The sequence below is a fragment of the Gossypium raimondii genome, chromosome 7, assembly GCF_025698545.1.
Source record: "Gossypium raimondii isolate GPD5lz chromosome 7, ASM2569854v1, whole genome shotgun sequence".
NCBI classification, from domain to species: Eukaryota; Viridiplantae; Streptophyta; class Magnoliopsida; order Malvales; family Malvaceae; genus Gossypium; species Gossypium raimondii.
In genome coordinates, this window is record NC_068571.1 from 16,479,761 (window position 1) to 16,551,849 (window position 72,089).

Consider the following 72,089-nt stretch of genomic DNA (forward strand, 5'->3'; position numbering starts at 1 on the left):
CAAGAAAATCAAGATTTGAAATCTTGGAAATCTTGGTCCAAGAAACTGAATCTTGCATTTAAAGCGCATTGGATCTCAGTTACAAGCATCAACGAACCAATTTCAGGAGAGAACGGATTACAAGCCCAAGTTCTTTAAGATACGACCCAATAAGATGTTCCAAGCCCAACCAAGAAGTTTAAATTAAACTTGTTGAAAATTAGGCCAAATTGTCAAAGTGGCCCAATTTGTAAAATTTTAATTCTTTAAATACTTAGTTTTAATTTTTAGACTTTATGAATAAATTTCTATGTAAAAATTTAGTCCAAGAGGCCCATTTAAAGGCCTTGGACGAAATTCCCCTTGAAAGTCAACAATTAGGTTTTTTTTTAGTTTTCCTAGTTGGGCTAGGAAAGTAGTTAGAACGCCTATATATATGGCTTGGCCAGCCACCCTTAAACACATTACATTGAATTCAGATTTTTGTTGAGTGAAATTTCTCTTTGAGTTTCTCCAAGAATTCTCTCTTGAGTTTTCTTTAAAAGTAGTTTTAACAATCTTTTTGATTGTGGGAGCCATCTTCAACCTTCTTCTTTCCGTGTTTTTACATTGGAGAGTAGATTAGAGCCGTTTGAAGGGAGTTGTGAAATCTTTCTTGATTTCAAGGCTTATTAGGAATTTCTTTATCTTTCTTGCTGTTTGGTCTTCTTTAATTATTTTTGTTTGTGCCGAATTGTTGATTAACTTGGTTTAATTGTTCTTGTTGCATTTTCAGCCATTCCAAGCTTCAAGAATCTATTTTGCAATATTCTTTGGCATCAAGAAACGACCTTTATTCATAATTTTCAATCTTTCTTGCTGCCCAAGTATCTTACTTCTACTTCAATTTGGTTTTCTTGGTCTTTTGAGTTTAATTTTCTGTTTTTGTTTTCCTTGTCAGATTCAGCTTTGGATTCTTTCTTGAAGTTAAATTTCATTTTCTTTGCTTCTAAGAAACCCTATTAATAAGTGTTTTGGCTCTTGGCTGTTTCTTTCTTGTTTTGGGGTGTTTCTTTATATATCTTTTGCTTCTAAGGTTAATTTTCTGTTTTCGTTACAACCCAAGTGTCTATAGCTTTCGTAGGACATTCCCGTGACTTGACAAGCTCGATCCTTGTCCGAGCGCAACCCTCTATCATTTGGTATCAGATTTTGGGCGTTTTGGGTGTTCTTGGTTGATTTCTAAGCTAATTTCCTTTTAAAAAACAACATATAGCAGTTTTTACCCAGAAAAATTTTTGGAAAAAAATTCATTTGAGTGGGTAAACATTGTCCAATTGGTCTGAATTTTATATGCATATTTGTGGCACTGTGATAGAATATTAAAAAATATTTCCCGCAAAAAATCAGTAGAAAAAGTCAAAAAAATAGAAAAAGATGAAATCAAATAAAAATTTTAAAAAAATTCAGCGGGTTGAGTTTAGTGCCAAAACTTTCCAGATCAAATATACAATATTTAAGGACATTCCAATTTAAATTTTGTGATTTTTGGAGATCAGGAACACCTCGAACGAAGTTGTCAAGTTACTCTGCAGTTTTTTCTAGTTTTCGGGTGTCAGCAATTTTTATTGATTCTTAGCTGTAGGTTTTCATTTGTTTTTCTTTTATTCTTCCTTTACACTATCTAACACCTTCTTGTTTCTTGTGTTAGTAGGATTTAAAAGTGTGCACAATTCTTCCTCGGTGCGACACAAATCAATTGGTGTCTCATCACTTTTTGGACTCCTAGTGCAATTAGGATTCTTTGGTAGTTACGATTCATACACTTTCTAATTGATTGATATAGACTCTACTAAAGAACTCACAAGACTGAATTCTACCTCTTTGAGAATTTGATTTTCCTTTTTGAGTGTTTAGTGTTTGTTTTGCAGGAATTCCAAAAGAAAAAAAAAGATGCCTAGAATTGGTCAAGTCGATGATGAGAATAATCACCATAATGATGTCCATGATAAATTTAAAGAGTTCCAGCAACAGTTAGATGAACAGGCTGCTGCACTCAAATAAACAAATGCCATACTTCGAACATTGAGTGCTACTATCAATGAGATGCGATTGGATCAAGAGCCTCATTATCGGGGTCCAATTAAAGATGATGTGGATAACCAGCTTCGTGCTCATAGGCACGCTCCTAGACGTGTCCGTAGAACTGACTATGACTTTCATGATCGCGGACAACCCTCTTTGGCAAAACCAAAATTCACAATTCCTCAATTTCGTGGTAAGAATGATCCAGAAGCTTATTGTGAATGAGAATCTAAAATTGAACTTATGTTTCGCTATTATAAATGTCCGAATGATGAAAAAGTATCGTTAGAAAAACTAGAATTTTCAGATTATGCATTAGGTTGGTGGACTCAACTTTGGGTAAATAGTCATAGGAATTATGAACGTGAGATTATGACATGGGATGAGTTGAAACAAGTCATGCGTAAAAGATTTATTCCACCTCATTACTATAGAGAGGTTAAAACAAAACTTAGACAACTTGTTCAAGGTAGTAGGACGATAGATGAATACTTTAAGGAGATGGAAATGCTCATTCAGAGAGCTAATGTAGAGGAGGAGGATGAAACAACTATGGTTCGATTTATTGATGGTTTAAATAGGCCAATAGCTAATACATTAAGGCTACAAACATACATTGATTTAGAAGAAGCAGTTCATAAAGCCATTGAGATCGAGCAATAATTAAAGGAACAAAGGTTTAGTTTCTTCTCTACTTCACAATATTATAGAGGTAAGACTTCCAAACTAGAGACTTCTAGGATAGTTAATAAGCTTCCTTCCACTAAGCCACAACAATTCCTTGTGTTCATTTTTGTGCAAGTAAAACCTAAAAATATGGGATGACATTTGCTAAGGTTTTAAAACAAATTTATATCAAATAAAAATTAACGAGAGCAAAGGGGTTCAAACTCAGATCATCAAGGACAGCTCCACCACTACTCAATCACTATAATTGATATTTACTTTTTATCAAATAAGCAAAAGATTATCTAAATAAAAATTTAGTTGTAACCATTCTAGGTTCATTAACCCAATTTCAACAACTCTGTTTTTGGGATGTGACACCATCACTAGCTAAATTCAAGCGCACAAACATAGCGCTTAAATCCGACATTGACTTTCTACTTAAAGCATCAACAACAACATTCACCTTACCAGAATGATACTCTATCACACAATCATAATCCTTTAAAAGCTCAATCCAAAGCCTCTGCCTTAAATTCAACTCCTTTTCCGTGAGGAGGTACTTAAGGCTCTTATGATCTATATAGATAACACACTTCTCTCCATACAAATAATAACTCTTAGGTGCAAAAACCACAACAATTAGCTCCAAATCATGAGTAGGACAATTGGGCTCGTGAGTCTTCAACTGCCTCAAAACATAAGCCACAACCTTTCCCTCTTTCATCAACACACAACCAAGAACTGAATACGAAGCATCATTAAACTACAAAATATTTTCCAGGTTCCGGTTGAATCAACACAGGTTCCTTAATCAAAACAGCCTTAAGCTATTCAAAACTCTTCTGCCTAGCATCAGTCCATTCAAACACTACATCCTTCAGAAGTAGTTTCGTTAAGGGTTCAATAATAAGAGAAAACCCTTCAACAAATCTTTGATAATACCCAGCCAAACCCAAGAAACTCCTAACTTTGGTAATCCTCCTAGGCAACTTCCATTCTAAGATTGCCTCTATCTTCTTTGGATACACACAAATCCCTTCTGCCGAAACAACATGACCTAAGAACGCCACTTCCTTAAGCCAAAATTCACACTTACTTAATTTTGCATACAATTGTTTATCTCGTAGAATCTACGATAACATCAGTCAGATCCTAATCTTTTGGCTCCCTAACAACATAAACTCGAGCTGGACCTCTAGACTCAACTTGTGTAGCAACAGTATGAGATCCAATCCACTAACCAACTGGTCTCCCACTACCTCTGCCACGACCTCTAGCAGGTACAGAAGCAGGTGCCAAACTCTGAGTCTGTAAAACCTTAACACTATTTGGACAATCCCTCAAAAAATGTTCCTTCAAACCACATTTAAAACATCCACCTGAGAACTTACGATACTCTCCAGAATGCATACACTCACAGTGTGCATAAAGTGGCCAACTAAGAACTCTCGTCGAACCAATAGCACTAACAACAACACTACTCTACTGCCTGGACTAACTCAGTTGAGACCTACGTCTCGCACCCCTACCAGAACTATAACTATCACGCCCTCTCTTAGGTAGTTTACTCGATGCACCATCAGAAGCTCTCTTACCAGAATCAGTAACCACCGAACAAGGCATCTCGATTAGGGTCTCCTCAGCTACCTTAGCTCTCTCAACTAACGTATCAAACATCTCCACATTCTGAGCTACCAAATAAACTCGAATCTCACAATTAAGCCCAAATTAGAACCTCTTACAATGATCCCTCTCAGAAAGTATCATATTAGAAGCATACTAACTAAGTCTTACAAACTCAGCCTCATAATCAGCTACTGACAGATCACCCTGAATCAAAACCTGAAACTCACACTTATGAGCCTTTATATACTGCTCGTCCATAAACTTCCTCTTAAAAACCTCGAGAAAGTACCCCCACATTAACCTATCAGAAACAATATCTCTCTTAACTGTATTCTACCAACGATGAGCCTCACCGTCGAGGAAGGACACACCACAACCCAACTTCCCCTTGTTAGAATAAGACATCTGCTCGAGGATCCTTTCAACCAATACTGAGCTATGGTCGAATCAGTACCCTTCACTCCAGAAAATTTCTTACCATCCAACACCCGAAGACGTTCAAGCGGCAACCCATGATTCACAAGTACAGGATTGGCAGGTGTAGGAGCAAGATTAGCACTAGCAATCCACTAAAACGCTCCAATCATAGCTTCCATTAGATGTCCTATACCTTCATCAGGTTTATTCACTCTACGCGGAGGCACAAGAGGTGCAGAGGATGTACCATCCTCTTGAGCATTAGCTCTAACATTAACACGTTTATGAGGCATATCGAATCTAATCTAATACATACAAACAAACAAATAAACGGTGTGAGTGGCGAGGGAAATGATCCAAGTCTCATTCCTGCAAGAAAACTTTAAGATTGAGGCAATGTGTTCCCATTCCTACCCCACATGCAATTCAATCAGGATTACGTCAACCATTTCAAGAAAACAGAGAGATTTAGACTCATGAGTTTTGAAACTCCAAACATACAACAATCACCTAGATCCAACAACCACCAAATGTAACACCTTATACTCGGCTTGATCGCTAAGCCCAAATACGGGATGTCACACCACTGTCTCCTGTCAGATACAACCAGTAGAAAGCTCATTCTAAACAAAATTTCCATCATTTTATTGTTCGTATAGATTTTAAGTCAATCATTCTAGATAGTTACCATTTTTACATGCTAAACTCACATCAATGGTCGTGAAAACATCATTAGACATGCAAAAGGTCCATTTAGAAAAAATCTCAAAATAAGTCCGTAGATATCGATACGAACACTAGGGTATTGATAATTTCTTTAAGTGGTATCAGTACCACCTAAAAAAATGATACCAAACTCAATTGAAACCATTTCAACTTGATTTTATGAAATTGCTCAACTTTACTTTTATTCAAAAACACTTTAATTTATTATATCAAAACATATTATCCAATAAGGCTTAGTTTAACAATTTTTCTCTTTTATTAGGATTTAGGTTTATTTCAGTTTTTGTTATTTGCTTTTATGGAAGAAATTAGATTTGTGAAACATACCTAAAATCTGTGAGGATTCTACATTCAATTCTAATACATATTAGGCTTCTTCTCAACTTTATACTCTTGAGTTCTTATTCATGTCTACTCTTTCTATCAAGTTTCTATTGTTTATGAGATCCATGATGAACTAATATTCTTGTAGGGGATTAGCAAGTGGAAGTATGATTAATTATCTATTTTGTAGGGTTCTCTTCGCTGGTCAATTTTTTAGGAAAGGAAGAACCTAAAACCTAGGCCAGACAACCCTAGGAAGTCATTAAGGTGGGAATTAATCAAAATTTGGTATAGTCTATTTGTGAACGCCTTAACCCTGAACTGGTCTGGACTGTGAGGTCGAGAGATAAGTAGTTCTTGCCAACTCGTTATCCTAGTTGAAGATCAGAAGATCCTACTAGGATATCAACTAGTTGATTGAACAAGAAAACCTGAAGCGATAGTTGATTATGATTATCGAAGTGAGCTAATCACCCATGCCTAGATTTGATATATTTTATTATTTGATTTCTCGTGATTTGTTTATTTCTTTTATTATTAGCATAGATAGAAAACCTTACTTTTTATTTCATTGTAATATAATTCAATTAAAGTACTAATTAGATCTATTTTCTACTTAGGTTATAATTAATTTTGTGCTCACCTCCCCTAGGTATGAGCCTTGGAGTACTAATCTACTCCGTTGTAACTATATCTAACTCGTATACTTGCGGATATCACCTTTTCATATATTTTGTGTAGGATTTCTACTCTGGACGTTGGTACGTCCGAAGGTGATCATCTAGGTGACAGAGATTAAAAACATAAGAGCAAGATAACGTAAACACCTCATGTAGTGTGATAATATCCAAACTGATGCCCCCAAAACTAAAAGTCTCGGGAAGTTTTACAATACCTATAGAGATAAGGGATGTACATTTTAGCAAGGCTCTATGTGATTTTATAGTCAGTATTAATTTAATGTCCTTATCTATATATGGAAAAATCAGGTTAGGGGAGCTTAAAAATACTCAGATCACACTACAGTTAGCTGTTAGGTCTTCAGTACGACCAAGAGGATTACTTGAAGATGTGTTGGTTAATGTGAGGAGCTTTATCATCCCGAATGATTTTATTATCTTAGATTTTGAAGAAGACCGTGAGATACCCATTTTGTTGGGTAGACCATTTTTAGCAGCATCCAGGTCCACCATCGACTTGGAAAATAATTAATTAACTATGATGATCAATGGTGAGATAATAATTTTTAAATGTGGTCACCAGCAGAATGAGATAAATAGGGAAAATTTTAAGGAAGCAATGTCTTGAAATATCTATAAAAATGCCTAATTACCCTGAGCTAGGGGAAGTGTTCTCTATAATCAGTGCAGGTAGAAAAAGCAAGTTCTAAGAATGAGACAAGTGGAGGAAGGTGAATGGCACGATGGATGTTGGACGAACACTGATAGAAACGAAATAGAAAAAGCATCCACGGGCACACTAATTGAGTTTGCGGATGAATCCGACAGTAAAACTTGACATTTTTAGTTTAATTTTAATTTTATGTATATTATTTTATTTTAACTAACCGGTAGTTTAGACTTTAATTTTTATTAAATTTTTGTTTAAATAGAAATTAAGACACACTGAAAATAGGAAGTTTGGACAAAAACAGAGTCGGTGTAGCAACACAACACCTCCGTGTCGTGACATCTCAACTAGAATCAGTAGAATCGAGAACATCGTCTCAATGTCGCAACACAGCACCCATGTGTCATGACACAGAGGACATTTTGTTAGAGTATGCCCAAAGATCAATCATGAGATGGTTGTAATAACATACTTGATTTATCATGTTTATTAATATATATGCTACCATTATTATTTCAGCTTCTTTTACGTGTATATAAATAAACTGCTTTATAATAATGTCCCGAGAATAATATGATTATTCTTAAAAGTTCCTTAGTCAAGTATTATTGTTGGATAGGACAACGATAATGCATTAAGACTAACGTGTAGTTGATTGATGATAAAGAGTTGTCATTGATATGGAATGTCGAATCATTACATGAATATGTGTGTTAGAGAACAACATATTGACCGACCCGTTATGAGTATGTTTCTTGGATTATTATGTAATTGTCACGACATTACTCATAATGATTAATATTTATATGATCCTCGACTTGAGATCATCATAATCCCAACATCGTGAGTTGTATATTTTGATACAATCAAACGATAATCGAATCGGTTGTTCTATAAAGACTGATGTTGGATATACCACAATCTATGTAGAGGGATATGGTTGGTCGATATAGGATAAGTCCCTCCTACATAATGGGAGTAATATCTTAGGCCACTTGATTAAGTAAGACTAGAAATGCATGGCCATGCTCAAATAAGTTGATATTAGATGTCATACTTATTTGTATATCGTAGTCTGCTTAAGAGATCAAGGAACATGGAATGGACAATGCAAGTGTGACTATTCCATGACTTGTGTCCAATCCAGAGATAAAGGACTTAAGGATTATTGCATAAAAGGTTAATCATAAAAAGGTTATGTCGAATCATGATCTCTTGTGACTTAGGTAGCAATGATGCATTGCTAGATGCCACTCATTGTTCGTAGCATTAGAATCGTTCTAGTGTTATCGCTAACGTTATAAGAACCTCTGTGGTCACACCCTATAGTTGAAATGAACGGAATATACCATAGTTGGTATTGTTTTTGGTCGCTTGAATTAAATTAATTATAGAATTAATTTAATTCGTAATCAAATTTCAACACATTATGTACAAGGTTGTTGTACGATAGTGAGGACATGAATTTGGTTAGCATAAGAATTCAAATAAATATATGGTTTATCGAACTTATATTATAATTAATGTAATTATAATTTTCGGTTTAAAATATTATCATATTTATTTAATTCTTAAAACCCTAAAAACAAAAGGATATAAATAATCACGTTTTTCTTTGTTTGAGTCTAGCACCGATAAGAAAAATAACTCTCAAAATTGTTTTGGGGATTCCTTCCGCTCGTAGTCAACTGGTGGATTACATAGAGACCGGATCACGATAGATTGCGGTTTTGGTTCGACACAGATCGACTACTTGTTGTTGAGGTGTTGTTGTCTACTCTGAATAAACATTAGGTAAATTCGTAACCTTGATCACCCGATTCGCTCTCACACATGGATCCATGGTTAGGATCGCGATTTTAATTTTTTTCATTGCTACCGTAGGGTGCCATGATCCAACACATTTTACCCAGGTTTTCAAAATTTTAAAGTGTGTTGCGACATTGAACCCCGATGGCACAACATTGGCATCCTATGAAGGGTGTCGTGACACGAAATCCTTGTGTCGCGACATTGCTACAATTTTTTGCAGGGTCGACCTGACCCAATTGCGCAACCAACAGATTTTTCACTTGTTTTAATCCATTTCTAACTAGTAAAATACTTCTTATTTTAACCCTAAAGCATAAAAAAGCCCACTCTAAACCTTTCAAAACCTTTAAATTTTTAAAACCCTAAAATTCTTTTTTTCCATTACATCAAATTCTTTTGTGATTCTCCTCAGTGCAGGGACTAAGAAAAAGCAATCACGAGACTACTTCAAAGCAATTTTACGAGGAATTCGATGCACTCCACTCGAGGCTAAGGATTTCTAGCTTATGTCTACTATTTCATTGGATAAATTGCTTGATATCTTGTTAATATTTAGATTACGATTACATTAATTAGCAGGCTAGGAAATCTAGAAAAACAAGCCCACAAGAACCACCAACAGTTTTAAATCCTCTAAATTTTCAAAATTATAATGCTGAAAAATACTTCCTCAAACTTCAAGGAAAAACCTTTATCTAGGAAAGGCAATTAAAACCATCAATGGTTCTCTATAATGAAATTTGGTCTTTCGTACAGTATCATAGATTGGAATGTTTTTGCACAATCCCAAATGAAAATATTGTTATTCCTTTTGTACAAGAATTTTATGCTACTGTTAGGGATGAGGAAACTCGGAGACCACATAGTGTCATGTGGAAAACAGTAACAATGAGAGGTAAGGATGTGTCATTCTCCCCGAAAAAGATTTTTAAATATTATGATGTGCCATATTATGACTCTAACTATTTAGAAAATACTGACTTAATGAGATTTCAAGATGTCGATATGGAAAGTATTGTTAAATACTTAACTGAAAAATGAGGTGAATGAAACCTCTGGCTAAATGCTGGACTACAGACCAATTTCAATCAGGCTATAATTTTCCAATAGCTAAAATGTGGATGCAATGTATTTGCACTAGAATTAAACCTGCTCTTAATGTTTCTAATGTCAATACATTTCGAGCTATTTTATTATATGGCATTTTATGGAAGAAACAAATATGCATAGGGCAATGGATCCATTAAAGTATAAAGTGTTGCGTTAGTGGCCAGAAGGTCAGGATTTTCTTTCCTCATCTCATGATGATACTTTGCAAGAGTGCAAAGGTTCAAATGGAATAGAACGAGCAGTTCATGCGCTTAACAAAGAGCTTAATAGGAGATTCTATGTAAACTCAGTACGTAGAACTCAACCAAAAGCAGATCATAGATTGGAACCAAATGAGAAAAGAAAATAATGAAGTCTCGACCTCACTCAAAAGAAAAGAAAAATTGATATCTAGACAAAAATAGCGAGAGCAGTAGTGCAAAAATCAATGGAATGATAGGATGGATGCAAGAAACGTGTCCTATTCTTCAAGAATTTACAAGGCGAAACATGGGAATACCTAATTATTCTCCAAACATGTTTGACACGACACATCCAGATTATGCGAAAGAGGAGCAAAAGAGTGAGGAGCAGGAAGAAAGCAATGATGAAGAAGGAGAAGGGAATGGGGAGTATCTTCTAAAGAGAAAGAGGAGGATTGAACCAAAATTTTTTTTTCAAGACCATAATTAATTTTAGATAATTTTTTCTAGTAGTAGGATTAACAATAGATTGTTATTTGTTTTATTTTCCTAGTTTAAGTTTTCTGTGTAGGAATCCCACATGAAAGGGACACAAAGATTATGAGCTTTCAACAAAAATTGGAAGGGATTATCCACCAATAGAAGTACAAAACTACCATGATCATTCGGGTAACTTCTTTCCTCATCTTTTCAGGGCTACACATTGAGGACAATGTGTTATATAAAGAGTGGGGGGTAATATAGGAAATTTGTTTTTAATTTTCTTTTTGTCAAATGTGTGCTTGAGCTTGTAGAAATACAAGTGATTGTTTAGGAGCATGTAAATAGGTTGATTGTGTTTTCTATAAACTAGTTATGATAGTAAATAATTTGATTTTTTTGTATTATTAGACTACTAAGTTCTATATATTACACTGTAAATAAGTAGTAAGTAATTGAATATACCAAATGATATAGAGAATTTAGGGAAATGAGCATGCTAGTATGTATGATAAATAGTTGAATTTGTGATTATTTGATTGATTAAATTTGTGAATATTGAGATACCTAGGGATGACCTAAGGCATCATTTGATATACACCTAGAGCAAAAAACTTAACCCTGTTTATTCATCCTTAGTACCTATTTTGAGCCAGAAAACACTTTTTGATGAACCTTCATACAAAACTTGAGCTAAAATGTTAATTTATATTTACCCTTTTTCTTTGGTCCTAAACAACATGACTATAGACTTTTGGCCATCGTATTGAGGGTTAAGTAGATATGTCATGGCAGATTTTGTAAAAACTGAGTGAAATAGGAAGGATTGGTGTGATGTAGTGATTATAAGTTAGCCAATATGTGCAACCCAAGAAAAATTCAAAAAGAAAATCAGGACGAGTAGAAAAGTATGTAAAAAACAAAAGCATTGTGAGTGAGATGTATGAAAATGAAAAAAAAAGTGTCAAAGTCACAAAATTTAAAAAAACTTAGTCATTGATGCACAAAAACTAGTGAGCTAGCCGTAATTGCTATATTATGTTGTGACTTCCTACGTGGAGAAATAAGAAAGGTGAGAGAAGGAGAAATAAGGCGATGAGTGAGCAAGGGTTTCTAAAGGGGTGAATAGGGAGCAATACGACGTGCCAAACTATTTTCGTGCTTGAAACTATTTTTATGGTTCCTGTCCTAAGCCTCAGAACGTTACAAGCCAAAAAGTCTTATGTGACCTAGATAGACTTATTCATGAATTGACATCATATTAAGTAACTGCATTTACAACTGTTTGTATTCTACTAGGATAATCAAAGTACCTGTATGATTTGTTGATAAATCCATATGTTTTAAAACCTTAATGCCTATGTACTTTGTAATATACTGAACTTACGTGTTTGATATTGAAAGTGGTAAATTGTTTATATATCATGCCAAGATTATGTGTCCACATGAAAATGCCTAGTTATGTACTCCAAAACTAATCTTTGTATTATACTTGTTCTAGGGTCGTCTTTTATGTTTCTATTGTTTTTCTTGCTTCGCATAAGGACAAGCAATGACTTGAGTGTGAGGGAGTTTAATCTCTCGTAATTTGGTGTAGCAGATTAAACTAGTTTTCGTGCTTGAGGAGCTTGAATACGATGCAAGTTTAGCATGTCGTATTTATGTTTACTTAGTTTAGTTAAATTCAATAAAATGTGCATTTTGAGTCTTTTATTGACCTCAAGAGTCAAGTGAGGCCTAAAGGCAATCTAATGTACTTAGTAAATGTGCAGGAGACCATTCAAATGCATAAGAACATCAAAGTTGGTCACTATGTGGCAACACAGAGAGTTCAATGTCTCAACATAGGGAGCAGAATGTTAAGATTGCTATACTGCCTTGGGTGTCGCAACATAGACAAGGTTTGTCGCGACACACCCCTGAAGCTACCCCTAAACCATGCATACTGCCTTTGATGTCGCAACACCGGGACTAGGGTGTCGCAACATTAGTCCTGTACAGGAAGCACTTACGAGCTAAAGGCATTTTGGTCCACACAATGGATGTAACAAACCATTTTTCAATAATGTCAAAAATAGTGATTTCAGCACCATAATTTCGACGAGAGAGTCTATAGATATATTTAATTAATATTTATGAGTTAAATATAGTGTAATATTGAATTTTAATTTAATAGATTTTATTAATTGGTCAATTAGTCAAGGTACAAGTGGTGCGTGCCAAAAGTCAAGCGGTTTTGGAAAATAAGGTACTGGAACTCGTTTTCATAAACTGAGCATGTAAATATTTTTATCAAATATTTTTGGAGTTTTTTTTATAAATGGATTGAAGTTTGTCGTATTAATTAAGGAAAAAAAAGTCTAAATTGCAAAAGTGATAAAAGTTAATCGCTAAGGAATTTTAATTAATTGAGGGACCAATTGAGCAATTGGACCCTTCAAACTATCTCAATTGGTGGTGGTGGATGACTTTCATCCACTAAATGTGTTAATTATAATTAAAGTGAATTGGTTAAAAGTTTAATTAATTAAATTAGGATAACTACGGTTAATCTTACTATATATATTAAATTAAAGAAAGAAAAATGCAAAATGTCTTCATCTTCTTCAGCTAACTGTACAAAGGAAGAAGAAAACTCTCATGAAAGCTTTAACGTTCGACGTTTCAATTGAAAGATCATTTTAGTCCATTTTATTGTAATTTTTATGTTTTTGAGATTGTTGCAACTAGGTCCAAGTAACTCGTACCTCTATTTTCAAAACTGTCAAAGATTTAAAAAGTTGTCATTGATGTTATTTGAAGTTTTTTAATGATTATGGTAGACTTTGAAGCTTAGAAATGAAATAGGATTAGTTAAGTAAATTTTGTTAGTTTTGAGTTTAGGGACTACTACAGAGAAGAATACCACAAAACTAGAAGGAGAAGCAGAGAAAACTGAATCTGTTCATGTTGAATCTGAAAAGGATGACGATGATGTGACTCAAGCTACAACACCTGCAAACACCACCACTACACCGACCATTACACCTATGACTAAACAAGAACGTGCAGTTCATCAACTGATTGATGATCTCACGAAGTTAGACACTGATGACGAAGAAGAGGTGCCTATTAACCAGCTTAAATGGAAGCACTACAAGCAAACTGCAGGAAAATCTGTCCAAGATGATGCTGGTGAAAGAGAAAGGAAGCAGTGCTACAAACGTACTGCCAAGAAATCCACCCAACCCAAATAGAGTAACCTCAATTCTTTCCAAGCTTTTGTTTTTCTTTCTTTCATTTTATACTATATGTTTCATGGATTCATATTTAGTTGTCATGGAATTTTTATAGTTGATTGTTGTTGTTTTTGCATTTTTCCATGTTTCATGTTTCATGCATTGAGGACAATGCATCCCCTAGGTTTAGGGGTGTGTTGTGTTGTACATATAGTATACCGTAGATAGATGCTTTAATATTATGCATTTTGCATTCATTTTGTCATTACATACAAATGCCAAATAACTGGTAAATTATCGATATCGGTGATGTTCGATGAGAATAATAACTTTTTGACTAATTTAGAAAGTTGTAAAAGTTGGTTAAGCATGTTTATCTTAGGATAGTTGTTTGAAAATTGATTCCTTAAAGTAGAACAACTTAAGTATCAATGCAATTAAGTCTATAGTAGGATTTTTTAATGCATTTAGAAATTCTTGATCCTAAATTCGATAATTTGGTTATAAATGATAAATAATACCTTAGCAATAGTTTTACACTCTAATGTTTAAAACTATTGAGTAGGTCAGTAATGCTTTGTTTGCTCCATCGTATTATTAATTAGAAAAAGGAGTTCAAATAAGAGTGAATAATAATAATAATAATAATAATAATAATAATTTTGGGGACACTCCACTATAGTAATAGGTTGATTAGCTAAGGAGGTAGTTGTTTGCTCCATCCATCTCTTTAGTTAAGAGCCTTAGCTCTATGAGTGAAATACATTAAATTGTGGCATGATATACTACCTGCTAATCTAGTGTATACTCTATTGAGATTTTCAAGTAAAGAAACCATGTGACAAGATGAATTCCTTATAGAAAATAATATTTGTAATTAAAATTTTGAAATTACTGAATAAGTGAGAATAGTGAAATTGAATTTAAAGGAAATACATTTTAAATATATCAAAAGACGTCTACTATAGTCAGAATTGCATAATTATTTAGGAACTTTTATCTTTAGGAAACATTTTCTGCACTTCATTTGCAAAACAAGCTTATAAAACTCGAACCAAATTTTTTTATTTAGAAGACTGCTGAGAATGGATGTATTAAATATACTTGATATGCTTCAATAGTGCAAATGGTAATTGTGTGTTTTTGCAAATATTCATGCATTCATGCATACCCATATACATTTTGTAATGCTTCAAAAATTTAAGTCTTTAATTTCTTTGCATGATATGACACAAATTGCTTGTTTGCTTTAATGGCTAAGTGATTTGGGTGTGTATGGGAGTGTTTGAGAAGCCTGGGTTCAAGTCTTGGCTTTCACAAAATTATTAGTTTTGCTCTTAAATAAATCTGGACATTGGCATATAGGCCTTATAAATAATAGTGTTTGTTTTATGACACAAAAAGAACTTGTGGTCTAGTGGCAAGGTGGCGTGTTGTGTAACTGTGAGATTTGAAGTTCAAGTCCTAGGTTGTGCAATGGAGTATTTATTTTGCTGCTTGAGCTGTGTAGGTAGTGGAGTTGGACTGAAACATAGCTAACGGGAGTTTGAATAGAATTTGAATGGAGTTGTTGGGGGAGTTGAGGAGAAATCGGTGGAATAATTTAAAGAGGGATAAGGGGAGAGATATTAGGAGAAAATCAAAAGAAGTGAGGGTTGAGGAGATGTGTGCTGAAAGTGGACTTTGATACTCAGGAAATTTCGCCAGAGGGATATACTGCTCATTTTGGTATACTCTTCATTTTGGTTTTGTGTAAATGTTTTCCTTCTTTTTGCTTTTGGTGCCGAATTTTTGCTAAGATTTCGATTACCTCTGGGTTTTCTTTTGCTGCTCTTTCCTTTTATCTTTTTTTCTCTATTTTGGCCGAATAGTTTTTTGGGTTCCCTCATCTATCGAATTCTCTTCTCTTTTCCCACTTCTCTTTGTTGCTTCTTTCCTCTTCTCCACTTTCCAAACCTTGACCGAATAGTGTTGAAGTAGTTCGTGTTGCATCTTTCGTCCAAATTGCTCTTCTTCCTCTATCCTTTTTGATCAACTGTTTGTCAAATATTGCCCTTCTCTCCCTTTTCATCTCTTCAATTTTGTTTTCGACTTGGCAACAATTCTCTGACGGTTCGAATTCCTCGAGGAGTGAAGGAGTATCAAGTAATATTAAAGTTGTTGAAACTTCTCTCCCATCACTCGATCAAAGGTAAGTATGTAGTCTAGCATTCTAAATTGTAGGCCAAGTTCTTTCTGTGGTTCCGTAAGATATCATGTGTGGATTTAAACCACATGAATATACAAACTTGTTTAATAAAATCTGTTTGTAATGTAGATATCCGTCAAGGAGATTGTAGTCAACCTTCGTCAGTGGTATAAGTGGGCTAAGCCACATTTGACAATCGAGGCAAGTGTTAATTTTAGTTTTGGTTAAGGGTGTAAAAATGGGGAGATTAACCCTATTGTTCAGCGACAAATGAGAAGCTTTGTATGAATGTAGGTTTTGGTCCTCGTGGATCTTAGTGCATTTTCACAATCAGGTGTGTAAATACCCCACTGTAACTGTAAAACGACAAAAGGTGAAAAGCCGAAAATACGGCGTATGAGACCACACGGGTGTGTGAACACTTGTGTGGTAAGCCAATCCATAAATCATGGTCAATAGACTGTAGAGGCTTCCATAGGCATTTCATGGGCTTAGGCAGTAATGGGCCACGTTGGGCCAAAATAGGCCGTGTCGGCCAATGGGCTCGTGGGCCCCACACGGATAAAATCCACGATTTGTGGCAAATACTAGCTGGGCTTTATAGATCCCATAGCCGTGGCAAAATCTGGGCTGAACGGGCCGCACGAGTGTGTGGGCCCACTTGCGCCGAGTAATGGGCCTTAAGCCCATTTACACTGTTATGACCATTTAGGTTATTTGAGTCGCTCAAGGCAATTGCAGACCTTTCAAGAGGTCGATATATGTACCGAGACCCCAAAATAGGTAAAATAACCAAAATACCTTTAAAGGGTAAAATTACTATTCTGCATTGTACATTTACATTTAGAGGTAGGTTGACTGATGTGTTCATGAATTGTACTTGACTGTTACTGAGTATGACATTCTGCATACACATATGATTTATGACATGACATACTGCATGGGGTTGGGACACTGTTATAGAGGAAGTATAATGTTGCTGGCAGCTTTGCTACGATACTGTTACTGGCAGCTTTACTGCAATACTATTACTGACAGCTTTGCTACGATATTGGTGTGTTGGCAGGGTGGGTTGATTTTATCCCCACATGGTGTGTTGGTCGTACAGAGAGGTGTGTTGGTAGGATTGGGATGGGTTGCATTACTGCATTGTACTGATATTGTATCGGGCTAAGGCCCACATTGTTATTGTATTGGGCTAAGGCCCACATTGTACTGTTACTGAATAGGGCTCAGGCCCAGACTGCTACCGCATGTTGTATACAGACTGACTGATAGGGGATTACACACTGAGTTTTCGTAAACTCACCCTTTCCTTTTAACTGTACAGGTAATCCTCAGCCATAGGTGATTTTGTGCTACGAGGGACTCGGAAGTGGCCACACAACTGCAGTTGTTCTACACTTGCTTTTATTTACTTTTAAAGTTTTTGTTGGGTTTTGTTTATGTAAGAAGGCCATTTATATTTTTTAAAATTTTTAATTGGGTTTTTACTTACTTATTTTAAACTACTAGTTTAAGAGAAGACGAATTCTCAAAATAATTATTGTTTTCAAAGACATGAAATTTAAACATGAGAGTTTTCAAACGCTTTCGCGATTTAAGATCAACCTTTTATAACAATAACAGATAACAAAGAAAACGTTTTGACTAGATGATTTGTTAAATAATAATAAGGGGGTTTTTTAAGCTAGAAGCGAATTTTTACCAACTAGTCCAAAGTTCGAAAGACATTTCGATGTGGCACCCCAGATCCGACCATAACATCTAAGCCAGGTTTGGGGTGTTACATTTAGTGGTATCAGATCCAAGTTACAAAACTCGACTGTGGAATGGGTTTTGAAAATATTTGGAATTTCTGGAAAACTGTTCTTGAAGTGTTTTGGAAGGTTTACAAGTGTGGCACACTGAGTCTCCAACGCCAAATCCGTAAGTTTTCTTTATATTGTAGACTGCTTGTACTAAAATATACTGAGAGACTACTATAGATAGTAGGACTGTACTGAAACTCTTTAGTGAGAGTAAACTGAAACTGTAAGGAGACCTTGATGTGCGAAAACAAAACTCTAATTATTGCTTTTCATAAGACATCTGTTATTAATTACTAGAATTGCAAACTAATGCATAAAACTTCGTAAACAGATAATATGTTATTTGATATGAGCACTAGAGGTACTCGCAGAAGGGGTACACGAGGCCGTGGTGGAGGCCGAGGAAGTACTAAGGCTGGGTCTTCGGCATCAGGCCACATGCCTAATGTGGAGGCTAGGGAGGCACTAGCTTCACCGGTGACTGAGTCGGGATTATACAATCGAGCGGCTAGGGATGATGCACTATCCTAAGCTATGCTCTGTATTTTGGAAAGGGTCGCCGGGACCTATACTGGTGTTGTGGGCCGTGGGTCGATTTCAAAACGACTCGGGTCAAATGGAGCGGAAATCTTCAGGGGTATTTCTAGAGTAGCCCCTAATGTAGTTGAATATTGGTTGGAAGCCACAGAGAGAATAATGGACGTCCTCGACTGCACTTCTGAGCAAAAACTAAAAGGTGCAGTATCTTTACTGCAAGACGAGGCCTATCAGTGGTGGCTTACCATGAGAGAAGGTACTCAGGTCGACCGGTTAATGTGGGATTTCTTTAAGGCGGCATTCCAAGGAAAGTATGTGGGCGCAAGTTATGTGGACGCCCAAAGAAGGGAATTTTTGAGCTTGACCCAGGGGAATAAAACTGTGGCAGAATATGAGGCAGAGTTCCTGCGACTGAGTCGCTATGCTCATGGGATAGTGGCGACTGAATATGAACACTGTGTACGATTCGAGGATGGCCTCCGAGATGAGTTACGAGTCTTGATAGCTCTGCGTAGGGAGCGAGATTTTGCTGCCCTAGTATAAAAGGCAAAAATCACCGAGGACTAAAGCGCTCTGAGCGCCAAAACCGTGAGAAGGATAGGGGTAGATATAAGAGGGATTCAGAGCCCTCGAGTTCTTCTAGAAGGCCTAAAAAGAAGGCCATGTTTGATGGGACAATCCGAGCTAGGGTTCCTATTGCAAGACCACAGCCTTGAATTGATTGTGGGAGACATCATCTTGGTGAGTGCTGGAAGAAGATTGGGGTATGTTTCAGATGTGGGTCTATGGAGCATCAAGTTAAGAATTGTCCTCAGAGGCCTGTTCAGATGTAAGCTGCAGGTCAGGGTTATGTTCAACCAACGAGAGGTGGTCAGCAGCCACCGAGAGGCCATGGGCAGGCCAGAGGTGGAAATGGTGTGGTATGAGGTCGTGGAGCACCGTTCGTTTAAATAATTAGTTCATTAGTTACCTAAAAATTGTAATGCAAGAATAACTTAGTCATGATTTTACTTAATCAGGCATCTTACCGAGGCCTATAACAACATAAACACAATTTTAATAATTTTAACAAACGAAATGCAATCAAACTAACACGAATTACATTCAAGCTAAATTGATTAAATTAACCATTCCAACAACATAAATATTCATAGATATGTTCAGCATAACAACAACAAAAGTTAAAGATAGGGAACAAGAATCAAATCTGGTATTTTTCCGTGGCTTGACTAGTTGCTCCATTCTTCCTTCTCCGTTGTCCTCGTCAACCAAGGCTGCTATGAACACTAAGTTGCTGCTCCAAATAGCTGATGAATACCCCTTTCCCAAGAGGAGAAATCAGCAAGAGAGCAAGGGAATTTTGGAATGGAAAAGAAGAGAGAAAGTGAATAGAAGAAAGGAAAGATGTGAATGCTTGAGGTGTGTTTTAAAAATGACCAGCCTAAAGGGGTTTTTATAGTTGAGGAGGGCTGCTAAAAATAGCTAAAATTATCAGCCAAAGAGCCCTCTCTTGTCCGGCCACACATGTGGCAAGGTTAATGGTTTCAACTTTGCTAATTTAGGCTTGGGGCAAATCTATAAAGCCACCAGTTGTGGAGGGGTTTGAATGCAACTTGAACAAGTCTTCAAGGGCCTCTTTGCAAGCTTGAATAATCAGCTAATAAGCTGATTTGGGTCAGCTCTTGGGACGGTTTTTGGGCTGTCCATTTTTTGGTCGGTTCGGTTCACTCGGTTCAGTTCAACTGGACCACTTTTTCATAATTAATTTATAATAATTTATTAACCCAAATTAAATTGGATATAAATTAAAATTAATTATATTATGAATTAATGCATATAATTTTGGACCGTCTTAGGCTGAAATTTAGTTTCCCTCGACACTTCAAATTGCTTCTCGATTTTGTGCTTCTAGCAGTGCCTGCCGAGCCATTTTTAAGCCTTTGTGCAAATCTGTCGAAAATAACCAAAATTCATCAAAATGAATTATAAAATTAACTAAAATTCAACATGTTCATATTTTAAGTGCACTTTAATTATTTTTTAAAAATTAATTATTTTTTCGAAAAGATTTTTTATCGAACCTGTATGATTCTAAGTTAAAAAAGGTATGTAAAAATGTGTAATTTTTTGTGTTTCCACTATGTTTCTAGACAGAAGTGCCAATGCGTGAAAACATAATATTTATGAAGCCAACAAGAAGCATCATTGTTGACACACTATACACAGTACATTAAGCTTCAATGAAAGCAAATTACAGAATGGAATCAAAAGAGGAAGGAGAAAATGGATGTGTCGGCATCGCTCAAACAGAAAGATCAATCTAAGATAGGAAGGGAACCCACAGAAACACAGAAGCAAAACTTGACGGAATGATATGGTGGATGTAGGAAACATGCTTGAATTTGCAAAATTTATTCTCGAATCTAGAGATGAACTCAAATACATACAACTCAACTAACTCTTCAAGTGAATAATCCATTCTAACTAAAACAAATGAGTTGATATTGTCAAACTAATTGTAACAATTCAAAATAATTCTTTCTTCTGGTCCTCAGGATAATCCAGACATAGAGTCTATCATAATTCCCTCAAAATACCAATCAAAGATCATCACAAACAGTATTAACTCATATGAAATATAACATCCAGTTTTGACTTTTTGACATAATTCAAGATCACCTGTGTAATGAGAATTAAAATGCCATGCTATGCTTAATCTTCCACCATCTACTCTTTTATTATAATTTATCCCTTCTTGAAAGCTAACAGTTGAGTACATAATAAGAATATTCCCATTATTAACATCAAAGCATTGAACTTTACTGGAGTCACAACCAGCAGATGCATTAGAAGTATTATTTTGCTCCTTTCACGAATACCTTCCCTCAGGCGGACCACGGTTCTCTAATAGGACAGGTGTTACAACCGTATAGATAGAATAATACATGAAATATCTATAGTGCGCTCTAAAGAAAAAGAGAAAAACCCAATATAGTTCCAATAACAACCAGTCCAGCAACACGACTTCTAAAAACTAAGATCTGTATCAACATGCTCCATGATCCAAACAAAACTTTTAACCGTATCAATTTTAATAATCCCAAGTCAATGTGTATCCTTTTCAGATGGACCATTTATGATAGAATAGACAATAGAACAATAAGCAAGCCAATATAAAGAAATCCAATATGTAAAGCTCTATTAAACTCTAGAGAATATAACCTATTTCTATACTATCAGAATATACAAATTATGAGCTTTCTGGATACACTCGTCCACATCCAAACTATTTCTCTTGAAGACCATGTGGCATAATAAGAACATATTGATTACTAAAGAAATTGATGATACCCCAAAGAAAAATCCAGAAGGAGAATACCGTTCAATTGCACTGGAACCAGCTATGACATAAAAAACATAAATTTCATATACATAAAGCAGAGCAACAACCAGTAGAAGTAGAAAAGTAACAACACTTGGATTTTTCCATAGAGTCCTCTACCAAACCATATTTAAACAAAACGCATTCAACTAGACTAGCAATATCTATGCCTATCATTATAATTAACCAGCATCCCTCTATGATAAGAATCACATCTGAAGATGAAACAACCGCATATGCCATTAAAGATGAAAGAATGCCTACAATACCTAGATGAGATAATTGTAAGATACTCGATTATAATGGCTACATTCAGATATATTTACATTTCAAATAGTACCCCACTGACTACTAAAGTCATCGATGATCTCACATTATAGTCGATTACTTATGAATAACTTCTTCTTTTAACAACGACGTTGCATACCCCAAATAGTCTTCACAAAGATATTCTATCTCATCTAGAACTCTCGATTCTGACCACATTATTACTCCTTTAACTGTTGAACTCTTCGGCTCCTCTTTTGCAGACTTAATCAACATAAATCTTTTGATCATTTTGTTGTATAAGACTTTGAGTATGAAGAGATGGAAGTTGTAAAGCCACAAAATTAATTCCCATATAACACACATCAAACATAACATTCATATTAATATGAACATTATGAACCTCTACTCTAACCTTTACGAGTTTCTTCTCAACATTGGAAACTTTAATCAAAAACTTGAGTATCACTTTCAGCATCATCAGAATTAGCTCAATTAGAAGAGATCTTTTATTTATATGTAAAACAAATCCCATCAGAGTCAGGAGACATCTTACTATCACGGGTTATATAATGGCATGAATTTCTAAACTCCATACATGCTACGTTCAATATGAGAACCGACAAAATCGTAGCTCTAATACCACTAAAAGTAGCACCCCCAACTCGTCTTGTCACTAGGTTAGGGTTATGGAGTATTACTGTACAATCGAAAACATTTAAACATTTTCACATTAAATAATTTAAATCATATCATAATCATTCATACACATGCATACTGTCCCGAAATCGAGCCCTCTAGGCATTAAAATTAGCTTAGAAGCAAATTGAGACTAATTTGAAATAATTTGCAAACTTTAGGAAAAAGTTGTAAAATTTGCGAAATAGGGATCACACAGCCGTGTGGCCAGGCCGTGTGCCTCACATGATTGAGACACACATTCGTGTCTCAGACTGTGTAACCTTTGAACTAGGGACACACAGTCGTGTCCGAGCCTGTGTACTCACCCGTGTAACTCTCTGAGTAGGGTCACACGGCTGTGTCACATGCCCATCTGTCAGGTCGTGTAACTCTCTAACTTGCATCTTGAATAAATCATTAGATGAAACACGACTGTGTCGCCAGGCCGTGTGTTTCATACGGCTGAGTTACACGCCCGTGTCTCAGGTAGTGCAGACCCAGATTTACCTAAAATCAAGTCATTTCATAACCTATCCATGCATGAACATTTAACCAATTTGTGCACACTTAAAAAAGAGACCTAATCAACATCGAAATATACACAAAAATGGCGTTTCAAGATCCTAGTTCACTAACCAATATGCCATTCAATGGCACCACAGTTACATTAAAACACCATTTACCAAACATGCTAGCATTACCTAATTCCATGCATAAAAACCAATCCCATTATGTGCTTATCCACAACATAAATACCTAATTCAAACACGTACCAAATCATACCACATTTATCACTTTCAAGCTATTACAAGCATACTATAACAACATACATTTCAATTATCCTAAAGAAGTCAATAAGACTTTACTTAACAAACTTTACAAGTTCTTCAATTAATATCATCTTCAAAGACACAAGCATAATAAAACAACTATACTACCATGAGCCATCAATACGATAGACCTATACATGACAATATTGACATTTCCATACATGATAACTTAGCTCATAAATGGACTTAACCATGTCTCAAGTAATCATTTTCAATTCATTATCAACTTGCCAAGATGACCTTGAAACCGAGCATATCAAAGTAACCAAAATCACATAACTTGGTAAGGCATCAAAATGTACCAAACCAACATAGCTTTCTAAAACTAATACATGCTGAAACACTATTAACACATACACCAAAATACCATCACAAAGGACCCTATACATGTCATTATAAACCTTAGCCAAATTACTCAAAAACTACCGAATTGTCCACTAGATAGTGTGGTAGATCTCCGATGAACTTCCAACCGATCGAATTTTTGATAATCTGTAAAGCAAAGGAAAATAACTACATAAGCAATGAATGCTTAGTAAGCTCGTATAAAATTTAAACATAACATATCATTTCAATAATGAACTTTGTAGAATAAATATAAATATTTACCAATGCCATAAGATTATTAAAGCCTATGAAACACCATCAAACTCACCAGTTAAAATACTTATTCATGATACATATTTATATAAACATAACCTTTAATTCATCATCATTACCATATGATCATGTTTCGTTCCAGTTGCTTACTAACCATTTCCAAATGCTTAGTATAAGCCTAAACAACATCATAAAATCACAAGTTAGTGCACTTGTCCATAATGTAAATGAGTTCATTCATATAATGAATAGATTTCTCATACATAAGTACATCATGTTACATCTCAATTGTTAACTTACAATTTCATTCTCTTTTCTTACCCTATGAACCATCTAGAATTACATCGAATACTTGGGAAAGCTCACACGAAGTGTGCCTTTACATATAACCGTAATTTTTCCTTTCCATGAATGCTCACACGAGTTGTGAAATGGGTCTGCTCACACGAGCTGTGGGTCAGAATATAAGCTACACGATGCTGCTTACACGAGCTATGGAGAATCTGCAACAAATGCAAGACCTTAGCCATCGGTAGGACATTTAAGACCAGCACCTGAAACATGAAATTTGTAATGACATGTCATTTGTATCGTAAGAATTCCTAAGGTTCAACCAGGTTTTGATATTCGTCAATGTATCCTGGTATAAATTCATTTATACTTAATTTCATTTATTTCATAACAATGTAATAAAATTCAAATTTAGCTAACATTCAAACAATTATAGTTCATACGAACTTACCTACCTAAATCGCAGCGATGACTAAGTAAATGGGCTAATTGATAATTTTCTCTTCCTCGTTCTTGATCTAAAATAATAATTTCATTCAATTCACTATTTCTAAAAGAAAAATCAATTCAATTTATGCAATTAAATCTTTTTGACATTTTTACAAAATTGCCCTTAAAGTTTACCCTTTTTTGCAATTTAGTTCCTAAACCTGAAACTTGTAATTTCATCATTTCTAAATCAAATTCATGCAAACTAATTTTTACCTATTTTTAGAATAGCCCATATTTACCGTCCATTTTCAATATTTTCCTTTAAATTTACTATTTTCATAAATAAGTCCTTATACCTTAAAATCATCAAAATTTACTTAATAAAACTTCAAAAACATATCAAATCTATTTGTGCCATAATCTACAACATTTAGCAATTTTACAAATTGACCCCCAGGTTAGCTGGACCTAGTTGCAACGATCACAAAAACATAAAATTTATGAGAAACAGATAAGAACATTGCTTACATGCAAAGCTTGAATATTGGTTGAATCTCCTTAGCTAAAAAAATGGAGTTTTTTTTGTCGAATAAGAAAAAAACATGAAATGATGTTTTGTTTTTCTTTTTTCCTTATTTAATACCTATTATTTACATTATTAACATTAAAATATATCATTTCAACTAATGAAAATTAGTCACCAACCGCTCGCTAATTTATAGTATGGTTTATTTTCCATTTTAGTCCATTTAATTACCTTTCCTTAGCTATTTGACACCTTTAATTAATAGAATTCAACTTTTGCATCTTTTATAATTTAGTCCTTTTAATTAATTAACTATATAAACATTAAAATTTCTTCACGAAACTTTAATACAATCTTAATAATACTCTGTAGATGTTTAATAAAATATTTATAGCTCAGTTCATAGAAACGAGGTCCCGATACCTCACTTTCTAAAACCATTTGAACCTAATTATCCATTCAAATAGCATAAATTATCAATTCAAAAATTATTTTAATACCATATTTGACTCATAAATATTTAATAATAACATTTACGAACTTACTCATTAGATTTGTGGGCCCGAAACTACTATTTTTGACACCACTAAAAAATGGGTTGTTACACTTGTGCTAGGTCATGTAACTCTTTGAGTTGCCACACATGCTCATGTGTTAGGCCATGTAACTCACTGACTTGGAACATTAAGAAATTCCAAATGACACATGGTCGTGTGACAGCCCGTGTCCTAGGCCATGTGAACTCAAAAAATTACCTAAAAACAAGCCATTTCAAGTCTATTTCATGCATAACTAACCATTCCATTTAGGCACACATTCAAGGGACTTAATCATCATCCAAACACACATAAACATGTCACTTCAAACGCCCTAATTTTTCTAACCAATATGTCATTCAAAGGCACCACAATATATCAAAACATCACTTAACAAAACAAGTCAATATTGCATATTTCCAAGCATAATAACCTAGTTTAATTAACTACCACACATGACCATTTGAAAGCCATCAAAACATACCAAAAGAACCATATAATCCAAGTACTTGAAATTGGCCAAAATAACCATTCCAAAACATGCCATCATACCATATATTATCTAGAACCTATGGAGTATGCATGAGGTTTCGTTCACGCATATTTGCAACTATTATTCATACCAAAATTTACTTATTAACCACAACAAGATTGACATAACTCAAGACAAGAAATTTCACTTAAATAGCCTTTCAACCCTATCACATGCTGTAATAGCCCGTTTTCAGTAAAATCAGAACAGTGGTTTCGGGACCACAAATCTGAAGTCAAAAAATTTATTTTATTATTATTTTATGGTCTATAGCATGATAGTATTACTGTATAAAAAATTTGTTAAGAAATTTTACCGTTTACATGCTCAATTTGATAAAAAGGACTAAATCGCGTAAAGTGCAAAAGTTAAGTTCTATTAGCTAAAGGTATTAAATAGCTATAGAACTTTAAAGTAGAGGTCCTTATATGGTAATTACCCCATTAATATGTTAGTGGATGATAATGGCTTGGCATTTTGTGTAATTAATAAAGATTATAAAGGTTATATTAGTAAAAGGGCAATTAAAGGTATATTAAATAAAACAAAATTTTATCATCTTCCATTATTATTTTATTTTCAACCGAATGTTAAGGAACAAGAAGCCATTGTTGAAGCTTCATTCAGCCAATCTTATTCCTTCAAATTAGGTATGCATTTTTGTCCCGTTTTTTATTATTTATATGTTTCCGACTAATTTATAAAATTGTTAAAGTTTTTGAGTTTTTCCATTCATGAACATGTTAGAGTTTCAAAGTTTAATGGTATAAAATAAATGATTGTTGTTAGATAAACAACTTTTGTAAAGGAATTTTGATGAAATTATCAATTAGAGATTAAATTGAAAAATGTGATAATTTGTGTGGTAAAATTGTGAATTTGTGAAAATGTGGGTTTTTATAAGCATGTATATAATTTGACTATGATGGGTTGTAATGAAATTGTGCAAATTTCCATTTTTATGAGATAAGGACTAAATTGCAAAGAATTAAAAGTATAAGGGCAAAATGGTAATTTTTCCAAAAATATATGTTGGACTAAATTGAATATGAATTATATTGAATTGAGTTAAATTCATTCGTATAGATTCGTTTAGACCTCGTACGAAGTTAGATCAAGGCAAAAAGAATCTCGAATTAGCCGCCTCAGTATCTACGAACACTCGTCGAGGTAAGTTTGTGTAATTAAATTGTGTAATTATATGGTTTGATTGAATTAGATGAATGTTATTTGCATTATCATCATATACGAATACCGATCGCATATCCGATGACATACGACGATTACTGAACCCTGTTTGAACCTTATGAATTCATAGGATGCAAATGACATGTCATTAGGGTTACCGATTTCAGCTCTTATGAGCTTACTGATACTCAGCTCGTATGAGCTTACCGTTATTCAGCTTGGAGGAGCTTACCATAATTCAGATTGGGAGAGCAAACTGTTTACTGCTCGTATGAGCATACATGTACATGAATTGATGGATTACAGTTCAGTACACCTCATGTTTACTACCTGCGTATCCAATGATATTCTAAATGGTTCAACATGCATTGTTCTGTTATGAGATTACATGAGTTCAATACAAACTGCCACAGGTATTTACAGAAGATATATGAAAATGATTTATACATGATATATAGATGCATGATTTGGAAATTATATGTACATGGAAGTTTGATTATTGTTAAGCTCATACATGTTTCTGGATATTTATATGAATTATATGACTAACATGATTGATGAGGATATGTGTCTAGGCTTCTGGCCAAATTGAGTTTGGATATGCTTTGTAATATATCAAAATGGTAAGTTAAATTCTATGTTATATGAACTTACTAAGCTTAAATGCTTACTCTGTGTTACTCTCTGTGTTTTATAGTGATTCAGAAGCTTGTTCGGGTTAGAAGCTTGTCAGAGCTATATCACACTGTCCATCAGCTCTTTTGGTACTTTCGGTTATTTAATTTCGGTTATAATGGCATGTATAGGTTAATTTAGCCAATGTTGGCATATAAGTGTTTTGTTGAGATTAGCCACTTATATGGCTTGTTTTTGGTATATTTTGATGTGTATATATATGTGGCATTATCGTACTTGATGTGTGTTTGATGTGGTAGAATGATGGAAAGTAAAATGTGGTTTGAATATGCATATAAGATATGTTATATACCTTGGTGTGATTTAGTGCTTTGTTGTGGAAAACTTATAGGTACATTGATGATTGGTTTAAAATGGTATATTTGGTACCATTTGGAAATATTGGTATGTTTTGGTAAGTAAGTTAAGTGAAATGAAAAGATGCAAAATGATTTACCTTGTGAATTGGTATTTTCAGTACCAAATGGGTGAGCTTGATAAGTGACCTACATGATAGGTTTTGGTACAATTATGCATATATGTATTTGGTCACTTAGGTAAATTTGGATACATGGTTGACATGTTTGCATATTGTCATTTGAGGTGCATAAGGGCATATTGGTTGTATGTGATGATTTTACATGTTTAAGGCTTCATTTTAGGTTGTTTTGGATGCCTAATTATGACTTGTGTATATGTAAAATGATGAGTGTAGGTGGATGCCAAATTGGCTGAGAAATGCGGCTTGTAAAATGGCCTATTTTCGTCCACACAGGCAGAGACACTAGCATGTGTCTCAGCCATGTGTGACACACGGCCAAGTGACACGGCCGTGTGTCCCCTGTATCTTTTAAAGAGCGCAAGTCAATATGCTCACACGGCCTAGCACACAGGCGTGTGGGTTGGCTGTGTGGCACAAGTCAGTGAGTTACACGGGCACAGACACGGGATGGGACACAGCTGTGTGTCCCTATTTAAAATGCCCACACAGCCTAAGACACGGGCGTGTGATTTGACCGTGTGAGTAACACGGCTGTGTGATCCCTGCAGCTTTGAAAAATTTCAATGTTTTTCAAAAAATTCTTTGAGTATCCGATTTAGTCCTGACTTGTTTCTAACGCGTATTTTGGGCCTCGAGGGCTTGTATAAGGGACAATATATATGATTTCGATTGGTTTCTAACATGAATATTATATGATATGAAAATTTTGAAATTTCTGCCTGTTTGATCTGTAAACTTCGATAATGCTCTATAACCCTATTTCAGTGATGGATACGGGTTAGGGGTGTTACACATGCCATTTATAACCATTAACCAAAATAACCATAAATACCAATATGTCAAATAGATAGTGTGACGATACTCTAATGAGATTCCAACCAGCTAAGCTTCCTGATAATTTACAAGACAGAGGAAACGATTACGTAAGCATTTAATGCTTAGTAAATTCAAATAACCGAAACTTAACTTACGAATCATATTAAATTAAACAACCAAACCTACTCTCATCAAGTCGTATGCCAAACTTCCTTTCCTGTGCATACCACCTCACAAGGTTAGTAAATATATCATTACACAAAAATCCCAAGTATCTCATGGCATATACATGATAAAAATTTAGGCTTCAACCATATTCCATCACCTATACATATATCCATTACACATACTTTCCATTGAAATCATATGGCTAATAGATAGTAAGTAAACAATAAATCTATAAAACATAACATATATTAAGAAATAGATTCCATGCATATTTCATCCATCACTCGATAAATTATCATCAATTTTCGTATTGTATAAGCATATTCATCTTTCCCTGTCATATGAACATAACTAACATTAAATTTTCATACGTGTCTTTCCATTAACCTTTACTTACCTGTTGAACCGTATAGAATAGCATTAGATACTCGGGAATGCTCACACATAGTATGCCTTTTCATGTAACCATAACCTTTCCTTTCTATTAATGCTCACACGAGCTGTGAAATGGGACTGCTCACACGAGCTGTGGGTCAGAATGTTAGCTACACGATACTGTTCACACAAGCTATAGAGTATCCGCAATAAATGCAGGACCTCAGCCATCAGTAGGACATTCAAGACTAGCACCTGTAACCGTATAACCGTAATGACATGCATTTGTTGTAACGCCCCAAAATTCAAGTATTTAATTTTTGCTTGTCTTGACACAAATTGCTGGTTTGCATAGATGGCTAAGTGATTTGGGTGTGTATGGGAGTATTTGAGAAGCTTGGGTTCAAGTCTTGGCTTTTATAGAATTTTCAATTTTTTCTCTTAAGTGAATCTGGACATAGGTAGGTAGACCTTATAAATTTTAATGTTAGTTTTATGACACAAAGAGTCTACTGGTCCAGTGGTAGGTGGTGCTTCATGTGTGACAAGGAGTCCGAGGTTCAGGGCATGGCATGTGCAATTGTATGTTTATTTTGCTACTTGAGCTGGGGAAGTGTTGCAACTGGACTGGAACTCTGTGGTTGAATTAGTCATAAGCATTTGAATTGAATTTGAATAGGGAGTTGGAGTAAATCAAGGAGAAAATTTCGGTGGAGGGATTTTAGGAGAGAATTGAGGAGTTTGATTAGGAGGGAGATAGTGTGTCGTTTGGGGGAGTTTGAGTGTGGGAAATTCGGCTAGGGGGTGGTGAAGTGCCGAATTGGTCATTTGGTTGTTGAGGTTTTTTGTATTGAAGAGAATTCACTCTTTCGCAGTGAAATTTTGGTCAGTCTCGGTTTTCTTTTTGTGATTGGTGTAGATTTTTGATAAGTACTCGGGTACATTTTACTTTTCCTTTTTCTCTTTTTCTCTTGCTCTTGGCCGAACAGCTCTTCCCCTATTCTATTTTTCTTGTCAACATCTCCTTATCCTCTTTCCCTCTACTTTTGTTGCTCATTCCCCTTTCTCCTTTGCCAAAACCTCAATTGCTTATTCCTTTTTCTCAAGCCGACCTTCTCCTCTCACCTTGTGATCAAATATTACACCCCTCTTCCCCCATCTCTTCTTTTATTTCCTCCTCCTCTTTTCGGTTTCTTCCCTAGACAACTCTTTCCCTCCTATTTCTTTGATTGCTGAATCTTCCCTTCCTTTCGGGGCCAATCGTGGGGCTTGCTTTTCGTAGTTATTTCTCTCACTCGTTGCTGGTAAGTAGTAGTTGAGTGATTACCCTTCTATCAGCTAATCTAAAGTTTTACTCATTTTTCTATTTGTGTTTAGGAACCTATCGAAGGGTCTAAAGTTGGAGAGTACTTTGGTTAGTAACTATTCCTCTTCGCTCGATCAGGTTGGGGTAAGTTGGCGATCGTGTTAGTCTGTGATCAATCGATTGTGTAATTGTGTATGCGATTAACTAGATTCTTGGTCAAATGTAGGTTTTGGGTGCTCGTAGATCGTGGTGTTTTTACAAATAGGTTTGTAATCACACCCTCTCTCGACTGTATATCAGCGAAAGCCAAATAATCAGAAAAGACGGCACTGTGACCATAAAAGGGTGCGAATGCTCATGTGGTAAACCGAGACCACATAACACGGTGTTGTACTGTAGAGCCTCTAGGAGTGTTTCCATGGGCTTAGGCCATAATGGGCCTTAATTACTGAAATACCCTTGATGGGTAAATTACCAAAATACCTCTAAAGGGTAGAATGACTGTTATACCCCTAGGAGATAAGATGATTGTTATGGTCTTATGCTATGTATGACCGTATGCTTTATGATATTTATTTGACTATTTCTGAGTATGACATATTGCATCCACGTATAATTTATGACATGACATACTGCATGGGTTGGGTTTCTGTTATGGAGGCAGTACTGTTGCTGGTGGCTCTGCCACAAATACTATTACTGGTGGCTTTGACACATATACTCTACTGGCAGCTCTACTGCGATATTATTACTGGCAACTCTGCTGCAATATTGGTGTGTGGGCTGGGTAGGTCGACTTTGTCCTTACATGGTATGAAGGGTTGGTACAAGTGGTGTGTTTGGCTGGATTGGGGTGGGTTTGCATACTTGCACCATACTGATACTGCAACGGGCTTAGGCCCATACTGTTTCTATATTGGGCTAAGGCCCGCACTGTACTTAAATTATGTTGGGCTGAGGCCCACACTGATACTGAAAGGGGTCAAGCCGAGACTGTTATCGCATGATAAGGATTACACACTAAGTTCTCGTAACTCACCCTTTTCTTCTGACTGTGCTGGTAATCTCCAACCTTAGATGATTTGGAGCTGCGAGGGACTCGGAGGTGGCCACATGTTCGCTAATATTTAATTCTAGATCGGATATTTAAACTTTACTTTGGGGTGATTTTTATGTAATAAGGCCTCTGGTATTTTAATTTTCTTTTAATTGGCTTTTATTTGCTTATTTTGAATTGCTTAACGAATTCAAATAGGTTTTCACAACAAACACTATTTTTCATAACAAACACGTATTTTCAACTTTAAAATAACCTTAAATGGAGTAGCTTCCGCAAATTTAAACCTGCAACAACAAACCATTTTCCTGTGTGGTGTGTCTAAAAGATTGCTAAGAATTAAGAACTAAATGGATTGTACTGAACGAATTTCCCCATCAGACTTGGATTTCGTAAAACCCTTCTATGTGACACATTAGATTCGGCTGTAACGTCTAAGCCAGGTTTGGGGTGTTACATTTAGTGGTATCAGAGCCAAGTTACAAAACTTGACAGTGGAATGGGTTTGGAAATATCTGAAATTTTTGAAAAACGGTTTTGAATTACTTATGAAGGTTGCAAGTGTGGCACACCGAGTCTCCAGCATTGAATTTCTGAGTTTCTATATACTGTAGGCTGCTTAAACTGAAAAACACTAAAAGATTATTGTAGGTAAATGGGACTGCACTGTGACACTCTAGATGGAGAAAACTGAAACTGTAGGAGACTATAAACTGTAATGAGACCTCGATCCTCGAAAACAGACCTCCCATGACTGTTTTTTCATAATACATTTGCTAGTAATTATTGAAATTATAAGTTGGTGCATAAGAATTTTTAATCAAATAAAATGCATATCGAAATGAGCACAAAAGGTACTCGCGGAAGAGGTACATGGGGCTGCGGTAGAGGTCGAGGAAGTGCTCGGGTCGGTTCGTCGACATCGGGCCATATGCCTGCTGGGGAAGCACCAGCCTCACTAGTAATTGAGACAGGGTCTTTTGATCGAGCAGCTGGAAATGACACTTTATCCCAAGCAATGTTACGCATTTTAGAGAGGGTTGCTGGAGCTAGTACTAGGGCAGTGGGCCGAGGGTCAATTTCAGAACGACTCTGGTCTAACGGAGTGAAAATTTTTAGAGGTATTTCTGGTGTAGCTCCGAATATGGTGGAGTACTGGTTAGAGGTGACTGAACGAATAATGGACAATCTTGACTGCATTGTTGAGCAAAAATTAAAGGGGGCAGTGTCCTTATTGCGAAATGGGGCCTACCAATGGTGGCTTACCGTGAGAGAGAGTACACAGGCTGATCGGGTGACGTGGGATTTCTTTAAGACGACATTTCAAGGAAAGTACGTGGGTGCAAGTTATGTGAACGCCCGCTGAAAGGAATTTTTGAGCCTGGCCCAGGGGAATAAAACAGTGGCAGAATATGAGGAAAAATTCTTGCGGTTGAGTCGGTATGCCTGAGGGCTAGTAGCAACTGAGTATGAACGTTGTGTATGTTTTGAAGATGGTCTTTGAGACGAGTTAAGGGTATTGATAGCTCCACAGAAGGAGCGAGATTTCGTTCCTCTTGTGGAAAAGGCAAATATTGCAGAAGAAGTGAAGCACTCAGAGCGCTGGAATCGTGAAAAAGATAGGGGCAGAAATAAGAGGGATTTTGGGCCCTCAAGCTCTTCTGGGAAGTTCATTAAGAAGGCCAGGTTTGATGGACCGGCTCGAACTGGAGTCTCTGTTGCTATTGCTAAGCAGCAGCCTTGTGCTGATTGTGGGAGATCTCACCAGGGTGAGTGTTGGAAGAGGACTGGGTGTGTTTTAGATGTGGGTCCATGGATCATCAGATTAAGGATTGTCCTCAAAGGCCGTCAGGTGCAAGCTGCAGGACCGGGCCAGGTTCAGCCAGTGAGAGGTGGTCAGTAGCCACCGAGAGGCCGTGGGCTGGTCAAAGGTGGAAACAGTATGAGACAAGGTCATGGAGCCCCAAGCAGAGGTGCTGGTAACACTGTAGTGAGATAGCCAACTCTGGTTTATGCTGCCCATCGCCGAGAGGATGGTGACACTCCTGATGTCATAACCAGTACGTTCTTAATTCATAATGTACCCTACACTGCTTTGATTGATATTGGTTCTACACATTCATAAATTACGTGTACTGTGTCTGGCACCTTGGGTATTCTGTGTGAGAGTACTGTTAATAAGGTGACTGTGTTAAGTCTACTGGGACAATCAGTAAAAGTAGACTGGTTGTTCAGAGATGTGCCCCTAAAGGTTCAAGGAGTTATATTTCTAGCGGACTTGATGGAGCTATTGTTTGGTGAATTGAACTTAATCTTGGGGATGGATTGGTTGGTTAAACACCGTGCTAATTTAGATTGTGCTGCTAAGCGTATGGTATTAAAGACTGTTGAGGATTAGGAGGTGGCTGTGATTGGGGAGCGAAGGGACTTTCTGTCTAATGTGATACCTGCTTTAACGGCCCAAAAACTGGTTTGCAAATGTTATAAGGCGTTTTTAGATTTTATTAATTTATCTGAAGCTAACGGTCCTTCTATTGGAGATGTTAGAACTATTAAGAAGTTTTTCGATGTTTTTCCTGATGAGCTCCCAGGGTTGCCTCCGAACTGCGAAGTTGAATTTGGAATTAAGCTACTGCCTGGAAAAGCTTTAGTGTCTATTGCCCCTTATAGGATGGCACCGAAGGAGCTGGTGGAGTTAGAATCTCAAATCCAAGAGATGTTAGATCAGGGATTTATTTCGACCTAGTGTGTCTCCATGGGGAGCACCAGTGTTGTTCGTTAATAAAAACGATGGGACCATGCGCATGTGTATTGACTACCGACAATTGAATAAGTTGACTGTTAAGAATAAGTATCCTTTGCCGAGGATAGATGATTTATTTGATCAGTTGCAAGGAGCTATAGTTTTCTCCAAGATAGATCTTCGTTCGGGGTACCATCAGTTGAGAGTTAAGGAGGCGATGTGTTTAAGACTGCATTTAGGACTCGTTATGGACAATACGAGTTCCTAGTAATGCCGTTTGGGCTGACGAATGCACCGACTGCCTTCATGGACCTAATGAACCGAGTATTCCAGCCCTACTTAGATCAGTTCATAGTAGTCTTCATAGACAATATTTTAGTGTATTCGAAAACTGGGATGAGCATGATGCGCATCTCTGAATTGTTCTGCAGATCTTAAAGGAGAAACAATTGTATGCTAAGTTCAGCAAGTCTGAGTTTTGGTTGCGAGAAGTGACATTCCTGGGTCACATGGTATCTGTTGAGGGGATTAGGGTTGATCCTTAGAAAATTAAAACTGTACTGGATTGGAAACCACCAAAGATCATGTTTGAGATTCGAAGCTTTCTGGGTCTGGTGGGTTATTACAAACATTTTATGGAGGGGTTTTCCTTAATTGTTGCACCTCTGACCAAGTTGTTGCATAAAGGGGTACCTTTTAACAGGATTGATAAGCAGCAAGAAAGTTTTGAGAAGCTGAAGAAAGTTTTGACTGAGGCCCCTATTTTAATACAACTGAAATCTGGAAAGGAATTCACAGTCTACAGTGATGCATCACACGTTGGTTTGGGTTGTGTGCTGATGCAGGGAGGTAAGGTGGTGGCTTATGCATCTCGTCAACTTAAGCCTCACAAGGCGAATTATCCCACTCATGACTTGGAGTTAACTACGGTGGTGTTCGCATTAAAAATTTTGAGGCACCATCTCTACGGTGAGAAATGTACTATCTACACAGATCATAAGAGTCTTAAGTACCTCCTCACTTAGAAGGAGTTGAATCTTAGGCAGCGAAGGTGGATAGAGCTACTTAAAGACTATGATTGCTCGATTGAATATCATACTGGTAAGGCTAACGTGGTAGTTGACACATTGAGCCGTAGAGCTGTATCTGAATTAAGAGCGATGTTTGCTCGTCTTAGCCTTTTTGATGATGGTAGCTTGTTGGCTGAGTTGCAAGTTAGACCGATGTGGACTAAACAGATTAAGAGTAAACAGCAGTTGGATGAGTCACTAGTTTCTTGTTTCCGACAAGTTAATAATGGAGAAACTTCAGACTTTAGGGTAAATAGTGAAGGAGTACTGTGTTTCAGTGAGAGAGTCTGTATACCGAGGGATAATGATTTGAGGCAGTCTATTCTGCGAGAGGCACATAGTAGTCCTTATGCTATGCATCCAGGCGGGAATAGGATGTATCGAGATCGTCATGAGTTGTACTGGTGGCCTGGACTGAAACGTGAAGTAATTGATTTTGTGGGTAAGTGCTAACTTGTCAGCAAGTGAAGGCTGAACATCATTTACCTTCAAGGTTACTGGAGCCAGTTAAAATTCCACTTTGGAAGTGAGAGAGAGTAACCATGGATTTTGTGAGTGGGCTAAATCTGCCCATTTTATACATGTTCGTACTGATTATTTCTTACAGAATTTGGCTAAACTGTATGTGGCTAAGATTGTAAGACTGTATGGGGTACCGGTTTCTATTATATCTGACAAAGATCCTCGGTTTACATCTTGATTTTGGAAGAAGTTACATGAAGCTTTGGATACAAGACTGGACTTTAGTACTGCGTTTCATCCCCAGACAGATGGTCAGTCTGAGAGGGTGATTCAAATTTTGGAAGATATATGTTAAGGTGTTGTGTATTAGATTTTCGAGGCAACTGGGAAGAGTATTTGCCACTAGCAGAGTTTGCGTATAATAATAGCTACCAGTACAGTATTCAAATGGCACCGTACGAGGCGTTATATGGTCGTAGGTGTCGTACTCGTACCTGTTGGACTGAGTTAGGTGAGCGGCGAGTTATGGGGCCAGAGTTAGTTTCTGATACCGAAGAGAAGGTAAAACAAATTCGAGACCGTTTGAGGAAGCATCTGATAGGCAGAAGTCCTACGCGAATCTGAAATGCCGAGAGATTGAATTTTCAGTGGGGGACTATGTATTTCTCAAGGTTTCCCCATGGAAAAAGATACTGAGCTTTGGACGGAAGGGTAAGCTTAGCCCTATGTTCATTGGGCCTTACCGTATATTGAAGCGTGTGGAACCGATTGCATATCAGCTTGAGTTGCCTCTAGAGTCGAACTGGATTCGCGATGTGTTCCATGTCTCCATGCTAAGACGTTACCGCGCTGATCCTACTCACATAGTGCCAGTCAAAGAGATCGAGGTTAGGTCAAATCTGACTTTCGAGGAAGAGCCTTTGCAGATTTTTGATCGTGAGGTTAAAGTACTAAGGAGGAAGTCTATTCCTCTAGTTAAGGTGCTTTGCCACAATCACAGTTCAGAAGAAGCCACGTGGGAACCCAAGGAGGCAATACGACAACAATACCCTTACTTATTCTGATCATGTAAATTTGGAGGCCGAAATTTCGTTAAGGGGGTAGAGTTGTAACGCCCCAAAATTCAAGTATTTAATTTTTGTTTGTCTTGATACAAATTGCTTATTTACGTAGATGGCTAAGTGATTTGGGTGTGTATAGGAGTATTTGAGAAGCCTGGATTCAAGTCCTGGCTTTTACAGAATTTTCAATTTTTGCTCTTAAGTGAATCTGGACATAGGCAATAAGGCCTTATAAATTTTAATGTTAGTTTTATGACACAAAGAGTCTACTGGTCCAGTGGTAGGTGGCGCTTCATGTGTGGCAAGGAGTTTGAGGTTCGAGGCATGGCATGCGCAATTGTATGTTTATTTTGCTGCTTGAGCTGGGGAAGTGTTGGAACTAGACTGGAACTCTATGGTTGAATTGGTCATAAGCATTTGAATTGAATTCGAATGGGGAGTTGGAGTAAATCAAGGAGAAAATTTCGGTGGAGAGATTTTAGGAGAGAATTGAAGAGTTTGATTAGGAGGGAGATAGTGTGCCATTTGGGGGAGTTTGAGTGTGGAAAATTTGGCTAGTGGGTGGTGTTAGTGCCGAATTGGTCATTTGGTTGTTCAGGTTTTCGGTATTAAAGAGAATTCTCTCTTTCGTAGTGAAATTTTGGTCAGTCTCAGTTTTCTTTTTACGATTGGTGCAGATTTTTTATAAGTGCTCGGGTACATTTTGCTCTTCCTTTTTCTATTTTTCTCTTGCTATTGGCCAAATATCTCTTCCCCTCTCCTCTTTTCCATGTCGAAATCTCCTTATCCTCTTCCCCTCTACTTTTGTTGCTCCTTCCCCTTTCTCCTTTGACAAAACCCCAATTGTTTATTCCTTTTTCTCAAGCCAACCTTCTCCTCTCACCTTGTGACCAAATATTACACCCCTCTTCCCCCATCTCTTCTTTTCTTTTCTTCCTCCTCTTTTTGGTTTCTTCCCTAGACAACTCTTTCCCTCCTATTTACTTTGATTGCCGAATCCTCCCTTCCTTTCAGGGCCGATCGTGGGGCTTGCTTTTTGTAGTTATTTCTCCCAAGCGTTGTTGGTAAGTAGTAGTTGAATGATTACCCTTCTATCGGTTAATCTAAAGGTTTACTCGTTTTTCTATTGGTGTTTAGGAACCTATCGAAGGGTCTAAAGTTGGAGAGTACATTGGTTAGGAACTGTTCTTCTTCGCTCGATCAGGTTGGGGTAAGTTGGCGATCGTGTTAGTCTGTGATCAATCGATTGTGTAATTGTGTATGTGATTAACTAGATTCTTGGTCAAATGTAGGTTTTGGGTGCTTGTAGATCGTGGTGTTTTTACAAACAGGTTTGTAATCACACCCTCTCTCGACTGTATATTGGCAAAAGCCGAATAATTGGAAAAGACGACACTATGACCATAAGGGCGTTGCGAACACTCATGTGGTAAACCAAAACCACGTAACACGGTGTTGGACTGTAGAGAACCCCATGAGCATTTCCATGGCTTAGGCCGTAATGGGCCTTAATTATCGAAATACCCTCGATGGGTAAATTATTGAAATACCCCCGAAGGGTAGAATGACCGTTATAACCCTAAGAGATAAGATGATTGTTATGGCCTTATGCTATGTATGACCGTATGCTTTATGATATTTATTTTACTGTTACTAAGTATGACATATTGCATCCACGTATAATTTATGACATGACATACTGCATGGGTTGGGTTTTTGTTATGGAGAAAGTACTGTTACTGGTGGTTTTGCAACAATTACTGTTACTGGTGGCTTTGCCACAATTACTGTTACTGGTGGCTTTGCCACATATATTGTACTGGCAACTCTAATGCGATATTATTACTGGCAGCTATGCTGTAATATTGGTGTGTGGGCTGGGTGGGTCGACTTTGTCCGCACATGGTGTGAAGGGTTGGTACGGGTGGTGTGTTTGGTTGGATTGGGGTGGGTTTGCATACTTGCACCATACTGATACTGTAACGGGCTTAGGCCCACACTGTTTCTATATTGGGCTAAGGCCCGCACTGTACTTAAATTATATTGGGCTGAGGCCCACACTGATACTAAAAGGGCTCGGGCCCAGACTGTTACCGCATGATAGGGATTACATGCTAAGTTCTTGTAACTCACCCTTTTCTTATGATTGTGCAGGTAATCCCCAACCTTAGATGATTTGGAGCTGCGAGGGACTCAGAGGTGGCCACATGTTCGCTAATATTTAATTCTAGATCGGATATTTAAACTTTACTTTGGGGGTGATTTTTATGTAATAAGGCCTCTGGTATTTTAATTTTCTTTTAATTGGCTTTTATTTTCTTATTTTAAATTGCTTAATAGATTCAAATAAGTTTTCACAACAAACACTGTTTTTCATAACAAACATGTATTTTCAACTTCAAAATAACCTTAAATGGAGTAGTTTCCGTGAATTTAAACCTGCAACAACAAACCGTTTTTCCTGTGTGGAGTGTCTAAAAGATTGCTAAGAAGTAAGAACTAACTAAATTGTACTGAACGGATTTCCCCATCAGACTTGGATTTCGTAAAACCCTTCCATGTGACACATCTAATTCGATCGTAACGTCTAGGCCGGATTTGGGGTGTTACATTTGTATCCTAAGTATGCACAAGGTTCAAACGGGACCTTTTCACATATCCAATTCTTTAAATTTCATTATATCATACCATTTCACACATGCTTCCTGAAATACATATTTTTCAATTTCACACATCCAAAGTCTTTCCTATGATTCCATTGTACCATTCTGCCACACAATAAGTGAAGTTCATATTTTTCATATATAAACAATAATTTAATTAACTTCACAACTTAATCCATTAAACTAATTTAATACAAAACTATCCATCTAATTATACATATCACAATTATAGAACATTCTATCCAAAACGGCAATAATAATTGTTCTTTTTAATCCCTATATGAACTTACCTAAATAATTACAGTTGTAAAAACGAATCTGACGACTAATCCAACACTTAGCTTTTCCCCGATTTTGATTCATTAGCTCGTTTCTTGATCTAAATAATAATTTTTATTCAATTAAACCATTCAAATAACTTAACACAATTAATTCAAGCATATAATCCATTTTAAGGTGAATTTACAAAATTACCCCTAATATTTTAACACTTATACAATTTAGTCCCTAAATCTGAAACTTGCAATTTCACCATTTTTAACCATAAATCATGCTAGCCAATTTTTACCCAATCATATTACAGCCCGTATTTATCCACAATTTACAATATTTTCCTTGAATTTTACAATTTTCATAAATAAGTCCCTAAACTTGAAAATCATCAAAATTACTTAACAAATACTTATATTTAACAACTAAGCTTAATAATCAATCATAAAATTTTAAGAACATCACAATTTCATCCATGGTGAAATTCTAAACATTTAACAATTTAACAAATTGACCCCCGGGTAAGCTAGATCAAGCTAAAGCGATAATAAAAACATAAAAATCATTAAAAACGAGTGTAAAATGGACTTACATGCATTGAAATTAGGTTGACCACATCTTGAAGTTCAATAATAGCCATGGACATTCAGTGGAAAGAAAGCCAAATGAACAAGATGATACTTTTCTTTTTATATTTTATTTAATTAATTATTTAACTTATTATTATACCCTTGTAATTTAATTAAAATTTTTTAACTTTTCACCTTTAAACTATCCATTAATAATAAATAAGGTATATTTACCTTTTAAAACCTTTAATTCATGGTTCTTTAGCCATTTAATACAATTAAGCTAAAAGTAATTAAATTTTGCATCCTTTACAATTTAGTCCTTTTCATTAATTAATTATCTAAACATTAAAATTTCTTAACCAAATTTTAATACAACCTTAATAACGCTCTATAAATATTTTATTAAATATTTATGGCTCAATTTATAAAACGAGGTCCGATACCTCATTTTCTAAAACCACTTGACTTTAAGGACATACCACTTGAACCTAATTAGTATTTCATTTAACATAAATCATTGAATAAAATTTTATTATTACACTATATTTGACTCGTAAATATTAAATAGTAATATTTACGGACTTACACGTCAGATTTGTGGCCTCAAAACCATTGTTCTAACACCACAGAGAAAGGGGTTGTTACACTACTAAAGTTCTAAATGTTACACTGTAAATAGGCATTAAGAAATCAACTGTACTAAGTGATATAGAAAATATAAGGAAACGAGCATGCTAGTACGAATGATAAATGGTTGAATTTTTATTTGATTGATTGATTAAGTTTGTGCATGTTGAGATACTTAGGGATGACCTAAGTCATTGTTTGGAACACATCTAGAGCCAAAAAGTTGACCTATTTGTTTTTCACCTTTAGTACCAATTTTTGAGCCTGTTGACACTTCTTGATGAACCTTATTACAAAACCCGAGCCTAAAAACATTAATTTGTATTTGTCATTTTTCTTTGGTCCTACACTGCACGACTATAAATGTCTGGACATACATATTATGGGTATCACGGTGGAGCTTGTGAAAATAGAGTGCAATAGGAAAGATTGGTGTGATATAGAAACTATAAGTTAGCCTAATGTACAAAACAAAAAGAAAATTAGTACGAGTAGAAAAATCTTAAACTAGTGAAAAAGCATTCATAAGTAAGATGTATTGAAAAAGAGAAAAGTAACAAAGTCAAAAAGAAATAAAAACTCGTTCATTAGTGCAGAAAAACTCGTAATGCTAGCCTTATTTACTATGTCATGTTATGGCTTCCTATATATGGAGAGACAAGAAAGGTGAGAGAAGGAGAAATAAGGTGGTGAATGGGTAAGGGTCACTAAAGGGGGAAAAATAAGGATCAATGCGATGTGCCAAACTACTTTTGTGTTTGTAACCCTTCTGATGCTTACTATCTTTGAATCTCATACCTGTCCTAAGCCTCAGAACGTTACAAGCCGAAAAGTCCTATGTGATCTAAATATCCTTATGCATGAATGGACATTATACTGAACATATGCATAAATGATCATTTGTATTCTGCTCGGATAATCAAAGTACTTGTATGATTTATTGATGAACTCCTACAGGTGAAACCCTTAATACTTATATATATTGTAATATACTGAACTTAGATGTTTGAGATCAAAAGTGGTAAGTCAAATGCTGCTCATGTTAAAGTTGTTAGTAAGCATGAAATGCTTAAGTCATATGCTCCGAAGTCAATACTCGTATGATATTTGCTCAAGGGTCGTTGCCTTTATTTCTTATTTTTGTTTATGTTGCTTAAGGACAAGCAATGACTTAAATGTGGGGAAGTTTGACCTGTCGTAATTTAGTGTAGCAGATTAAACTAGTTTTTGCATTTAAGGAACTTGAATACAAGCATTTTCGTTATGTTTTAGTTAAGTTTTCTTATTTTAGTTACATTGAATAAAACGGCCCAAGGGCAGCTAAGGCACTTGGTGAGTGTGCAAGAGACCATTAGAAGGCATATTAAACGAATATTGGTCGCTATGTCACAAAACAGGGAATAGAATGGAGAAAACTCAATGAGGAGTATACTGTAACCTCTGTTACAACATAGGTCCTGGTGTGTCACGAGAATGACTCTGTGATAGAAATTAAATACGAAGCAAGGGCATTTTGGTCTACACAATCAAACCTAAAGGTCGAGGACGTAAGCTAACTTAGGGTTAAGGACAATGGCCACCTAAAAGCTTTAAATAGGCTCATTTGGCACAGGTTATAGACATCATTCCTTTAGCCTAGATTCTCTCTGCAAAATTTAGTTTAGTTTTCTTTCATTCTTAGGTTTTAGATTTCTTTTATTTTTTTCTTATTGATTTCAAGAGATCTGAATTCTAAAAGCATTCAAACTCTGTGGATTCTTGTTTAATTTCAATACAATTAGGCTCTTTCATTTACTTTATCTTGTTGATTTAGTTAGCATGCTTTTCTTTATCGAATTCATATTGTCTATGAAAGCCATGATGAATTAATCCATTTTCAGGGGATTACAGAGGGATTAGCGAGTGGAGGTATGATCTATTAATTGTTTTATAAGGTTACTCAACAGATCAACTATATGGGAAAGGAAGAATGTGAAACAAACCCTAGGCCTGACAACCCCTGTAACACCCCTAACCCGTATCCGTCACAGGAATAAGGTTACGGGGCATTATCGGACATAGTATAACATACACAAACATTAAACATTCAAATGATATGAATACAGTTCAATAATTTAATAATCTAAGTAATATCATGATACGACTGTAAATACCTCTTCTATTTTTCTTATAAGCATATAACACTATGGTCATATTTAATTTCTAAAATCACAAATGCAAATAATTAAATTTGTACTCTTTATAAACAATTTAAAAACATATACCGAACCATTCAAAATAAATCAAAGTAGTATATTTTACCATCTCAATCAACTCAAATAATTTAGATATATTATTTGAGAAATTTTCAAACATTCATATCTCATTATTACTACAAGTTTAACCTAAGCATATTTGGTCAAAATTTTCTCTCAATACATAGTATTTTATACTTTTATAAAATATAGCAATTATATCTATATCATAATAAATCTCAAGCACTAATCGGATATACTATTATATCTATTAAAACCAAATAGATATTTATCAATATAACATAACACAAATCAAATCTCATAGTTACTTGCTTAATCGAAATTAGACATATTTCAAGACGCTCCATATGCATATAAAATAATTCCAAATACTTAATTAGTACAAAACATATTTTAACCAACTCCTATACAAATTAAAAGCCCAATGATTCAATATTCTTCATTCATTAACCGCATATAATGATTTAATTATACCATACCTATATTGCATATTTGACAAACCAAATTTTAGTCTTTACACATAATTCATTATACCAAGAAACAACCAATCATATTAATCATTATATATATATTAATATACATCATAAGTTTAAATATATATATATAACATAAATTCAATACTAGACCATCTCGCACTGATCACTTAAAATGAAACACCTATTTATCTTTCCACACAAATAAAATGCCCTATAATGTATTTAATATTAATTTCATTATATATCCAAATAGACTATCATGAATCTATAGTAAAATCGAAAATGCATAATCACAACATTATACCATCCATTACATCAATTTCAATAAGACCAAACCTAATCATTCGATTATATGTCATAACCAAATCTATATTGTATCAAAATTAAACATAACATATATATATACACATGACATATTTGACTATTACTATCCTATACACATCCAACTAGTTAACAACTAATCCATGCATCATTATATATATTTCATAGCCGAATTTAAGAAGTCCAGCAATATACATCATCTCAATTCCATATGTCAAAAGCAATATGAACAAATTTAACCAATCAAACATATATGCCATAACCGAATACATGTTATACCCAAAACCTAACAAACCATGCACCTAACTAACACAAGCATATACACCATTTTTTTATCATTATAAACATATGCAATGAAACCAAATTCAATCATTGGAAATAAGCCATTTTCACATGGCTATTAATTTCATATACAAAATTTAGAATGTAACATTCAAAACCTCATCCAGCCTATACATGCCATAAGTTGGGTTCAAATATTTAAGTACCGAAATAGTAGATAAAGTGATGAACTTTGCTGACGATCCCCGAGCTTGTAGCTTGATTTTAGAAAAAAAGAATCTATAAAAAAAAGAAACGTAAACACATCAAGTAAGTTTTTATAGCTTAGTAAGTCTTTAAGAAATTAAGTGTTTTAATAATCATAATCATTTCATATAATTTAAATTAATCACATCAATTTTATAAACTTCATCTCATACTATCAAAACTCATAATTAAGAGATTTCCTTATTCAAATACCACTAGGCCGAATACTCACCTAGTCAATTTAATAATTTTTACTCAATATCTAATCTTATTAATCAAACAATCCACACATATGATTAGTCATATACATAAGTTCAAGATTTGTAGTAAACTATCTCACATACAATTATAGTATACATCGTCGATTACATCTAATCACATTTGTACATATTTATAAAAACAATTCAATGATATACCAAATGTTTATTAACAACCTAATATATATATAAATATATATATTTCGTTAACAGAGTACATAATTTGTAATAGGTATCAAATCACATACGTACATAATTTGTAATAGGTATCAAATCACATACATAATTCTGATTCGTTTTACATATCCGTTATCACATCGGCATATAGCCTTCTAGGCAATAAGCCTATAATATTACACCAGTATAAAACCTGCTAGGCACAAGCCTAATAAAAATTCACCGGCACTACACCTGCTAGGCTTTTAGCCTGATATAAATTCACCGGCACTACGCCTACTAGGCTTTTAGCCTGATATATCACACCAGCACGAGGCTTGCTAGGCACAGAGCCTGATAAGCATTGACACATAGTTTATTCTAACACGTATTTTATATATACCAAAATCCATAACACATATTTCATATAAATTTTCCATAACATTTATATGGTTTTTCATATGTAAAAACATAATTTATATATTACTTTAAACATTGTTATCATACATTTCATATTCGGAAATTACTTTATTGTTCTCATAAATATCATTTTAGCATATATATTTTGCATTTAATTAAATTAAGTACTACTATTAGTTTAAAGACTTACCTCAGTGATGTAAAACGGAATGAAACTGGTAGTCGACAACTTTAGTTTTCTCCCGATCCAAATTTGAATTTTTCTTTTCTTGATCTAAACATATTCAAATTAAACTCATTCAAACATATTTTCACTCAATTTAATCCAAAAACACATAAATGGGAAAATTACCAATTTGCCCCTAACATTTTACATTTTTCACAATTTAGTCCAAATTACACAAAACACAAAACATTCAAATTTTGACTATACTATGCGTAGGCCAAATCTTTATTATACTCATACAAGTCCATGCATTTCATTTATTTCGTATTTTAGTCCCTCAAAAATTTATTTTCACAATTTAGCCGTAAATACTCAAATTCATCAAAAATCCCATGACAAAACATGTTAATCTAAAACATATCTTTCATTATTCATCATCAAACATCACAAAAAAAATATTCATCAATGGAATAACTCAAAATATTCATCAAAATCAGAAATTCAAGCATGGGTCGAGTAGTATTCAAAGCAACGATCTCAAAAACATAAAAATCATCAAAAATCGAAGGAAAAACATACCTTAATTAGACCTAGAGATAGCCGAACCTTGTTGTTCTATTTTATTTTCTTTTTCTTTTCTATATTCGGCCAAGACGAACACTTTGCATGTTATTTTTCTATTTTATGTTTTATTTCATTACATTAATTAACTAATTTACCATAATAACCTTTAATATTTAATTAACCAACATTATATCATAAGCTTATTCCGTCCATCAACATATTCCATGGTATAATTACAATATAAATACATTCCATTAAAAGAACAAGTTAATTTAGCACTTTAAAATTAGTTAGCAATTTTTACTTTTTATGCGATTAAATCCTTTTATTTAATCGGTCATTCAAACGATAAAATTTAAACATGAAAATTTCATACAATTAAATTCACACATAATAAGCACACAAAATAATATTAAAATATTTTTTGACTCGGATTTGTGGTCTCGAAACCACTATGTCCGATTAGGATCAAAATCGGGTTGTTACAACCCCGGGAAGTCATTAAGGTGGGAATTAACCAAAAATTGGTATTGTCCATTAGTGAACACCTTCACCCCAAGCCAGTCTAGACTGTGAGGTTAGAAGATAAGTAGTTCTTGTTGACTCGTTATGTTAGTGGAAGATCGGGAGATCCTGCTAGGGTAGCGACTAGTTGATTGAAGAAGAACCCAAAGCAACAATTGATGGGGATTATCGAAGCAAGCTAATCACCCATAATCGAGATTTGATTTACTTTACTCTTCTATCTCCTGAATTTTAATTATTTTGTGTTATTTTATTATTCTAAAATCTTTAAAAACCTTTCTTTTATGTTCTCGTACTATAACTTATTTAAAGTAATAATTAGATCTTTTAGTGTTTACGTTAGAATTGATCTAGCGCTTGCCTCCCTTGGGTACAATCCTCGGAGTACTCACCTACTGATAGAGGGTTGCGCGCGGACCAAGATCGAGTTGCCAAGTCACGAGAAAACTTCTACGAGGCTCTAGACGAACAGATCTGAAATCAAAACAAAGAATAAGATTAAACGAATCAGAATTGAAATTAAAATCCCCAAAAACAATTAAAAACAGCCAAGAACAAAAGAATGTATGAATAGATGTTTTCGGAGTTCAAGAAGGCGAAATCGAACTCCAAGATTGATTCCCCTCAAGCCGAATCTGTCCAAGAACACCAAAACAGTAAGCAAATTAAACAAACAGATTTTTAATGGAAACTAAGGAATTGGTGCAACAAGAAGAAGAGAAAGAAATCAATGGAATAAAATGATTCGAGAAGTGAACAAAGATTGCGATTTTGCCCAATTGAATATCCAAGACAGTTTCCCCAAAGTTCAGCAATCGATTTGCTTCCAAGAAGGCTAAAGAAGAATCGACAAGAACCCTAGAAATTGGGGATTTTTGAATCGATTATGTGCTGCCAACAAGAGATCGATTAAATGAAGAGTTCTTGGAGTTTAAACAAATCTGAAACGAAACAAAGAACAGAAAAGAAATTAGATCAAGATTCGGTACAATCAGAAACAAATAAAAGAACTTGAACAACAAGAATTAAATTAAAGTCCTAAGGATCCTTGAAATCCCGAAAGACTTCACAAATCCCTTCAAACGGCTCTAATCTCCCCTCCAAAGAATATCAATGGCAAGAAGAAGGTTGAAGATGGCTCCCACAATCAAAAGATTGTTAAAACAACTTCTAAAGAAAGCTCAGGAGAGAATTCTTGGAGAAAACCTCAAAGAAAATTCTGCACTTTAACAAATCTGAAATTTTAATGTATTTGAGTAGTATCTAACACGGTGGCTGGGCAAGCCTTTATATAGGCTTTTCAAATATTTTCCTAATCTAATTAGAAAACTAAAACTAAACAAACTCCTAATTATTTTAATTTTTAATGGAAATTCGGCCAAGGGCTTTTAATTGGGCCTCTTGGACTGAATATTTACATAAAAATTTAAACTAAGTATTTAAAAAAAATAAAATTTTACAAATTGGGTCACTTTGACAATTTGGCCTGATTTTCAAGTAAGCATGGCTTGTCTTCTTGTTTGGGCTTGGGTTGGGCCTTTGTGACTCGTATCACCTACTTTGTTGTAAAACTATATTATAACTCAACCCGTATACTTGTGGATACCGCCTTGTTATACTATATTTTATTACAATATTCACACTCTAGACGTTAGTATGTCTAGAGGCAGTCAAAAGCCGGGAACAATACAATTTTGTCTCACACAAAGCATAGATACTTTTTGGGAAAAGTTTATTACTATAAATATCACAAATCTGGTCAGTTTTCAAATATTTAAACTTCAACTTTAGATCAAATTTTTTTTTCTAAACTGGATTTGATACATGCATAAATAGGGTGAAATTTATTAAATTTCATTCACCAAAGTTGCCAATTTTTAATTTTAGAAAATTAGCAAACTTGCGACGACTTTTTGGATAGGATCTAGGCATTTCCGGTGGATATGTCTTCATGGTGTTTGAAGATCTATCTCTTAGCTTTGAAACGCACTTTGAATCACTCGATTTTGAGTTCGGGAGCTCACGTTATGACCATTTTAGTGAAGATTTCATGAGCAACATTTCTAGACAGGATAATTACGGAAATTACGAGTTTCGGGCTTTTAGTTTGAGTTTAAATCATATTGAGTTCGGGTTTTAGGCTTAATTTTTATTATATAAAAGCCCAATATTGTATTTATAAGTTTTTATTATTCTATTATTTTTTATTACGATTTTTTTATAATTATTAAGTATTTTAAGTTATTTAAGAGTTTTACGTCAACAAGAAAGTTTTGTTTAAAACTACTTATTGTTTAGATTAATTAGAGTTTTTGTAGCTAGCCTATATAAAGGCTTCTTCATTATTCATTAGGGAGATAATTGTTTTCATTAATAAAGTTTTCAACTATTTGAGTTTGTTTCTTTGTGCAAGATTTCTTTTCTTGTGATTTTTAGAATTAGTTTTCTTCTCGATTTTCTTCAATGAGTCGTGGGAATTTACCCTTTACCCTTCAATTTGCCAAGGATTATTTCTTGGAGGGTTGATTAGAGTCATTAATTGAGTTTGTTGGGATCTATATCTTAAAGGGTTCAATTGGACACTTCTAAATTTTGTTCCATCATATCCATCGGTTTATTGTTCCATCTTCCACTTTTAAATTTTGTCTATTTATTTATTTATTATTTTGAATATTTATTCTTAGTTCTTTACTTTCTTATTTTAGTGTTTTCGTTTCAGTTAATTTCTAAATTTGTTTATTTCTTCTTTCAGGTCACTTCCAAATCTTTCCTTCTTGAGTGAAAAAAAACTTGAATTCGATCCTAGTCTGCTTCCTCCACTTCAATTCCTTATCAGGATTTTTCCAACACTTAACATGGTCATGTAGGTGATAGAAGTCTTCGTGTGCAAGGATAAAAATAAATTCATGAGAAATTAACTGAAGACTTGGCGTATAACCATGTCACTTTCTTTAAGGTTCTGTTCACCTCCACCTATATTTTGGTGTACAAAGAGTTATTGACAAATGAACCTCAATGATATAATAAAACCCAATAACTATTAGCGCTTTGCACTAATGAAATAGTCCACTAAACATTGAGCAATGTGTAACATGACTATTAATTTCTATAAAAAAAAAGTTGTAGTAATTCTTTATAGAAAATTATAGAATGATAGAAGATAGAGGAAGAATAGAAATAATTTTTCACTCCTATTTATAAGAATTATAATGTCTTTTCATAGAGACATACTTTATCCAATGGGGTTTTTTTTTTTCAGATAGATAAATCTCTTAAATAAACATAACTATTCAATAAACATTATATGAATAGTTATAATTTCAGATTGATTAATCAAGTGACATAATTTTCAATAAGAAGAGATGTTTTCATTTCTTTTGAATAATAATAACTCTTGATTAATAACAGTGTTATATTTTTTGATTATTTATGACTTTCATTTATAATTTTTGGAACATTATATATTTTGAGAATGTTCGGACAAAAATAACCTCCACAAAGCAGTTTTTCACCGGATGGAAACTAGTAAACAAGGAAAAAAGAAGAAAAATAGCAAGATTTGTCTGCACATTGCTTTGCCTAACGTATTATTAGTACTCTAACCGTAACGACAAGCTTTATCACAATGTTGAGTGTAATGTATAGTAGTCAAAATGCTGCACCATACTAAACAAAATGATAACAAGAAGGAAGCAATGTTATGGAGAAAGGGGACATGCTAGTTAAGAGATTGAGTTAATATAAATTGTATGGGGTTTTGCTGTGATCTCCATAGTTATCTAGGCTATAAGTATTTTACTTCAACAAGGCTTTAGTAAATGGTGTTTTGTGTTTTCATCAGAGTTTAGGTTCAGTTATAGTTTTAGGAGAATTTGATCATTGAATTAATGAGATTTTCTGGAAATTATGGAGATACAGTCCTACATCACCATGGCTTTTAAGTTTAGTTTTTCTATGTGCAGTAATGCGCTTTAGAGTTCATTACATGATTTCACTACCATAACGCCAATGAAATTGCACAAAAGAAATGAAGAAGTAATGAATTCCGAAACAAAATTATATACATGCACGACTAAAATACCATGGCTTAATCATTGGAAGTAATCCACCATCCCGTTTATGATAAATGGAAATGTCCAAAATACTTTACCCATTCTAAAATTAAATGTTCGTACCACGACAGGAAAATTCATATAAGGAATAAAGAAATAGTGAATTTGGATACATGCACGATTAGAATACCATGGCTTAACACCGTCCCATTTATGATCAATCAAAATGTTCAAAATTCATTACCCATTCTAAAATTAAATTTTAGTATTACGAAAGGAAAAATTATCATACTTTTAAAATGAAGAAAGCAACTTAAGGACATGTGAATGAAAGATTGATGGAATAGGAAATATGAGATTTGGTAAAAATAATATTTAAAGGAAATATATTAGAAAGATAAACGAATTTTAAAATGGTTGTATGGTATAATTATATTTTCTTGGATTTTGTTATATTTTGTATTGAAATTTGATAAGGTAGTTGAAAATTTAAAAGATTGGTTGAACTGTGATTAGATCAATCAGATTGAAATTGATGATCTGATCAACTTGTGATCTGATTTTGAAAACATTAGGAAGCATAGTTCATGTAGCTATATTTGAGTGAAGGATTTGAGTTACATTTTAGTTCAAGCATAACGATTTCCACACCTCTTTACTGCAAACTTTTTGCCTCTTTATTTAAATAGAAAAACAACAGAAAGGCAGCTGATGTTCTCACTTAAATGTAGATTTCGAGTTTAGAAGTTGCAACTTGCAAATATCGAACATGGAATTCCGAGAACATAGTAGAAAAATGATAAATCCTGGAAGTGGAAAGTGCAACCTGAGGAACCTTTGAAATTTTGCTGCATCTCTTTGAGAAATCTATGGTTACGCAGAAAGGCAAAAACATAAAGCTATGACTTTTACAACCATAAAACATATTGCTAAATCACTAGTCTTTCTGATTTCACAAAGTTCAGCTTTAAAATTTAACTTCCACACCCTTGCCATATTTTAGGTCCCAATTGAATCCAATCTAAACCGTGATGCTTAATTCTGTCCTGAGTAAGCCATAAAAAGCCTGATATTTAATTAGTTTAATTCACTATGAACCAATGTTGACAGGTTTTGTATATTTGTACAAGTATAAACGGAAACTTATTTATAGGATGCCTCATCTAGCCCGCATATCTGGTTGCTCTTATAATGGGGTGTCTTAAGGAGACAGAACTGAGAAGTTTTGTCTGTTACAGACTAGAACAATGAACATGAGGCCCCTTTCATGATTTAACCAGCTTAAAATCTAAACCAACTCACTCTCCAATGCTCAAGTTACATACCAAACACCATGTCAAGGTATTCTGCTAGCAGTGAATGCCAACCTGCTCAAACAGGCTCCTAGTGAGTAACTTGCTCCAGAATCCTACCCACATATCAATAAAGCTCCAAGTAACATCATGTTCATCTCCCATTTGTAGTCTCTAGGTGTAATCACTGTCCACAAGTTATGTTCCTCTTTTGTAATCAAATTCAGAAATCCCAAGTAAACAAGAATTCTAAAATGATTTATTGTAATCAACATCTTTTCATCTCTTTGTGAAGTCCTAACAATTCATATAACTTATCAGATTGGGGGTGTTCTTGATCCTTTGAAGTAAAATAGTTCACACAACCAGCCACCTCGATCCAACTACAACCAACAGCCTTCCGCATATCCTTTTCCTTCATTTCTTTTCTCACTCTATCAACACTTTCCCAGTTTCCTTCCCCTGCATATATATTAGAGAGCAAAACATGATATCCTGTGGTACTGTTTTCTGTATCCATTTGAAGCAACCTCTTGGCCACAACTTCACCCAAGTCAGATTTTTGGTGAAGCCTACAAGATGCAAGAAGTGATCCCCAAATCTCCAAGGAGTTACCCATTTCACCTAATTGCTCAACAAACTCATAGGCTTCATAAACCCTCCCAACCTTCCCTAGCATGTCAGCAACACAACAATAATGCTCCATTGAGGGCTGGATGTTAAACTCCCTCTCCATTGAATAAAATATATGAAGGCCCTCATCAACCAACCCAGCATAGCCACAAGCTGATAGGACTGCAACAAAGGTAATGACATCAGGCTGAATGCCGGAAACCTGCATTGAGCTAAACAAAGTGAGAGCTTTCTCACCCAACCCATGTTGACCATAAGCCAAGATCATTGTGGTGTATGTAACAGAATTTTTCTCAGGGATCTTAGAGAACATGTTTTCAGCAAGTTTGAGGGCACCAGATTTGGAATACATGTCAACTAAAGCTGTTCCCACAAAGACATTGGAGTCCAACAAATTACGAACAGAAAATCCATGGAGTTGCTTACCTAAATCTATATTCCCCATTAGACTACATGCTGGGAGAACTGATGCCAACGTCACAGCATTGGGCACTACATTTTGCTGAAGCATTTTTCTAAAGACGACAATAGCTTCTTCAATAAGCCCATTCTGTGCAAGACCAGCAATCATAGCATTCCACGTGGCTTGATCTCTATTGCTTGAATTGCTTTTTTCAAAAAGTATCTGTGAATTCCTAATCAAGCCAGATTTAGCATACATATCTATAATATAACTGTCCATCCCCTCAAACTTAATGCCATGCCTAAGAAGATAAGCATGGGTCTGTTTTCCAATTTCTTGGTTTCTAAGATTTGATGCTGCTGAAAGTATAGCAGTTACAGTCACAGAATCAACCAAGAAACCTTGCTTCTGCATCTCATATACAAGTAATAACCCTTCATCATCCAACCCATTCTGTACAAAAGCAGATACCATGGTATTCCAAGAAATGACATCTCTTACAGGCATCTTATCAAAAATTTCAAATGATGTGTGAATTGAACCGCACCTGGAATACATAACGAGTATTGCATTGGCTACCATAAGTGGCAATTTTCGTTCATTCTTAATTACATAGGCATGTAGCTGTTCTGCCAAATGCAACTGCTGCAACTGTGAAACAGCAATTAATGCTGAGAGAAAAGTGACGTCATCAAAAACAGTTCCTAATTCCATAGCTTGAATAGAAAGCTTAATTCCTTCAACCGGAACATTATTTTGAAGATACCCTCCAATCATAGTGTTCCAAATCTCTATATTTCTCAGCGAGCAATTGTCAAAGATCTTCCTAGCAAAATCAAGGCAACCAAGCTCTGCAAACATGGAAATTGCCGAACTAACAACAAAAAAGTTATCAACACATTCATCACCCGACTTGAGAAGCATCCCGTAAAGAACTTCAGCATTATTATAGTCCACTAAACCAGATATAGCTGGAAAAATGTTAACGAAACTAACTGCACTTTGTTTTATCCCTGTTTTCATCATATTCCTAAACAGCTTAACTGCTTCCAAATATCTCTCTGTCTTTACATACCACAAAATCATAGTATTCCAAGCGACCACATCTCTCTTACGCATCATATTGAATACTTTACATACCAAGTCATGTTTCACATAATCAAAGCCTTCAATATAACCACCCATTTCCTTATTATCCATAGAACTCAAACAAGTAGCATAAAAATTCAACAAAGCATTATACACGATCCTACTAGGATAGGTTAAACCCCGAATGAAATGGCAATGAACGGCTTTACCTATGCGAAAATTACGCGATAGAGCACAAGCTTTGAGGACAGAGGAGTAAGTATAGGAGTCGCATTTGGTGAGAGAGGAGCAACTCTTCATGTGTGAATAGAATAAAAGGGCTTCATGGGGCATATTGTTGCAAATGTAACCGATGATGATAGTGTTCCAAAGAACTGTTTTTGGTTGGGGAATTGTGTCGAAAAGCTGGCGGGCGACATGGGGTTGGCCTTGTTGGCATATTCGGCTAAGGCGAGAACGGATGGAAGGAGTTCTCAGAGTTGGGTTAGGGGGTGGAGAGCAGATGATGGTAGTAGAGGAATGGGAAGGGTTGTTGTTGGCGGTGCTGACGGTAGAGGGGGTGGTTGAAGGCGGCGAGATAGGGAGAGGGAGAGCCGAGGAGGCCATGAATGAGCTATAAGTGATAAGGTTGTTTCTTTAGCTTTTCTGGGCTCTCTATCATATTATGCAGGGGGTTTGTTTGATACACACCTTTTAGCTGGTTGGTAGCTAGGGCGGAGTAAAATTCGATTTGACTCGAAAAAATTAAAAAAAATTTAGATTTTGAATTAAATAAATCGAGTTATTTTAGTTAAGTTTTCGAATTCGAATAACTCAAATAATTCGAATAATTCGAATATCAAACTATAATATTTTACATTTTTACCCCAAACTCCCAAAATCTTTTTACTTTTCTCCCAAAATTTTTACTCTCTCCCACTTTACCCCAAAACTTTTACTCCCCTCCCCTCTCAACCCCCCAATCTACCCAAAATCCATTTCCCACCAAAATTTTACCCTCCCATTTACTTTTTCTCAAAATTTTATTCCCAAAAACTCTCAAAACCTTTTATTTTCTCGCAGAATTTTTAATCCCTCCCACTTTTCTCCTAAAACTTTTATTCACTTTCCATCCCACCTCCCATCTACCCCAAACCCTCCCCTTCCAATTTTTTTAATATTTTCCCTCCAAAATTTTACTCCTCTTATTTACTTTCCCTCAAACTTTTATTACCCAAAACTTTTTATCTTCCCCCTAAACTTTTACTTCTCACCTTTTACTCTCAAATAAAAATCAAAATTATCCAAAAAATCACTAAATATAAATAGTAATAATTTTATTTATATCTACTATTTATATTATTAAATTAAATTTCACCTTTTATATTATTTATATTATTGAATTGTTTAGTCATATTGAATATTTATATTAAAATTGAATTATTAATTATGCCATAAAATATTCGTGTTAAAATTTTATATTGGTATCAATTTCACATTTTTAAAAAACTAAATTTTATTAAAAAATTATATTTTTATATTTAATATATTTTAATTCCAAAATAAATAGTGGCAAGAATCTGAAGATAATTAAAACAACTAAGCAAGCAGAGAAGCTAACCAATATATAAAAAATTAATAAATAAATTATGAGGTGATGAAAGTTAATAAAAAAATTGATTAAGGTGGACAAATTTTGTTACGATGGGTGACAATAGTTACAATAACCCAAAATTATTTTTTAAAATTTAACTCGAACAAATATATTCGATTCGATTCGATTCGAATTCCATCTCACTCGACTTGATTCGAGAAAACTTCAAATAAAGTTAGGATGAGAAAATGAGATTCGAAAACTCGATTAACTCAAAAATTTTTGATTCGATTCGGTCGAATGCTCACCCCTATTGGTAGTTAACAGTGGGTAAGGTTGGCTCAACGCCTCGATCTACATATTCTTGCCATTTGTTAACTTCCAATTTAGAATTTTCTTTTTCTTTCTGTCAAATTATTCACATTACTCAAATGTGTATTTACCGTTCTCTGGTGTAATATATTTTTTATTTTGTTATTTGATTCATTTATTTATTTTAAGATTTTAAAATATTTACTCATTTGATATAATAAAACATCATCTACCTAATAAATAATTTATTAGAATTTTTTAATAAAATAATTTATTAGAATATTTGCTTATTTTGCATACTCGTGCGATGCATAGATCAAATGTATGTTATTATTAATATTTATGTGTAAAAAGTAGACATGCTCATGAATCGGGTTACCTGCTCAAGATCGAAAGTTAATTCAAAATTTGAAATAATTTGAGCAAACATATTAGGCTCGAAAAATAGGCTTAAGCAAGAAAATTAAGCTCATTTAAAATATGACTCAGAGTCAGACTTTAAGGCCCAAGCCCAATCTACCCGTTTTCTACACTTATATTATATTATATTATATTATATTATATTATATTATATTATATTATATTATATTATATAAGTTATAACATATAAAAACTAAATATATAATAAACCTATACTACTATAATATAAATATTAAAAAAATATTAATATGGGTGGGTTTAAAATGGGTTTGAATTAATTATTTACAAATAGGGTACAGTACACCAACAATCAATTTTATTTACCTCAGGTTGCATTTTAGTCAATTATGTTTGAATTGATACATTTTAGTGTAACACCCCTCACCCGGCCTGGTCGTCAGACCCAAGTTACAGGATGCTACAACACTAGCGCAACTTTACCACATGCATATATAACCTCAAGCAAGAACAAGTTTTATTAGTTTAAGCCTTTACAGATGTGATCGCGACTTGACAAATATTATTCGGCACTAGAAACAATTTAATACATGCTTAGGGACCATATAGCAAATTTCCAAAGTAAACAACGAAGGTACCGATACTCAATAGCAGGTATCGATATTTAGTAAGACAAGTATCGATATTAATAAGAAAATAGATATCGCTCTAGCATCCTATTTTTCTAATTCAATTTCGATCCAAAACATATTATAGATACTTAAATGAAGATATAAGTATTTTTAACCCCGAGTAACGATACTCGTGGAAGGGTATCGATACCAAATGGAGGTACTGTTTTCCTGCACATACTTTCAACATCGAGGTATCGATATTTGTGCTCTGAGTATCGATACCTCTACACAAAATGGCAAGAATTTAACAAAACAGAGATCACAACCATACTCAACTATACTACCTTTCAACATGAATCGTCATTCACAATACCAATCATCAAATCATTCATAAGTGTAATTCCAAATAGTACCAAAACTCCAATGTCCAAAAATCATAATAAACAAATCATAATGATAATGATAACTAAGCGAAATTCTAATCCCACATTGCCATTATTTCAAATGTCCAAAATAATTATAAAGTCATCTACTCAAACTTATTGCCTAGCTTAGATCACTTCCTTGGTCACAGCGCTCACACCGAAAACACAACTAATCTGCAAAGATTTAGTGAGGAGTGTGTGAGCTTAAACAAGCTCAATGAATGATTGGAATTACTACAAGTATGCACATCATCATATGTTAAATAAAAGCAACTAAAGCACAATCGCAACCATAATTAATTACAATGTCAATCTATCATATTCATGCTTCATTTATCTCATACGTCTCAGTTATGTACTAACATGCATATACATACAACATATTTCATATACAATTCATGAACTAATAATTTGGCAATTTGGGACTATGAAACGTAAAAGTGGGCTGTATCACCACACATTGGATACGCAGATCTCCATCACACCAATGACTCAAGATTCTAACATATCTCATAAGTGTAGCATAAAGCTAAACACTCTCCAACACACCAACATATCCCAATGAATGGAGCTTAGCTCGACATTCCCGTATCTCTTTGATCTCTCCCAAGGCCTTATTTCCCAAAACACAAAACACAAAGGTGAGTACTCACAATCCTATGGCATGCCAATTATATCCAACGGTTTCACAAGATCACAAGGCCAAAGTATTCGCAAATACACACGTTTAGTTACTGCTCTTATGCACTTAATCTCTGTTCATAAACATCAATTCACATCACAATTTGTACACAAAGCATACTTATCATATTCACATTTAGGGCCAGTTCTTTATTGCTTTTGAAAAGTGCTTTTGAAAAGTGTTGTGGAAAAATGCTTTTGAGAAGTGCTTTTGAAAAATTTGAGTGTTTGGTATTGCTATCAAAAAGCGCTTTTGAGAAATAAAATGTCCATTTTAAACATGATATTATAAAGTAACAAATATGTATTTAAATAATGTTCAAATTAGTTAATATTATGATATTTTAGCAAAAATATAAAAAATAATTTATTAAAACTTATTGTTAATATTTTAATATATAATATTAATTTTAAATATTTCTAAGTAATTAATATTAATTATTTATTAAAATTAATTAGAATATATAAACTATATTTAAATATTTAAATATAATAATTAAATATTTTAATTAGATATTGACACAATTGTATTATTTTAAAATTATTTTTATTTTTAACTAATGCTTTTAACACATTTGTATTATTTTATTTTAAAATGTATTTGAATATATAACTCATATTAGATATTAACATAATATAGAAAATATAAACCTAACAAATTAAAATATTACATATATTTGGATTAAAGTTTTAAAAAGGTATAATATTTATATACCAAATATAAATACTAAAAATTTTGGGAGAAGACAAAGGTTAAAAATGTAAATAGAAGCCAAAAGCACTTTTGGCTGAAGAAAAATTTAAAATTTTCAACATCTCCATCTGCCAAAAAGTACTTTTTTTAAGTTGAAAATTTTTCTGAAATGATGTCTGTTTTTTAATGCTTAATGCTTTTTATTCCAAAAGTCCATCTGAGAAGCATTAAAGAACGGGGCCTTAATTTCACTTTAAGTGTCACAAATATGCTCATTAAGTCATCACATATCCATTCACATATAAATATAGTAAAATTATATTATCACATACCACATACCAGTATTCACTTACTTTACCTGTCACATCAGCATCACATTCCACAATTCGACAAACCTTATGTATATTTTTATAACAAGACAAAAAGTATAAGAATGACTTACACTCGAAACTTAGGATAGGGGTTTAGGCTATTCTTAAGCTCTCGGTTAACGCTATGATTCGCGCATACCAGCAACGACTCTAGATACTCACCGTTCACACTTCTGCTTATAAGCTGAAAGTTTAAACTAGCTTTTCCTTGCGTTTCACCTTACTCGTAGAGGATTCCAATGCTTCCGAAACTTCACAAACATAAAGAACACAATATGTAAAAACAATTAAGAACCATAAACACACCATAAATCAAACATAAAAGTAGATTTTACTTAGCTCCTCTTTCAACCGAAAATTTTGACTAGTCAGTCGAAACTCAGATTCCTTAACTCAAACTAATTCTCATTGATTAAAATCAATTCCAAGCATCTAATTACTCAATAAAGAACAAATCTCAACCCTCAAAACACCCATAACTCCTCAGATTTATGGTTCCAAAATATTTTGACATCCATGGCTACTTTGAACAAAAAATCATTAAATCCTTCAAATCTCTTAATGATTTTTTTAAAATAAGTTTAAAGAGCTTCTAATCTCATCAAAACAAGTCTAAAAATACTTAGAAACAACACTTAATTGAAAACACGGATTCCGCCATTAAAGATCCCAATTTTGATCAAAACATTAAATTGTTTTTACAACAAATTAAAATTGATTTAAAAAGCTAGAATATATCAAAACTTAATAAGGAAAAACAACTTTACCTCAATTAAGAAGAAGAATGAACGAAATATTTAATTTTAGAAAATTCGTTTGGAAATCGAATAAGGAAATTGATAATGTATTTGAGGGTTTTCTTAAAATTGAGAGAGATTTCAAATTTTGGGAGATGAAAAAATCACAAGGGCTAGGTTTAATTAGAGAGAAAATAAGTGCATTTGGGGTTTAGGGAAATTTATTCTTGAATGACAACAAAGGGAAGGGGAGATGTGAATGGTAGAAAATTTGAAAGCTAAATTGCAAAAATTGGGCTTTTTGCCCTTTTGGTCACTCTTAACTTTTTCCTTTTCTCAAATAGGTCCTAAATCAATTAAAACTCATTTTCTTCAAATTAGAGCTTAAAATAAAAACCTAATTATGCTACTCACATACTTAAATTACTCATCTATGACCCTATTCTTCAAAATTTGACTCAACCCCGATTTAATGACCCGATTCTACTAACCCAAAACTATTAGGTCAAGTTTTAGGATGTGACAACTTTCCCCCTCTATAAAGAATTTTGTCCTCGAAATTTTCCAGCTGATACGTCATTTGCTTAATCACAAAATATGCTATTTCCACTTTAAAACCAACCACAACACTTTCGCTATGCAACTTTGAATATTATTCTCTCTAACTTCCTACGACTTCTCTTGAAGATCCTATTCACTACCACGGATTCTCCTTCGGTAACTTCACTAACAACTTTCTTTATTCACTACGGCACTCTCGTCTCTCGTCTAAAGAACTCGTAATCGTTGCTCCTAATTTAATAGTATCTATCAAGATTCTCCATTTATTAGCTAAATCGCTCAAAATTTATGGAAGCGTAGAACATAGATCTACCAACAAGAACGAAAGGATTGAGTATAAGGAACAAATACTCGCATTCTCGATAATCAAATCTTGATTTTGCGACTCTCTGACAGAATATACCTGAGTTGGTCCTCCGATCTCAACTTGAGTAGCAACGGTATGAGCAACAACCCGCTACCCAATCGGTCTCCCATTACCTTTTTTACCGTGGCCATAGGCTCTAGCAGGCACAGATGCAAGTGCAAAACTCTGAGTTTGTGAAACTTCGACTCTATTCAGACAATCCCTCAACAACTGTTCCTTAGAGATACACTTGAAACATCCTCCTGTTAGTTTATGGAACTCTCCAGTATGCCTACGCTCATAGTGTCCACAAAGCGACCATCTAGAACCTTTGAACGATCCACCAGTCCATAGAATGACTTGGTCAAAGCTCGTGTCTTGTACTCCTATCCGAACCCTAAGTATCATATCCTCTCTAAAGCGGTCGTCTAGATGCACCAGAACTATCTGATGTTCTTTTCCCCGATTCAATCACCACTAAGCATAGCGGCTCAGCCAAAGTCTCCTTAATAGCTTTGGCTTTCTCAACCATCTCATCGAAAAACTCGGTATTTTAAGCCACTAAATAAACTCAAATTTCTCTATTAAGCCCAAAACAAAATCGCTTACATCGGTCCTTCTCAATAAGAACCATCTCAGGAGCATACTGACTGAGTTGCACAAATTCCAACTCGTACTCAGCCACAAACAAATCACCTTGAACTAGGTCTAGAAACTCTCATTTATGGGCTTCCATGTACTACTCGCCCATAAACTTTTTTTTTAATTTCTTCTAGGAAATAATCCAAAGTCAATCAATCTGTAATAGTACCTCTCTTCATTGTATTCCACCAACGGTGAGCTTCTCTATCAAGTAAGGACACGGTATAGCCTAACTTCTCCTTATTAGTACAAAACATCTGATCGAAGATCCATTCAACACTTTCAAGCCAACATTCTGCCACAGTCGGATCAACTCCTTTCACCCCAGAAAACTCTTTACCACCTAACACCCGTAGATGTTCAAGTGGCAGTCCCCTATTGATAGGTGCAGGGCTGGCACCAGTAATTCTCTGAAATGCCCCAATCATAGCTTCCATCAGAAGGCCAACACCCCATCAGGTATATTCATTCTACGCAGCGGCACATGTGGTGCAGAGGATGTACTATCCTTTTGAGTGTTCGCGTTCACATTCACATGTCTACAAGGCATATCATATCTAATCTAATACACACAAACAAACCTATAGTATGAGTGGCGAGAAATTATCCAAGGCATGTTCCTAAAAAAACATTTAAATAAAGGCCTAAAAAAGCATTTAAATAAAGGCAATGTGTTCCCAATCCTACCAAAGTATCCAATGAATTCATACAATTTCAAACAAACATATCCAAGTCAAATAGTTTTCTAGTCACTTGGTTTATGTAACCCTCATCTGTATGTAACAGCCCATTTTTCAGTAGCATTAGAAATAGTAGTTTCGGGACAACAAATCCTACGAGTAAGTTCGTATAACTAGTATTTAAATTATGCGAGTCTATAATAATTTTATATTGAATTTCAATTTGATAAATTTTAATTATTGAATTAAAAGTTAGTATAAGTGGTTCGGCTCAAAGTCGAGTGGGATATGAAAATGAGGTATTGGGACATCTTTTCCATTATTTAAGGTCATAAATATTTTTATTAAATACTTACAGAGTCGTAATATATGTGAATTGAAGTTTGGTCTCGTAATTCTAATTATTTATTACTTAATTTCGGTAAAAGGACTAAATTGTAAAAGAGACAAAAGTGAATTTTTATAGATTTAATTACTAAAGGGACCAAAATGGCGATTAAACCGTGGCCAAAAAGTCCAAGCGGTCGTGGATGTCAATCATTCCACTAAATTTTGGGTTATTTATTCATTAAGTCCTAATTAGTTTAAGATTAAATTTAAATAAAATTTGTTTACTTGAAATTTAATATAATTGAAGGACCAGTGGTGTAATTGGACCATCCTTAAATGGCATAATGATAGGATTGATGTGGACTTTTCTAGATTTTGATAAATTGCATTTAGATCCTAACTAATTAATAATTATAGAAAATAGACTAAATCGTAAAAACTATAAAAGTCAATCGATATTAGTTTAAAAGGTTTAATAAGGGGGTTCTAAAGGGCAATTAGACCCTTGTGCTTGTAGTGGACGATAATGGCTAAGAAAATATGAAATTTAAATGTTATAATGAAGGGATATTAGTAAATTAACAAAAAAGTAAAAAAATTATAATAAATTAAAAGGTAAAATAACTTCATCTTCTTCAATTTCTTTCTTTCAAAGACCGAAACCTTTAGAAAACCATAGAAAGAGCTTTGACCAAGTTGAGTTCTTCATTTGGATCAAGAATGAAAGGAAAATTGAGGAACAAAAAATTACAGAATAGTCATTGTACTTTGTTGTTGCTGCAGTTTAGTCTAGTAAGTTCGTTTAGTTTTATTTTAGTACATTTTTAAATGTATTATATGAACCTAATTGCATAATGTTAGATTATATTGATGTGTGTAATTGAAAATGGAAATAATGAATTGATACAATGTTGATCACTGATTGAGACACTTTGAACCATTACTGCAAATTAGTCCTGTAAGATCATAACTTGGAAATTCAATAATTATTGTTTCGATGAATTATTATCTATTTGTGTATATGTGAATCAAATTTGCTGGCTTGAATGAAACAGATAAGACTAAAGTTGAAAGACACTATAGCATTATACCAGAACTAAATAAGACCACAGTTGAAACAAACTATGGCATCATACCAAAAACGAGTAAGACCATAGTCGAAAGACGTTATGGCATCATGAATTTAATGAGTAAGACCATAACTGAAAGATGTTATGGTATCATGATTGTAACGAGTAAGACCATAGCTAAAAGACTTTAATGGCATCATGAATCGGACGAATAAGATCATAATTGAAAGACACTAAGACATCCTTCAATCATTTGCTATTCAGGTAATATGTTTCAAGTGACTAGTATAATTTGTAATGAATATTTACACCTAGGTGTGATTATATGCTATATATGTATATAAATATGTTAACTAATGATGTTTGTGATGTTTAAGGAATTAAATGGATATATGAGTATTTATCGAGTAGTTAATGTTATTCAATTTGGTTCATCAGACTATGTTTTATTTATCTCTGAAAATTTATTGAAAAATGGAAACTGATTTGTATTATTGGACTAAGCATTTCTCACCTGTTGTGAGTTGTGATTGTCAGGAATTATAATAATAACCTCATTGACAGGAACTCTATTCATTAATCTTTTATTTGAATTATTATTATGTTTGATTCGCAAGCTTTACCGTTCAATCGACAAACTTACTAAGCTTTACGAAAGCTTACTTGTGTTATTTGTCTTATTTCTTGTAGATACATTTTGTGGATAAAGAGATCAGATCAGCTCGAAGAATCACACAACCCGAGGACCATTTGGTAGCTTTTGAATACATCTTGGCTTATATGGCATGTAATAGGAGAATTTGATTATGTTTGTAATCATAAGTACTTATTGGTGCTGTTGTTAATGTGCATATGATGATATGGTATAAGTAGTAAAGTTAGGTGTATACTTGATTTTATGGTATAGCATTTTGAGATAGAAAATAAGTTATTTGAATGTGCTTGCAACTTGTAAACTTAGTTAAGGAAATGAATTGTGAAAGTACTTGAAATGTGGTGTCATGGATGGCACATTGGTTAGACCTTAGGATGTTTGTTTTGGCATGTTTTGGGTGTCATTGGAATGCATTTTGAAGTCTTATAATATTGTCTTGAGAATTGGTTTAGGTATCTATGCAATTGGATGAAAAGTAAACATGATTTAGATTACTTTTGGACAAACATGGACAAGGACACAGGCTATCACAATGTCATGTGTCACACATGAGCAGCCCACACGAGTGTGTGCCCCAAACATGATAGGTGCAGGGTTCACATGGGCTTGACACGGCCTATGACACAGTCGTGTGATGCAAGTCAATGAGTTACACGGGTGAGCACACTGGCATATGGGATAGCCACACAGCCGTATGACCCCTGTAGTGAAAATTTTCATTTTTTCCTTAACCATTCTGAATTGTTCCCCTGATTATTTCTAAACAAATATTAAGACCTTGTAGGCTCGTTTTAAGGCTCATAAATGTATGTATTACTCCGATATGATTTATTATGGAATTCTATTACTTAATTTGGCAACTTGATGTTATCTATTATTAATTGTTCTAAATTGTATAATAATACGTTGTAACCCTAATCCAACAATGGGTACGAGCTATGGGTGTTACACTGTACATCAATAACTTAGGTTCTAATGTTAGAGAACCTAGACTCTGATACCACCAAATGTAACACCCCTCAACCAGCCCGGTCGTTGGACACGAGTTTCAAGACGTCACAACACTATTGTAACTTTACCACATGCACACACAGCCTCAAGAAAGAACAATTTTTATTAGTTTAAGCATTTTCAGAGTAATCGCAACTAGACAAACATTATTCAACATAGTACATTCTTAGGGACCATATAGCAAATTTCGAAAGTAAACAACGAAGGTATCAATACTCAACATCAGGTATCGATATTTAGTAAGGCAAGTATCGATACTAATAAGAAAATCGATACCATTCTAGCCTTCTATTTTTCTAATTCAATTTCAAACTTAAATGAAGGCATCAGTATTTTTAACCCCAAGTATCAGTACTCATGAAAGGGTATCGAGACCAAATGAAGCTACTACTTTCCTGCTCATACTTTTAACATCGAGGTAACGATATTTGTGCTCCGAGTATCGATACCTCTACACAAAATGGCAAAAAAATTAGCAAAACAGAGGTCACATTCATACTCGACTATACTACCTTTCAACATGAATCATCATTCACAATACCAACCATCAAATCATTCATAAGTGTAATTCCAAACAATACCAAAGCTCCAATGTCCAAAAATCATAATTAACAAATAATAATGATAATGATAACCAAACAAAATTATAAACTCACATTGCCATTATTTCAAATGTAAAAAATAATTATAAAGCCACCTACTCAAACTTATTGCCTAGCTTAGATCACTTCCTTGGCCACACCGCTCACACCGGAAACACAACTAATCTGTAAAGATTTAGTGAGGAGTATGTGAGCTTAAACTAGATCAGTGAATGATCAGAATTACTGTAAGTATACACATCATCATATGTTAAACAAAAGCAACTAAAGCACAATCACAACCATAATTAATTACAATGTCAATCTATCATATTCATGCTTCACTTATCCTATACGTCTCATTTATGTACTAATATTCATATACATACAACATATTTCATACACAATTCATGAAATGATAATTTGGAAACTTGGGATTATGAAACGTAAAAGTGGGCTCTATCACCACAAATTGGATATACGGATCTCCATCACACCAATGACTCAAAGAGACAAACTGAAGGGAATAATTTTAGTCTTGAATTAAATAACAGAACTTTCAATTAAATAAAATAGGTTAATTTTTTTTGTCAAACATTACTTTGGAAGGACAATAGATGAAGTCTTTGATACTTAGGGCTTACAATGCAAAACTTTATGGAGCCAAAATCGAAACGAGGACCAATTGGAAAAGAAACGGGAAACGGATGAGACAAGTGACATAATAAAAGAATCGAAAGTAAGAAAAGAGCATAGCAGAAACTGGCCTCAGTATTGCGATATCAACACTTCATGTCGCGACATTGCACAAAATTTGGAATAGGTAAATTGTCTTCGACATCGCAACACTCATGGAGGATGTTGTGACATAGCTGCATAATTTTTTGTTCAACTTTACACTAACCTTTGACGTCTCTGTAATTGAATTTCAGTAGAGCTAGAACTTTTTAACCTTATAACAGTCAAAAATACTTTTTTCTAAAATAATTAAAATTCTTAATTGTATTACTATCTTCCTCAAAGACAAATAGGTCACATCAATCTTCTCATTACCTACAAACAATTGTAAAGAGAACAAGATTCCTTGGTCATTGTTCAAGAGTGTGATAATCTCAAGAAGAAACACTACAGCCCATTCAGGTTTGAAAAGAACATTAATATAACATCATGAGTTCATCTGTTGAATTCCAGGAAAACAACATAGACGAATATCTACAACTACAGCCTTAACATTCATCCAAGAATAAGGATTTGATCTATTAATGAGAAATTATAAAGGTGTTTGGGAGATTGCAATAGAAAGAGAATAGACTAATTTCTATTTTCCACCTGAAGAACCAACAGTAATACCCGTAGTGCATGAATTTTACCTTGTGTTAAAAGAAAGGGAAGCGACAAGACCGTTCTATAAGATGCAAACCTTCGTTGAAGTCATAAGAGTTAATGTCCAGGTAACTAAAAGATGTATTTTTCAGTTTTATGATACGCCATACTATTATCGCAATTACTTGTACAAAACAGATCTCAAAGAATTTAAAAACGTAGACGTGGAAGAAATTTTGAGATTTTTAACAGAGGGAAAAGAAGTTTGGACATATCAAGCAGGAACAATAATACCTAATACATTTAACCAAGAACTGATGACTCCAAAGGCAAAAATATGGATGAGATTTGTGTGTTCAAGGATTTGGCCTACAACCGATCTTTCTGATATTTGCTCGGTCCAAGCCATTCCAGTTTAGGCCATCTTACAAAAGAAGCAAATATGCATTGGTACGTGGGTATATCAAAATATGGTTGAATGTGCACGAAATAAGAAAAAATTCCATACTTCATAGGATTTCGCCTAAAAAAATTACTAAGTCAATTCTAGAGACTTAAACTTTCATGCATGCTTAGCTTTCTTAAGGAATTAAAAGCTTTATAGTTCGATTTACATACATTATTAAGAGTAACATTTATGTCACGTTTCAACTAACATAGCAATTATTGAGATAATAGAACTTTATTTATCCTAAAGTATAGCATAATTAACAAAAATTCAAATTTTTGAACAAAATATAACTTAATCATAATTATAAGAAAAATGTATTCTGAAAAAAAATAATTTCAATTTTTGGCCCCCTATTTAAGATGAACAATGTCCCCATTGTTAAAAACAATAGAGGGAATGAAAATATATAAGTGAATAGATATTGTACACCAAGTAGAATCCCAGGAAAAGGAGGTGAGTCAAATTTGTCTGCCTAAATACCAAGCTTTCCTATACAGATCCAATCTTAGACATGTACATATCTATTACCACACTTCTTATTTTTCAAATTGATCAATTTTATTAATGATTTCAACCTCTTGTTTTATTATGCGAGAAATAGAAATATCCTAAAAGAACCTAAGCCTAAAAACTTAAAATATTCTAAGAAATAAAATAAAATAAAGTAAAGACAAGATCCCCCCTTTTTTTATTTAGTTGCAGACCCCTCAAAATCTGACCCATATGTTGCTTCTTTGTCCTTATTTTTGCTTGAATCACCTCAGTCCCTCCTTGACATTGGAGTCTATAGGTCAAATATAAAGTCTAAAAATCCAGGCACAAAAACAAATGGGTCATGAAATATTTTCGTAAAAGTGTTTCACATTGAGTTGTCCCGCATTTTTTAGTATCTTTAGTAAGTTTGTTACTGCCACTGCATATGTTGCATTATGTCTATCAACATTGATAGTTCATCACAAAAATCTAGGTGAGCTGAACAAGTTCTAAGCGTTGGAGTAGCCATGCCAAGTTCAGACATTGGTTCTGTTGGCTCTGCCAAATCAGGAATTTCAATTGGCTACATTGGTTCTGTCTCTATAGGAACTTCTTCTTCTCTGGGTCCATCGCTTAATTTAGCTTGCTATTGAATAATAGAATTTCTTGCTACTCGGAAAAGGTCCCAATCTGTGATTGCGCCTTGGCTATACCCTGTCTTCTTTACGTTTGCAAGAATTTTAGCTTTTAAGCACAAAACTATTATCGTAAAAGGAAAGTAATCTGGACTAGAACATCTAGCGGTACAATTTTAAATTTCTCTTAGAATGATCTTTCCCACACCAATGGTGATAGAGGGATGCGCGCGGACAAAGATCGAGTTGTCAAGTCACAGGAGACTCCTACAAAAACTCTAAACGTTTGGATCTGAAACGAAATAGCAAAACTTAATTAGAATCAATTAGATCTAAAAATTTTAAAAAAATCCCCAAATCAATAAAGAACACCCAAGAACCAAAACACTTATGATTAGATGTTTTTAGAAGCCAAGAACACGAAATTAAGCCCCAATATTAACTTCCAATCAGCCAAAACTATCAAAGAACACAAATCAACAAATAAATTAAAAACAGATTGCGAAATCAATTGACACTAGTTCTAGGGATTGGACGGCAAGAAAATGGGGATTTTTGTGAATCAAAAACTTTTCTTTATGTCCAAGGAAGTGCCGAATCAGATCTTGAAGTTTGGAATGGCTGAAACAAAACAAGAACAATTAATCCCAAATTATTCAACAAATCGGCACAAGCAGAATTTAATAAAGAAGAATGGACAGCAATAGAATAAAGAAAAGTCCTAAGAAGCCTTGAAATCCCGAAAGATTTCACAACTCCCTTCAAACGGCTCTAATCTCCCCTCCAATGAAGATCAATGGCAAGAAGAAGGCTGAAGATGGCTCCCACAATCAAAAAGATTGTTAAAACTACTTCTAAAGAAAACTCAAGAGAAAATTCTTGAAGAACTCAAAGAGAATTTTCACTCAAAGCAAATCTGAAATTTTCAATGTAATTGTAATGTGTGTAATAAGGGTGGTTGGCCATGCCTATAAATAGGCCTTATAACTATTTCCTAATCTCATTAGGAAAACTTAAAAAAAACCTAATTAACAATTTTAAGAGGGAAATTCGGCCAAGTCATTTTAATGGGCTGCTTGGGCCGAATTTTTACATATAATAATCCTAAATTCTAAAAGTTAAATTAAATAATTAAAATTTTTACAAATTGGGCCACTTTAACAATTTTTCCTGATTTTCTACTAAGTATGGTTTGACTTCCTGGTTGGGCTTGGAATCCTCTTATTAGGCCTTACCTTCAAGAACTTGGGCTTCTAGTCCACCTCCTACCGAAATTGGTTTGTTGATGCTAGTAACAGAGATCCAATGCGCTTTGGCTGCAAGATTCGGTTTCTTGGACCAAGATTTCCAAGATTTGAAATCATGATTTTCTTGATTCTTGAAATCGCTCCAAATAGCAAGATTGGGCCAAGATTCGGTTTCTTGATTTTCTTAAAAATAAGAAAGTGAATCTTGATTTTCTCTTTCTTTCGTGTACGCATCTAATGCCTTGCTAACAAATTCCTGAATGGTCCCATTTAGTTTGGAACGCATTTGTCGGGCCTTTGACCTCGTTATTGGGCCTTGTGGTAATTTGAGCCCATCACGTTCTTGAGCTTGGGTTGGGCCTTTGTGACTCGTATCATTCCCCCTTCCTCAAAAAGATTCGTCCTCGAATCTGAAAAATCAAATGAGGACAAGTCAGCCACATTAAAAGTAGAACTTACATTGTACTTACCAGGTAGATCAATTTTATAGGTATTGTCGTTGATCCGTTCGAGTACTTGGAAAGGCCCATCTCCCCTTGGGTCCAACTTGGACTTTCTTTTTGTAGGAAGTTGTTCTTTCCTCATATGGATCCAAACCTAATCTCCGGGTTATAGGATAACCCGTTTGCGCCCCTTGTTTGCTTTGTTGGTGTTGACATAATTTGTTTTGGCTATTCATTGCCTAGCCTTCTCATGTAAGGATTTCACCAACTCAGCTTTCTGTTCACCATCTAAATTAACAATGTGTTCAAGTGGTAATGGTGCAAGATCAAGTACTGTTAGTGGGTTAAAGCCATAAACAAGTTCAAATGGAGAATAACCAGTTGTAGAATGAGTAAATCTATTATATGCAAATTCAACAAATGGTAGGCATTCTTTCCAATTTCTAATGTTCTTTTCCACAACAGATCGTACTAATGTCCCTAAGATTCGATTAACTACTTCAGTTTGGCCATCAGTTTGGGGGTGACATGTAGTGGAATAAAGTAATTTCGTACCAAGCTTACCCCACAATACCTTCCAAAAGTGGCTAAGG

General features: G+C 34.6%; 2 protein-coding genes across 2 annotated transcripts; one reads left to right on the forward strand and one right to left on the reverse strand.

Moving 5' to 3' along the window:
- The first annotated feature begins 18,490 nt into the window (after nucleotides 1-18,490).
- On the forward strand, nucleotides 18,491-19,036 carry LOC105763570 (uncharacterized). Its single transcript, XM_012581816.1, has one exon. The coding sequence runs from the start codon at nucleotides 18,491-18,493 to the stop codon at nucleotides 19,034-19,036; it is 546 nt and encodes a 181-aa protein (XP_012437270.1).
- A 33,860-nt stretch (nucleotides 19,037-52,896) lies between these two features.
- On the reverse strand, nucleotides 52,897-55,928 carry LOC105800539 (pentatricopeptide repeat-containing protein At3g22150, chloroplastic). Its single transcript, XM_012631737.2, has one exon. The coding sequence runs from the start codon at nucleotides 55,866-55,868 to the stop codon at nucleotides 53,406-53,408; it is 2,463 nt and encodes an 820-aa protein (XP_012487191.1). The 5' UTR covers nucleotides 55,869-55,928; the 3' UTR covers nucleotides 52,897-53,405.
- Between the last annotated feature and the right edge of the window lie 16,161 nt (nucleotides 55,929-72,089).

Excerpts from the sequence above, each read along its gene's own strand:
- LOC105763570 (XM_012581816.1), top strand. The coding sequence starts at position 18,491 with ATGCTCTGTATTTTGGAAAGGGTCGCCGGGACCTATACTGGTGTTGTG.
- LOC105800539 (XM_012631737.2), bottom strand. The coding sequence starts at position 55,868 with ATGGCCTCCTCGGCTCTCCCTCTCCCTATCTCGCCGCCTTCAACCACC.